We start from the raw sequence: 60948 nt of genomic DNA, 5'->3' as shown, positions 1-60948 counted from the left end.
GCTCACCGTGCCTAAACCACCTGTAAAAGATGTAAGCAGAGTAGGATTTCCTGAGCTTCCTCGGTCTCCTTGACCCGTGGTCAAGTGTGGCCTCGGCTCAGTTCTGGCATGGGCGGAAGAAGTGCCCTGCGGGTGGGAAGGTGTTTGTAGTGTATGGGTGACGTTCAAAAGGATGGAGCTCAACTCCTCGGGTGAAAAGAAATGCAGTCGGGAAGCCCTAGAGACCTTAGGGCGTGCACCAGTATCATCCCCTTGGGAGTGAACTGGGGGGGAGTCTCCACGATGTTGTGAATCAGACTCAGTTTCTGAGTCTGACTGGAAATGATGGTGGTGTTGAATGGGTCTGCGGCCACCCCAAGGACTACTGGAGCCTTTTGAGAGGCTTCAGCATCGGTCCGGTCACGCATTTGGCTAGGGGAATCGGTTTTTCTTTTCTTGAGGATAGCAATCGGTTGCCTATCCTCATCAGAATCACTGCTAGATGGAATTGGGGTAGGTTTGGTTTTTGGTTTCTTCGTGGGTGCGGTTGGTTTGGGAGCGTTTTTCTTTGGGGTTCTCTGCTTCTTGGTTGCCAACTGCTTTCTTCTTTGAGAAAGATTGGATAGTGTAGTGGCAGAGGGGACTGTGGTACCCTCAGGGTTTATAATTGCGGATATTTGAGGAAGAGGCGGGGTAGGAGGGTATGGGGCAATACCTTCTGTAGCCTCAATGTGGTCTGAGACATCAGCAGTCTCAAGACCAAGGGTTGAAAGAATGTGAGTAGGGAGTCTGCGGATTGGTCCAAAACAGATTGATTGGAAGAGGGATTGTACCTTTTGAGATCCTTAGTGACAAAGAAATTGATGTCACTACCCATATCTAGTCCAGCGTCCGCATGTAGGTCTGATATGCAGAGAGACCAGAATCGAGCAAATGTGAGCTATGTTGGGTTCTCCTTTGGGCTCTCCTTGGGAATGTACTGAAGAAAATCGTCCCAAAGGATCTGCCCGTAGTTGACGTCATGTCCGGTGAATATGCTCCATACTAATTCCAAAAGCTTTAATCCCATGTTGTCAATACCTCCGGTTCTGCTAGATAGACAGCGGATGACAAAGTGGCATACGAACTGCCAAACCGCAGGTAGCTGGTTCTTCTTGAACTCACCAATCCCTCTGATTGGTTTTTGATACCCCGTTTGATATAGTGCAGATGTCACATCCGCCATTGAAGGTGAGAAAATCTTGATGGATGGATGAACCAGAAGATTAATGGCAGATAAGAACTTTTCTTTGGACAAGATGACCAAATAATCGTTAATGAGGTTGAGGTGAACTTCTTGGGGGTTTTCTAGTGGGCGATAAGCAGAAAAGGCACACTTGAAGAGAGTTGAAACTGGAACAACATCTGTGAATGCGTCAAATGGACCAAATAGGGGATGGTTCTTCAGAAATTTGATCATGAGCTTGGTTGGAGCATTGTATGAGGGATGATCTTCAAACACTGCTCGAAAGTTGCTTGATGCGATTGTTGGAGTGTCTGATCCAGTGGGGTTTACTGAGCCTGAAGCCTTAGATTGCTTCTTTGATGCACCTGATTTCACCATTTTTGAGAGCTTGAGAGAAGAAGTAGAAAAACAGATTTCTTGAAGTTTTTTTTTGAGAGAGAGGGAATGATCGATGTTCAGAAAGCGTGAAGTGAATTTGGGGAAGAAGATGGGTTTACAAAGGGTTGAAAGATTTTAACCCTAGGTAAAAGATAAAGATAGGGTAAAAACGTCGTTTGGTATTTGGGGGGAATCTTTGAATTTGGGGTTAAATCTCATCCACAAATAATTAAAACGGTTTAAAAAAGATTTGGGAGATTTACTAAAAGGGGTTTGCATTTAATGAAAAGTCAGGCCTCAATCGATGTGTCAGGTGATCGTGGGGGTGATGGGAGAGGAAGTTGTAACGGATGGGACGTATTAGGGAGAGGAAAGGACAAATTAAGGATGAGTTTATGGGAAAACGTTCTTTTTGTCATCATCCCTAAAATAGGTATGACACAAGGATTATGCATAAAGAGAATGAAACAGTTTCTAAGGGAATGTTTTTTTATTTAATGTTTTATTTAATGAAGGATCATTAAATAGCACACAAAAGATTTAGGAGTTGATGAAACAGTTGAGAAATGAGTAACGTGATCGCGGATGGAAGCTGCATTGCGGTTGGAAACGTCATCGCGGATGGAAATTTCATTGCGGTTGGAAAGTCATCGCGGATGGAAATTTCATTGCTGTTGGAAAGTCATTACGGATGGAAATTTCATTGCGGTTGGAAAGTCATCGATGATGGACAAGGAAAAGACTGCAGTGAGGAACTGAGGAGAAACACTTGTACAAAGATTAGTAATAACAGACAATAAAGACCCATGAGAGATAAGTATAATATATGGTTGCGGTACCTAGACTGCGGTACCATAACCATCTATCATAGATAACTCTTAATTAGAACCGCAACGGAGACCAAGGATGGTCTGCGGTAGCTAACAACTCAAAAAGAATTACCGGTCTGGATTCATTATTCCTAACATTTGCAGGAAGGTGTTAAGCTTTGTGGAATCGAGCGCTTTTGTGAACACATCAGCAATCTCTTCATGAGAAGGGACAAAGATGAGTTCAATGTTACCTTTTAAGATGTGGTCTTTGATGAAGTGATACCGTAGTTCAATATGTTTAGTCTTGGAGTGCTGAATTGGATTGTGAGAGATAGCAATAGCACTTTCAGAGTCACAATAGATCGGTATCCACAACATTCTATACCCGTAGTCCATTAGTTGAGTTTTCATCCAAAGGACTTGAGAGCAACAACTGGCTGCGGCCACATACTCAACTTCTGCAGTAGAAAGAGAAACACAGCTTTGTTTTCTTGAAGACCAGCTGACAAGTCTTCCACCCAAAAATTGACATCCTCCTGAAGTACTTTAGCGGTCTAATCTGCATCCGGCATGATCCGCATCTGTGAAAGCTTGCAGGCTGAAGTCATTGCCTGCAGGGTACCATAGACCAAGAGATTTGCTTCCTTTCAGGTACCGTAGTATCTGTGTGGCTGCGGTCATATGTGACACTTTTGGGTCCGCCTGATATCTTGCACATACACGAGTTGCAAAAACAATGTATGGCCTGCTTGCGGTGAGGTACATCAAAGAACCAATGATACCTCGATAAGTCTTGTGATCCACAGATTCGCCTGCGGGATCAGCAGAGATCTTATAACCGAAGGCCATGGGGACCTTAGCAGAAGAACAGTTGTCCATGGAATATTTCTTTAAAAGTTCAGTGGTGTATTTCTCTTGATGAATGAATATCCCTTGCGGAATTTGTTTCACTTGAAGTCCTAGAAAGAAATTGATATCTCTATTCATGCTCATTTTGAACTTGTTGGTCATGAGCTTAGCAAATTCATCCACCATGCCTTGATCAGTCGAACCGAAGATGATATCATCCACATATATTTGTACAAGCATAAGGTGGTCACCATTAGCTTTTCTAAATAACGTGGGGTCAATCACTCCTCTCTTGTACCCGGATGAGACGAGAAATTCAGAAAGAGTCTCATACCATGCTCTTGGGGCTTGCTTCAGACCGTAGACTGCTTTTTCAAGCTTGTAGCAGTGGTCTGGGAATTCAACGTTTTCAAACCCTGGAGGTTGCTGAAGATAGACCTCTTCTTTTAGTTCCCCATTGAGAAAGGAACTCTTAACGTCCATTTGGTGTACCTTGACGTTCTTGTGGGCTGCGTATGCAAGGAAGATCCGGATAGCTTCCATGCGTGCTACCGGAGCATACGTTTCATCGTAGTCAATGTCTTCAAGTTGACTATACCCCTTTGCAACTAGCCTTGCCTTGTTTCTGACTACCGCACCAGATTCATCCAGCTTGTTTTTGAACACCCATCTAGTGCCAACAATGGAGTGACCACGTGGCTTTGGAACGAGCTGCCAAACTTTGTTTCTTTGAAATTCTTCTAGCTCTTCTTGCATTGCAGCTATCCAGTCAGGTTCAAGCAATGCTTCTTTGATCGTTCTGGGCTCTACCGAGGACATGAATGTTGCATAGTGGCAGTGGTCAGATAGGTCCTGGGAAGATCGAGTTTGGATGCCTGCGGATGGGTTGCCGATGATTTGACCTGGTGGGTGGTCCTTCGTCCATACATGTAGATGGGGCTGCAGATGATCAGCAGCTGCGGTAGAGGGAATATCTTGAATATCAGAAGAAGTTGCGATGGGGGATGGCAGTTCCCCCTGGATTTGAGAACATCCTGCTGAGTCATCTTGGTTTGTTGGAACGAGAGTGGAGTTTTCTTGAACGGTTGGGAGAGGTTCCCCCTGGATTGCTGATGGGAGTTCCTCTGGAACCTGAGAAGGTTCCCCCTGGACTGCGGATGGGAGAGTGATAATCCTTGGATCGGTGCTGGTGTCAATGTTTTCTATGATTTCATCATCCGAATCCGAAGATACGTTTGATGGTATTGCTTCTCTGTGGGTGGGACTTTGAACAACATCAGGTACTGGAACCTCGACGGTTGTTTCTTGATCCGGAGTAGAGATTTCCCCCTCAACCGGAGAGGTGAAAGTATTGAGAGATGCTACTTCAGATAGAGATGGTCCAGAGACATCAGCGTGTTGTTGTTGAGCTGCGGGTGACACAAGGACCTCGGATAGTTTCGCCGTTTCAACAGGATCGAAAAGATCATCATAATTGACTTCAACTAGATTCAAGGGTCCTGAAGAAGCAGGAATGTCACTCTCCATGATTGTAGTGGTTTCAGTGGATGGAGGGGCGTTGCGGATGTGAGAATCATCAAATTTCACATCGAAGCTTTCAATGATCAGCCTTGTACGCCTGATGAGAACTCGATAAGCAACCTTGATAGTGGAATAACCAAGGAATATGCCTTCATCAGACTTCGGTGCAAATTTGTTAAGCTGATCGCGGTTGTTGATCACGAAACATCTACAACCAAAGATATGAAAGAAGCGAACATTTGGCTTGCGGTTGTTAAGGCCCTCATATGGTGTTTTATTGAGGCGTTTGCACACAATGCTTCGGTTTTGGACAAAGCATGCGGTTGCTACAGCTTCAGCCCAGAAGTAGAGAGGAAGATGGGCAAAGTTAAGCATGGATCTGGCTGCTTCTACTAGAGTGCGGTTCCTTCTTTCAACTACTCCATTTTGTTGCGGTGTATATGGGGCGGAGAAGTTGTGAGTGATGCCCTTTGACACCAAGAAACTGTTGAGAAGATGATTAGTGAACTCAGTGCCATTATCACTGCGGATGCGTCTAACTGGAAGCTTGATCTGAAGTTCGATTTCTTTGATGAAGTTGATGAAAAGCTGCGGTGTCTCTGATTTGAGTCTGAGAAAGAAGACCCATGTGAAGTGTGTATAGTCATCAACAATAACTAGTATGTATTTCTTGTGGTGGAGACTGACTACGGTTGATGGACCGCAGAGATCAATGTGCAATAGCTCCAGAGGTTCAGAAATAGAAGAGTCCATTATCATAGGGTGACTTGCTTTGGATTGTTTACCACATTCACAAGCCGGACAGAGAGTATCGTTGCTGAATTTGAGAATAGGGAGACCTCGGACTAGTTCTCCTGTGACCAAGTTGTTGATGTACCTGAAGTTGAGATAAGCTAGCTTGCGGTGCCATAGCCAGCTGACTTCTGATATAGCTTTGGACAGGAAACATAACTGCGGTTTGCCAATGATCAGAGAGACATCTAAGGGGTACATGGTACCTTCGGATCGGGATTTGATCAGGCATGTGTTCCTGTCACTTGTCATTACGTAACAAAGTTGATCATCAAATTCAACACGATGTCCTGCTTTACATAGTTGGCCAACACTTATGAGATTGTGTTTGAGGCTTTCTACATAAGCAACCTTCTGAATGGAGAAGTTCCCCGTAGTGAGAACACCGTAACCGCGGATGACACCATTCGCATTGTTGCCGAATGTGACATTTCCACCATTGCATATTGGCCTGAAATCCCGAAGGTACTCTAACCTTCCGGTCATATGCAAAGAGCAGGCACTCTCAATTAACCACTCATCTTCTTGTTCCTCCTTGCACAAAGCCTGAAAATTACACGGTTAGTTTAGGCATCCAAACTAGTTTGGAGCCTGGGGCAACTGATGTGTTTCTGAATGATGCATGGACCGAGGTTGCAGGGACAGGTCTCTTGTCAACTTCTAGTCCTAGTCCTGGGTGTTTGATCAGATCTGGAGTGTTGTGAGTTTTGGAAAAAGTACTAGGTTTCTGACTCTGATTGGATTTGACATAAGATAAATTCTTCTGACAACTGAACTGACATTTACAAAAGGAGGTTTTGTTTTTTGTTCTGACATTATGTTTGGTCAGTGGTTTAAATGATGAATTGGACTTGTTATCGGTCCGAGGTGGGTAATTCCTGACATGAGTGTTGTTGGATTTCGAAAAAGTACATTTTTGAAAAGATTTTGCACATGTAGATTTCTGAGTTCCTTTTGGAGGAGTTGGTAGAATACCCTTCCATTTGTTGAAATTTTGACGTGACTTTAAAAGTGTTGGTGTGGGTAAAATACCTTTCCATTTAGGATCATTTGAGGAATAGACCTGAAAACCATTGTTTTGAAAAGACTGAACACCCCTTTTTGTTTTGACAGAGGAAGCAGGAGTGACTTTTGAAGCTGGACTTTCCTTTTTGTTTGTTTTCTTGATAGGAGAGTTTTTTGACATGTAGTGTGAGAAAACAAATTTTTCTGGACTCTTGGACTTAGGAATTCTGACATGCTTCTTATTTTTTGAAAAACTTTGTCTGTTTGTGCCTCGAGATCTAATTTCCTCTTTGAAGGCCTTTTTGGCCAAGGATTTTGGTGAACCGCAGTCATTGATGTTCAACTGCGGTTTCCTGGAATTCTTAGGATAATTTTGAAAACGTGGGCTTGAGTCATCCGAACTTGAAGATTCTGGGATCTGAGAGCATTGTCCCACTTCAAAGTTCTCTATAGGTAATTCATGATGAATCGCCTGAAGAGTCACAGTTCCTTTTGCTGAGGACTGCGGTAGTGATGTTTTAACTACTGTAGAGTAAGTCTGAGTTGAGACTGCGGTGGGACTTTTGTGAGATTTTTTACTGCAGTGTGATGAACTGCGGTCTGAGGACAGAGGTGGAATTAGATCACATGTGTGACCCTCAACAACGATTTCTTCATCAACTACGGATGATGTTTGAGAATTTGGCTAAACGGTGCCACAGATAGGAATTAGATCACATGTGTAACCCGAAACCTCAGGCACTATTTCCTCAATGACACAGTTATTGCTTAGACTATGCAGTCTACCGAAGTGAGTTTTGATATCTTCGGGAAAGGTTTTGTCATTGACAGGGAAATGAAATTCTCGGTCCGGAGGGACATACAGTCTGTCTTTGTTGAACCGGGGTGAGGAATCCATTGCGGTAGGATATCCATTTGACCAACCCCAATTGTATGTATTGTCCACGGTTCCATTGTTCACCAAATTTTCAATAGCTTCACTTTCATTAAACAATTTTTCAATTAAGAGATTTAAGCGTACAATTTCACTCTGAGCTAAATCTCTCTGATTTAAAGCTATCTCTAATTGGGTTTCACTTAACATTCTTGCATCTTTTTCTAACTCTAGGTCATTCTCTAACATAGCCATCTTAAGTCTTTTGTTATCTAGTCGTCCTCTTACGTGGAACATCTCTTGGGACGCAATGTTCTTTTCATCTAAGGCTTTGTTATAGTCTGAAAGGACGGCATCACACGTGTCATTAAGATCATCTATGTAGGGTTGAAAGTCATGCATGCTATAATTTAGAGTTTGGATCATGAGTTTTACCTGTTCGACGATGCTTAGAGTTCCATCTTTTGCCATGTAGCAGTAGTTCTTGTTCAGCGTTGTAGACCCATCATCATCCGCAGTGGCCATCATGCAAATTTTCCCTTTTCCTTTGACATTGCTGATGGCTTCATCTTCGTCTCCGGATGACCAAACTTGATGGTCTCTTTTGACATGGGCCACGTATGCGCTTGCCTTTTCCGTCTTTTCTTTGTCTTCCAGTTCTTGAGCCATTCTAAGGTAGAAGGCTCGGTCTTTTACTACATTGGCCTTACAATCTCTTGCAAAGTGATTCTCTTTGTTGCATTTGTGACAAATTACAACATCAGTCTTGTCTTCTGAGGGAGTACCGGAGTCAGTGGTTTGAGGAGACTGCGGTACCTCCTTTGGTTGATTATTTTGAGATTGCGGTGGTGGATGAGAACTTTTGGGATATCGAGAATGGTTATTCTGGGAACCGAAGTTACGGTTGAATGGAGGTTTGTTGAACTGCTGATTCTTGCGGAAGGATGGAGGTGGTAGACGGTTGAACTGTTGGCTAACCAGAGCAATAGCCTTCTGAAATTCTTCTTCATCATCATACTCTGAATCAGCTTCGTATGACTGTGGTGGAGTGTCATACGAGGAAGAGTAAGGTGACTGCGGTGGAGTTTGTGCTATGAGAGCAAGTGGTCCTCCAAAGTCAGCACAATCCTTGAGTACGGTGGATTCTTGTGCTTGAAGCTCTCCATAGAGCTTGTAGAGTGACAAAGAGTGAATCTTTCTATCGCCTTGGACTATCATCTTAGCCGTAGTCCAATGTCTTCCCAAACCATTAAGAAACTGAAGATTGGTGTCATGGTTACTGCGGATGGTGCCCGCATTGGATAACTTGGTGACTATCAGGTTGAACCTTTTGAAGGAGTCTTCCAAACTTTCACCAGTATGAGCTTTGAAGTTGTTGAACTCATTGAGTGCGGTAGTAAGCTTCTTGTCTTGTGCTTGTTCTGAGCCTTCGTACAAATTCTTGAAAACTTCCCAGATCTCTTTTGCTGATTTGCAATTTATGATAATATCGAAGTTGTCAGGAGCAACTCTACAGGAGATTTCATAAAAAGCAACAACATCATTTTCCATTTTATCGAGATCATCCTTGGTGGGACGGCTCATTACTGGTTGACCTCCTCCTAATCTGGTTGTAGCGCCGTCGGTTTGAACAGGTGTAAGTACTGGGACATGTGGTCCTTCTTCTACGGATCGCCATACATCTCTACCAAGTCTTCTCAAGTACCTTTCCATTCTTTGTGACCAGTGATGATATTCATTTGCTACCAGTATTGGGGCTCGGTTAGAACCACCAACACTGTTGGAAACATTCAGAGATAACGATTGAGCCATTTTGAAGTTGTTTTTTTTAGAGATGAGCTTAAGTGGTATAGAAAGCCTTTTGAAAAATCAGAGTTCCGTTTTCAAAAAGCAACCACTATGGCTCTGATACCAATTGTTGAGAGAAAAACTTAGAGATACACTTGAACAAAACGTTAGAACAAGTATATTGCGGAATAGTTAATCTCAAAGGATCTGAAAGCTCAACAATAATATTAATAAGTTAGAGTTAAATAGTTAGAGAGTTAGTTGCGGAAATGTAAAGAAATAGAAATGACGACAATTGTTATATCAAGAAAACACACAAGTTGATTCATAACAAGGAATGCATTCAAACCGAGTTATAAAGGTAGATCAAACTTGGTGATTAAGTCTCAAAGACTTGCTCCGAAGAGAGGTTATAATCAGTTATGTTCCAGTAACAAGTAAGAAGTGAAGAGTAGAAAGATAGAGAAATAGAGAAGATAACTTCAGAGAAATGTATTTAGAATAGAAGCATAAATTATCCGTATTGGATACAAGAGAATAAGTCTCTATTTATAGAAACTCAGAAATACACTAGATTACATCTCTATACGTAGCCATGCAAGGCATACTGGATAATAGAGTGTATTACAATAAAGACAAATGAAATAATCTAGCTAAGTTGACTGCGGTAGCAAGAGTCCGGTTGCGGTTGCGGTTGCTGATGAAAAGACTGACTGCGGTTGCTGCAGTGGCTGCGGTAGCAAAGTTCAAGAGGGTCACTTTCATGATTCAACAGAAGCTTCCCAGGACCGCGCGCGGAGTGGATTCTATATGGGTCATCGTGGATCGATTGACCAAGAGCGCACATTTCATCCCAATCCAGGAGAGTATCTCTGCAGAGAAGTTAGCCGAGATTTATATTCAGGAGATGGTGGCACGTCATGGGGTGCCGGTATCAGTGGTTTCAGACCGGGATGTTCGCTTTACTTCCAGATTTTGGAAGCGGTTTCATGACGAGATGGGCACTCGTCTCCATTTCAGTTTGGCATTTCATCCACAGACCGATGGTCAGAGTGAGCAGACTATTCAGACTCTTGAGGACATGTTGCGATCGTGCGTGTCAGATTTCGGTGGGAGTTGGGATACGTATCTTCTGTTGGCGGAATTTTCATATAACAACAGTTATCACGCCAGCATCGATCGACCTCATTTTGAGATGCTTTACGGGAGGAAGTTCAGGACCCCGATTTATTGGGGCGAGGTCGGTCAGTGAGTCATGCGGAGTACCGAGGTGGTGCTCAATACCACTGAGCTGATTCAGCAAGTTCGGAGCAGGCTTCAGAAAGCTCAGAGTCGGCAGAAGAGCTATGCTGACAGGCGATGGTCAGACTTGGAGTTCCATGTGGGAGATATGGTTCTCCTGAAGGTGTCACCCTGGAAAGGTGTCATCCGGTTCAGGAAGAAGGGAAAGTTGGGCCCCAGGTATATTGGTCCCTTCATGGTTTTGGCTCGGGTGGTCCGGGTAGCTTATCATCTTGACCTTCCAGCCGAGCTCAGCCAGATCATAGCACTTTTCATGTCTCTCAGCTGCCGAAGTGTTTAGTGGATGATTCTGCAGTTGTACCTTTGGAGGATATTCAGGTGGATGACCGCCTGAATTATATTGAGAGACCGGTGGCAATTTTAGATCAGAAGACGAAAACCTTGAGGAACAAGGTCGTGGAGCTGGTAAAGGTGCAGTGGTTGCACCGTAAGGGGTCTGAGTAGACGTGGGAGCCTGAGGTGGAGATGAGGGAGCATTATCCCGAGTTGTTCGAGACAGCGTACTTCGAGGACGAAGTCTGATCCAATTGGGGGAAAATTGTAAAGCCCGATGGTTCCAAGGTGTTATTTATTTATTTAATCATTTATTTAATTGTTTAATTATGCAAGTTGTGTGGGCTTAGTGGGTTTGGGCTTTATTGAGTGGGCTTACTGAGGCCGTATGCTGGGCGTAAGCCTGGTGTACACGAGGCGTAAGTAGGTCACTAAGAAACGCAGAGGCATTCACGTATGCTTAGTGTACGAAGAGGTACGTGCAGCGTACATGGTCAGGACCAAAAACCCACATTTTTAGGGTTTAAGCCCTATAAAATGTCATTAAGTCCCCTGGGTTAGCCTCCTTATCATCCTTTATTATCCAGAAACCCTAAAATCGAACCCTTTATCATCTTGTTGTGTTCTTGATCTTGTGGAGTGCATTTTTTGTAGTTTGGTGCCTTGGAAGGAAGAAGAAGAAGTTGGTGAAAGAGATTTGTTGGAGTTTGAGCTTGAAGATCCATATTATCTTCATCATTTGGCACTCATTTGAGGTATAAAGGTCAGAACATACTCTGTTAATGCTTAGAGTTTGAGATTTTGGGTCTTTTTGGTCCCATAGATGAGATCTTGTGAGTTATTGTCATTTATGGAGCTTTGAGATGCTACTCTTGGTGTTCATTTGGTCCTTGAGTCATAAAGTTGCCATCTTTGAGGCTTTGAATCATCCATGCATGAGTTTGGGTTCATTTTATGGAAGTAATGTTTGATATTTCAAGATTTGGTTCATTTGGGGCATGAAAAGCCACCATGTTTACGACTTTATGGTTTAAGACACTTCATATGATTCAGATCTGTGATCGGAACCCTAGGTCTTAAGGATTTAAGTGCTTATTGAGATTATGGCTTAATGGGTGAGTACGCTGGGCGTACAAGCTAGTACGCGCAGCGTACAAGCCATGCAACCTGTACGCTTAGCGTACAGTTGAGTACGCCCCGCGTACTCAATGGATTTGGGCTTTGCGTCGTTTGGGCCTCGGATGGGCTACTTTCTTGGACTTTGTTTCCTACGCCTTAGTGGGCCATCTGGAATCGAACCTTTGGGCTAGGGAAGCATTATTAGGCCTTAGGCTAAGGCCCATGCGAAGGGATTGGGCCCAATTGGAAATTGGGCCATATGTTGGGCCTTGATGGATTGTTTAACTTTTAGGCCATTGGATTGTGATTTAGGGTTTTATTCTTGGACCAAGTTATGTTAGGGGTAAAATAGTCTTTTTACCCCCAAGTAGGGATATTTGGTTAATGATGAAGATCCCAAATGTTAATTAATTGTTTTTGGAAATTGATAGCTCGGGGAGCTGTAGGACCAGCAGTCAGGGATCATTCATTTCTTTCAGCTTTTCGAGGTGAGTTTAGCGGGTCTAAGGCACCAAGGCCAACCCTTGATGATTATGCCGATATACTGTTGTCTGTGTGATACTTGTATGTGTTTGTATATGTTTGCTTATTTGGGTCGGGACCGTATTGTGAGTGTTGGTGGGGCCTGTATCTCATTGGGTGGGGCTCGTTATGCGAGTGTGGGCGGGGCCCGTATCTCATTAGGTGGGGCCCGTTATGCGAGTGTGGGCGGGGCCCGTTATGTGATATGTTTGGTATGCGGTATCTTGGGGAACTCACTAAGCTTTGTGCTTACGGATTTTAGTTTGTGTTTCAGGTACTTTCGGTTCCAAGGGGAAGGGCTCGAGTTGACTGCACAGCACACACCATGGGGATTTCGCATTTGATATTTACTCTGATTTTGATAACATTTGATACATTGATTTTGTTGAGATGTATGGATGATATTTGAAAACACTATTTCTTCTATTATAAAAACGAAATTTTTGGGACCATATTTTTGGATGTCACAATGGTTTTTATGGTTTAATAGGGTTGTGCGACATATTTGGAAGGAGAAGCATAACTACCGAAATACATGGCTAAAAGGCTTAAGAAGTACATTCTGGAAAAAGTGATGTAGAGATATAGAAAAAACTTGAATGATGAGGTGCTACATAAGTTTGTCAATCAAACGAGTGATGTAGAGATATAGAAGAAACTTTGTTATCTGGTGAATACATCTCCATCAACTTTAGTTGACTTAAAAACTCCTCAAGATAGGCTGATAAAACCTCTAACTATTTTGGTTTATGTATATTTTGTTGCCCTACCTGTGCTCATGTTAATGATGGTAAACTGGAGCGGAGGACTATGAAGTGTGTTTTTCTAGGTTACACAACTAGAGTAAAAGGTTGTCGACTGTGTGTAAAGAAAAAGGAAATACTCTAAAACATATTATTATTATAGATGTGACCTTTGATTTATATGTTATATGTAACTAGACACGAGAAAGTATAATTCTTACAAAGAAAACAAGATTGTGGTGCTACCTATAAGGTGGAGTTTCTAACATAAGTCCACACATAGTTATGATAAATGATGAATCACAACTTATCAATGATCAGCCTAGCCTAGACAAAAGAAATTTAAGAACAACTTGGGGAACAAAAGTCTACATATGCTGATACTAAGAGAAAAGATGATGAGGCAGAAAATATACAAAAAATAAGGCATAAAAGGAACATTCAAAAGCCCACTAGATATGTCGGATGTATCAATATTTGTGAGATAATTTATGTATCATATGCACTAACAATTGTATAAGATATTGATATAGATGATCCCTAGTATTACAAAGAGGATGTAACGAGTAAAAAAGCAAAAAACTGGTTAATGTTAGTGAATGGAGAAATGTGATCACTCAAAAAGAATTTATTACGGGTGGAGATTTGAAGTAATTAAAAAGCATGGTTGTTATACATTTTACAACAAAGCTACATTGAGAAAGTATTGCGATCATTCCATTTTGATCAGTCGAAGAATGTTGGAATTCCTTTGACAACACACTTTAAACTTAATTGAAACACTATACTGACAACATATAAGAAGAGATTACATGAATATGGTTCCTTATCCAAGTGTTGTTTGAAGTCTCATGTATGTTATGGTTTGTACTTGACCTGATTTGGCTCATGCAGTTACTGGAGTAAGTAGCTTTATGAGTAATTCAAGAAAAGCTCACTGGGAAGTGGTCAAGTGGATTATACGATACTTGAAAGGAATGGCTAACATTCTTCTGGTTAATGGTGCTAATACATGAAATAATGGTTTGGTTGGTTATACAAACGTGAACCATGGCGGTGACCGGTAGAAAGTAGATCACTTACATGTTATATCTTTACTTTATTCAGATATACAATAAGTTATAAGTCAACATTACATCCTAATGTTGCCTTGTTTACAACTAAAGCAACGTACATGTCAATTACTTAAGGAATAAATGAGTGTGTATAGTTACACGGTCTCGTTCAAAGTCTTGAGTTGAAGGTGGATACATATATCTTGTTTTGTGGCCTGCAAAGAACTTGGTCTATCATGAGAATACAAAACATATTAATGTCAGGCTAAATTTTATCAAGACGTTTTGAAAGAAGAAAAGGGTTTCCATTCAAAATATAGATACCAATGAGAACCAAGTTGATATGTTGACGAAGTCATTGCCTAATAAGAAGTGCAATCATTGCTTGAACTTAGTAAATGTTCATTGGAAGTAAGTCAGTTGGCGGAAAAATGGCGAAAGAGAGCAAAAATTCTTGGTTTTTGGATTTTGGAGTATACTCAAGTCAATGTGAAGATTGTTAAATGTAACTCGAGAATTGACGAACTGAATGGATATATGAACCACCCGAAGCCATACACGACAAACTCTTATAATATAGTTGCTTTAGTAGGGTTACATTTTCTATCTATGTTGATATGTGTAGTTGGGCGCAATCTTGCTCTAGTTAGGATTGCATTTTGTACTTTGCCTATATAATATGACTGATAACTAGGGTTTTATTGTATTATTGTTTTTCAAGCTCGTAACTAAGAATACTCTCTCCTGTCATTGGATGTAAGTCACATTAACCGAATCACGTTTACTAATATGTCTTTGGGTGTGTTTTATCTAAGTCACCAACGTGTGATGACCTTAAAATGTAGATATGTGATTCAAGGGTGCTTTTCTTATGCAAGAATGTATCGTTTATGAGTGGAAAATCATTCCTTGTGTTTTGGGGATGAAATAACATTAGATTCGAGATAAGAGCGGTCAAGAAGTGACAATAGTGATAAGAGATGATATGTATATTGCTATAATCAAGGGGGAGCCACGTGATTGCCAGAGTAAGCCCAAGCCCACCCTCAAATTCTTTTTTTTATTAGCCAAGGCCCACCCTCTTTGAATTAGTCGAAAACCCAAATCCCTTTGGTTCGAATCAATGCTAAATCAGAAGGAGTAGCGTACGTGAAACATCGTCATTTCTAATCCTCTTAACTGTAGTTGGCAGCGGGAGTGGGATATTATGGGAGATAGGAGCAATTGAGCAAGGCAACAAGCAACAGGTTATTATATGCTAAACTTTTTTTGTTTCCGATTTGTTAATAAGAAACTTGGCAGCGGCGGCAGTGGGATACTTCATTCAAGCAGGTCCTTATTTTATTTTTTTTGATTTTTTGCTTCTTGAACTTGGATTCTATCGAACTATTTTTATTGCTTGCTAGATAAACTTTTGCTTTGATTTTTAATAAAAAATTTGGTGCGTTCTTTCATATTTAGGCCATTAGGCCACTTTACTAGTATTTATGCTCTTTAATTGATGATTATACTTTTAAATTCTACTGCATAAAAGCTCATGAACCAAGGAAAAACATTATAATAGACTGATATCTACTATCAACATTTTCTGTTTGTAACTATTTGTGATAGTTTGATAGTTGATCTCCTGCTTATGTAGTATTCTATCTTGAGGTCGAGGGTTCAAGTCTCACTATAGACATAGATAAAATAATTTAGGAGTAGTTTAATATATATTTGTAGTAAAAAAATATAAAAGGGACAAAATGGGAAATTGGGATTCAAATTTCAACGAGACGTTCTAAGTCAACCAAGAACAAATTTTGCTTGTACAACTGAAAATGGCCTTTATACCCTAACTGAACCAAACAAGCAGTTTCCAACTAATAGTCATTTGCTGTGGGCCCAAGGAGTACTGGGTCCGTCCGATCCGCCATAAATCCCATCGTTGTAAGATGGACACGTGGAAACGGAGCTCCGATACCATGGACGACGATCCCCTGGTTAAACACTATATTGGTTACCGTGATCTTGACGTTATTGATCCTCATCGGCGACATCGGACCTCCGCCGCCAGCCACCGTTACTCTTAACCGCTCACCGGGTTCCATAGTCTGCAACACCGAATCGACAGGCAGATTTAGCAATTCAGAGGCCGTCAGTCTCTGATTAGGAACAATGTGGAACCTGAAATTAGAGACGTATGTATGTCCATCTCCAAACACACCGCCGTCGTCGACGGCGAATATCGTCATGCTGTACAATTGCATGAGCTGATCGAAGTTTTCTTGTAGTAGGAGAGCGAGCACGGTGTAATCGTTCATGCGGAGACTAGTCATTGCGTCTTTAAGGAATTCGCGCATGATAGAGATCGTCGACGGCGAGGCGGAGGTCCGCTGCGAAGGGAATGAGAGAGAAGTCATCCGTTCGATCTGGCAGGAAAACGGGGAGAGATGAGCGAGATAGCCTTGGATTCCGTGGATGATGACGTTACCGTCGTTGAAAAGGTCCGGCCGCGTGATCTCGACGCCTCCGACGAATAGCGTGGGCTCATTGGATGGGTTTTGCGGTGTTGATTTTGTGAGGGTGAGACAGAGAGGGGTGGTGGGGGTGGAAGCTAGGGTTTCGATTTTGGTCCCGAAGGTTAAGGATCGGAGGAGGTGGTAAGGGTAGAGGCCGGTGACGGAGTGTTCGAGGAGGAGGAGAGAGGTGGAGCAGTAACGGCAGGAGCGGAGGGATTCGTCGGTGGGGGCGAAAATGGTGGTTAAGTTGGCGGGGGAAGTGGCTGCGACTGAGAGATCGTGGAAGCCGAGGGTGTAGAGGAGAGTGGACAGGTTGTATGGCGGTAGTTGTTCTTCTGTCGTTGATGGAGAGAGGTGGGAGTAGGCGGTGGCGGCGGCAGCGGCGGTTGTGGTGGGGAAGATGATGATGATTGAAGGGAGAAGGAAGAGGATTTGGAGAAGAGTCGCCATTGATGAATCTTGGGAGTTGTTATGCTAACAGAAGTAGTCAACTGCTTTTTGAATTTATATCCTAAGCGGTTAAAAATAATATAGAAAACGAATTTTGTAAGAGAAGCGAAATTCCTATATTATCCCTCTTTCAAATCATAATTTAGAATTCAAAAGAAAAAACGAATATGTTGATATGAGTAAGAAAAATAATTGTTGGAATTATACCGGGCCATATTTTTTTCAGAATTTATTTGTAAAAAATATTATCATATTTGTAAATGTAAAATATCCAACAATGCATAGAAGTAGTACCATTTTATTTTGTTTTTTTTTACTATTTATTCGTTAAATAACTAAATTTTTCACAAACTCAAAAAACTGGTTATTTTTTAATTTAAAGTAGTAGAAACATATTCAAGCAATATCTTCTATAACACGCTTTGTCACAAAAATTCAAACTCAAAATCAATAAAATTTGCACGTTTGGTTTATTTTTGGAGTATAATTGTTTGCTTTCAATAATTTTAATTTTTATGATACTTAAAGTTTCATATAGATCACGATTTATTTTTATTTTTTATGACACACCTTACTTTAACAAATCTAATTAAATGACACATGTGCCATTTATATACAAATCTTGAATATCATGTCCCAAAATTCATTCATGCTATATATCATATATCATTTACTTACAAACCTTTAAAATATCATATCATATAGTATATAGTATATATCATATATCATTTTTTTCACAAACTTTGAATATCATATTGGATGAGGATCAAAGGAAAAAAAAAAATCAATTCTGGAAATATACATGCTCGAATGCTTGTCTCGCTGTGATTCTTCCTTTTGGATCCATGTATAGTAGTTTCTGAAACATCAAGAACAAAAAAAATAAATATATATATAAATAAAAAGTGTAAATAAATAGATTCATTGTGCTTATATAATGGAAAATGTATACTTACATGAAGAAGATCAATTCCAGCTGGTTCAAGACCAGGAACTAATTTCCTCAGATCCTACAAAAAAATTTATTACAATATTGGAAAATAAAAATTTTAAAAAAATAATAAAAAAAGAAAAAAGAAGAGAGTTATTAATGAGAATATTGTTACCTTAGGTTTGCAATGATTATATATATGTAAATACCGATAAATCCTGGAAAATCCAGGCCATGTTTCTTCACTAGGTGTCCCCATGATACTACAAAACAACCAAAAAGAACATATAAATTTTTTGCATTAAATATATTTATTAAAATAAAATCAGAAACCTGAAAATTTTTGCAAGTTGATGAAATTCCGAGGTAGCTGAAAACAGAGGCATCTGAGTCACCATTTCTGCAAATATGCATCCAACAGACCAAACATCGATTGCAGTGCTGAATTGTTTATGTTCCACAAGAATTTCAGGAGCCTTGTAACAGAAAGCCAATTCCTATAACAAAAAATAAATTCTCATGAATAATTAAAACCTAGTTTCATTTATTCTCATGAATAATTAAAACATATCTACCTCATTTGGATCTTCAGTAGTGGAGTTAAACAGTGTCCTAGGCCATACAAAGTCTGTAATCTTCAAAGTGTTTGTTGCAGGATCGATGAACATATTCGTGGGTTTAATTCCTCCATGAACAATGTTAAATGAATGATAATAGGATACTGCAAGCAAAATCTGGCATAAAAGTTCCTGCAAAAAACCACATTAAAGAATAAGCCATTGAAATGGATTGCAAATTTAGTTTGAGAACAGAGAACACTTACTTTGATTGTTCGTGGAATCTTCATAACTTTTGGATAAATCCGCATAAAACTTGTTAGATTCGTCTCCTTAGATTCGTAAACAAGCACTATACTACTCTGTTCTTGATGATTCACCACATCGATCAGCCTGTAATCCGAGATTGTATCATTAAGTTAAGCGTTTTCGAAGTCTAGGGTTTGTAGAAAAGTATGAAAAGGAAGAGAAAGAGTGTAGGTAGTGTATTTGTACCTGATAATGTTGGCATGTCTCATTGCTTGTAGCAGGGTTATCTCCTTGATAAGGGAGCCAGGGACACCTTCTTCATCAGGAAACCCTAACTGTTTGAGAGTAACAGTTTGGGATGATAAAAGACACAAGCCTTGAAAGACGCCTTTCTTGATTTTAGCTATTAATTTGTACTACAATTGTATATATGTTCATGTTCCATCGTCAGTGATCACATAACATCAAAAAATCTCGGCATGTCCACTTTCAGATCGGATGTTTACCTTTTCCATTAGAGAGCTCTCAGAAGAATGAATAGAAACTCGAAGTCGAAGGTCTGAAAAGAGATGATCAAATATTACAACTATTCGCACAAAATTACACCGAGATAAACCTGAATTTGTAAAACCTTTGCGAATATCGTCTCAAATGATAACTAATTACGACAAAGAAACATAAATTGAGCCGAATTTTTGGTATGAACTCCAAGAAGATGGTGAAAATGTACTGATATGAGGATCACAACTTATGAATATACAGAGGAGAGAAGAGAAAATTGTGGAAATGGTAATGTGGTTAAGCATCCACACAAACACGATGAAAGTAAGAGAAAATTGAAGATACATTTCAATGGAGGGAATATGAACTGTATACTTGCGAATTGACATTGTACTGAATAAGGAAATCGGAGCAGATGTGAGGGAAGAAAGAAAGAAGAGTACCTGAGATTGACCTGAAGCTTGTGTCTCCCAAATTGCGACAAACAGAGGAAAACAGATTTTGCAGGTTAGGAGGGAAGATAGAAGAAAACGGGATACCTCACTTCATTTAATAATTTTACATTTCTTTCTCCCTCTGATTGTGTCTGTAACAGATTGATTTTTAATTTTTACTTTTTTAATATCTGATCACGTTTAATGGCAAAATTGGGTGAGGGCATCAAATTTTCACTTTTTTTTTATAAAAAAAAAATAGGTGTACCCGTGTACTATATATTTTTTAAAGTAATACATTTTTACATAAATACAAAAAAATGATAAATAAGTAAGTAATTTAAGAAAAATATATGTTGAATATCAAAGTGTAAAATAAATAATTTTTAAGTAAATACACACAAAATGATGAATAAATAGGTAACTGAATATACGTTTGCTTTTAACTTTAGACAATGCAACAATCAACTGTATATAAGTGAACACGGGTTGTCAAAAACATAATAAAATTGTCAAATATAAAAAATAGCCTGTGATGTTTTTATCAAAATTCACCGGTTAATATTTTTATAATAATAGATAAAAAATTATATAAATGTCACAAATACACACATTTTAAAAAAAAAGATAATTGATCGCACCATTCTCACGGAGGCGTACGTGGACATTACCCCCATGCGTCTGTTTGTGGATCGCACTCTCACTCATTTTATTTCCTTATTTTTGTGATTATTAACACATCTATCTTTGAAACTATTACCATTAGCTAAAAGTCAATAAGTAAAATAAAGGCACAAGTGTTGAAATTAATTGATAGTGTATAATATAGCTAGATAAAAATCAAACAAATGATAGAAATAAATAATTTTTACTAAAAATAGTTAAGAAAACACTCACAAAATACACAGATGCACTAAAGATAGAACACCATTGGATTCAACATTTGCTTAAAATTGAAACTGAAATAAAAATAAAGTTTGTTTTTAACTCTAAGACACCCTTTTTTAGTTCTAGTATTTCACTTTTTGAGTTTCATGCTATCCGTTTTTGGATATCTAGTAATCTATGATGGTAGTTATTGCAATTATATTTGAATTTAAAAATTATTAATGTTAATTTCACTTGAAATTCTATCAACCAATCTCAAAATCCAAATGATCTTTCAATCTTTTTTATGAACGTAAAACCAATTTAAATTATTACATTATATTCATAGGTCTTTTAAGGAGTGAATGAACCATTGTATCATTAAAATAATGGTCTATAGAGTTCCAATGGACCTATATATCCAACACCAATTTTATGTTAATATACAAAGTCACAATTTTAATGGTGTATATTCATACTCTATTTGTCCTTTATTAATATAAATATAGTGAAGATTTTTATTTATAATAATTACGTTAATAAAATCATATAATGAAAATAATTAAGTGGACCACTTAGACTCTCATACACCTTTTTGATTTTATCAAATCAACAATATATGTTGTGGATTTTTACATGGCAGCCTACAATAAAATAAACTAAATCATGACAGCAAAAAAAATGGAAAAAGGAAAAAAAAAAAGTATTGTATAATAGAATGAGAAAGAGAACTTCAAAGGAGCTACAGTCTATATTTAATTTCATGCACTGATGCACATATTTCAACCAAATTATGAAATTCCTTCTAAGCTAATAAAAATTAATTTAAGGCATTAGTATAGAGTTGCACAGTAGAATTTCCTAATACTACATATTCATCAAATGCTTAAAAAGACATAAGATGTGATGAACAGATAGATTACTTTGCCACAAATCCATTAAAATTGTTGTTACTGTAAGGGCCCACCCCTTCATTGAATATGCAAATTAATGATTGAGAATTGTGTGTCATCATAATAACGAAACATTCCTATATGATTTCCTTTTGAGGCATTTGTATATTCGACGAACGCATTTAACAAAGAATGATGTCATTGCATGCAGTAACCTGATAACATAAATTAACAAATTATGTGCTCCATAGGAAACCAATATCAAGTGTATCAACCATCCTTACACATTAGTTGACAATAAAGATACGGACCAAAATAAATAGTGATAATCAAGTCTACCTTTTACCAGTGTCATGAAATTAAGCAGTAATAAACACAAAAACAAACAATTGAGCAAAAAATCAACGGCAAAATGGTTTTAAAAAAATGCCAAAAACATATTAAACATTATGGAAAGATTGTCACAGTCAAAGACATACATTAGTTGCAGCCCGATGAAAAGTAGATCATTCTTCTTTATTTATATCTGTTCTTGGCCACCATACCAACAACGAAATCCAGTAAAGGAAGTGAGCTAAACCATGAAATCATCCATTACCCGTACTTACCAAACAATAAATTTTGGTCATCAATACAATTAAAATCATAAAAATTTGATCAACATATAAGTTTTTTTTATCTTAGCAGAACCTCCTAGCATTCTTTAATCGGCAACATCACCCTTCATCCATTCTCTTTTGGTTATTCTATGTCAAACTAAACAAAAACTACAAATAAAACCTTTAGGGTTATAATACCAGATTAAAGATTACAAATTTCTAAAAAAAATGACTCCAACAACCAAGATTGAAACAATAGCAACACCACTAAGCCAACAACCAACCGTGAGAAAAGCAAACCAACCAGGGGCAAGAAAGTCAAGATAAAGAAAACAACCAGGGACAACAAAAACCAATCTCCTCAAAGATTCTAGAGGCAAAATAAAAATTCCATGGACATAACACACAAAAACCCCAATGCATCCACGGGTAAATTGGTCAAAAAAACATTAAAGAAACATTTTTACAATAAATAGCTAGTTGGCTACAGCAGCAACATGCCTCCCACAGGAAAAACCGCCTATTTTTTAAGAAATTGAGAGGGTAATGACAACAGCCGAGCAAAAATATATACATCAGAAACCCTCCTTCCACACAGAAATTGAAGTATCCAAACCAATATAAAACTTCAAGTAAAACCAAAAGCAATGACAAAACACCCACCCATCAGCAAATAACCAAAAGAAAGCATCACCCAAGGGGGAGGAACACAAGAATACTGACCAACAAAACGTCACATTAGAAGCCACCAAACAGGGGTAAAAAGGTCTAAAACTCCTTCATAAACATCCGACGTCCACAAGCTCCATTCAAACGAACTAAGAATTGGAAACAAAGAAATGATTACAAAGAGTAACCAATGGAATTTAAACCTCGCGATAACCACATCTGAATCCTCTTTAAATCGCACCAGATTCGGGCTGCCAAACAAATGAATAGCACCATTGATTATGCAGACCGTGATTCTAGACCTACAGTGTGGAAAGCGGAGAAGGGTTGGAAGAAGAGTGAGCAATCAAATAAAAAACCTAGATGAAGAAAAGATACTTGCTAATATCAAGGGTATCATTTTATGAGTGATGATTCGTAACATTGAAAGAAATTGCATCATTATGGCATTCCATGTTTAAATTCATATAAAATTGCATCATTATGGCATTATATCTAGGCTTGATATGAGCCTAATCAAACGTATAAAATTGTTGTGTACAATGCCTTAAATTTAGGAACTTAAAATTGGAAGGAACATGTAGCCTTCAGAATAATTAATATAATGAGGTGGCATTTTATTGAAAATGAAAAACATAACAAAATGACATGTGGAATATTAATTATTCTAAAATTTTCATAAAATTACAAGTGTCCAATTGAATGACAAGATGACAAGTGACAAAAAAGGATTTTGATTTATTAGGGTAGATTTACACGAATGGTTTCTGTGTTTGGAACTATATTTCGTCCTCATGACTAATATTTTTAAGATGTTTTTTAAGGGAAATAAAGTAATCAGATTCGTATAAAGTATAAACGTGGCTTTTTATAAAAATCATTATTTTTTTGTAAAATGACCATTTTGTCCGAAATAAAGCATCCCAGAGATAAGTCTCAAATTCGAGAGATAAGCCAGGAACCTCATTCTAGAGTTACATTCTTATGTTTATTTAAAAAAAATGTTTAATTATTGCTTAGTGGTTTAATTATCGTTAAAATTTATATGGTTTTTTTTAAAGAAAAAAAGTATTTCAAAAACATACCCTAAAATGTAATTGTATAAAAACCTTTAAATCTATTGCAAAAAGTAATAATTATATAAATATGTTTAATTACTAATTTAATGTTCAAATCAATCCATACTTCTTTGTACCAAGTAATGTAATTGAAAGACAAGTATATTGTATCAAACTTAGACCAAGCTCAATAAATGGATCTATCGTCCATGTTACTCCGGTTATATGCATCTATGCTGAAAGGTATCGACACAAATGTCAAGAGAGCATCATCTGGTCTATGCTCTATCAATAACGAAATGTATATCATGATATGCTTCCGATCAACACTTGTATACAATAAAGTTAGTAACCTTACTAAATATGTACAATGTAATGATTATATATATATATATATATATATATATATATATATATATATATATATATATATATATATATATATATATATATATAGAGAGAGAGAGAGAGAGATGATGGTTCAATTGAGAAAAAAAAGGTTCAGAATGAGGGAATCATTCTCGGCCACACATTTATTTTGCTGGAAAACACTTAGACGTACCGGCGGAATGGGTAACGAATACACATGTGTTTTCCAACCAAACATGTTTCTTTAAAGTACGCTAATCATTACCATAATATACATAAAAACATTTTTTTTTGTTTTTTTTATTTTTAGAATGCTATTTTTAACGAAAATTTATTTTAAATATATCAAAATTCATAATTTTTTATTCTCTATAAATAGACATCCATATTGATATATAGTTTTAAGATAAAATAAAAAAAAATTTAGAGTTTCAGCTATCGTTATTCATAAATGAATAAAAACGCATCAGATTTCTATTACAGTACATTCGTTATTCACTTATGAATAAAACACATGCTTAACTTTTTTATAGTTTAAGTATTGTTTATATATGAATATAACACGTTATAAAGTTTTCTTACCTAAAATATATTTTTTATTCATCATCTTTCGTCACATGTTATATTTATATATATGAATAAAACGTGTATTAATTGTCATCATATGTTATATTTATATATTAATAAAACATTTCTAAGATTTTTGTTACAGTTCATTTGTTATTCATATATAAATAAGTAGTATGTTAAAGATAAATGAAGTTTTTTGAAAATTTGAACCACTTATTCATATAAGAATAACAAATAAGCTGTAATAAAATTATGATAAATGTTTTCTTCGTATATAAATATAACTTGTGAGTAAAGTCAATACACGTTTTATTCATATGTGAATATAACATGTGATGAGAGTTGATGTAAGCTGTAAAGAGTTTATTATATGTTATATTTATATATGAATGATACTTATCTGTAAAAAAAATTAATCATATTTTTTATTCGTAAGTGAATAACGAATGTACTGTACTAAAAATCTGATGCATTTTTATTCACTTATGAATAACGATAGTTGAAAATATAAAAAAAAATATTTTATCTTAAAACTATATCAATATGGATGTCTATGTGTAGAGAATAAAAAATCATGAATTTTGGTATATTTAAAATCATTTTTCGATAAAAATAGCTTCTTAAAAATTAAAAAAACGAAAAAAAAACTATGTTTTTATATATATTAAGGTAATGATTAACATAGTTTAAGGAAACATGTTTTGCTGGAAAACACATGTATTCCTTTCCCATTTTCCGCTGGTACGACGGAGACTTTTGATGCAAAAGTAAATGAGTGGTTAGAGAATGATTCCTCCATTCTCAACCTTTTTTATTTTCTCAACTGAACTTACCTATATATATATATATATATATATATATATATATATATATATATATATATATATATATATATATATATATATATATATATATAACTTACATCAAATTTCAACCAGACCGAGTCAAAGTCTCCATGTAATCGCGCCCCAAACTTCATCGTCAGTATATAAGTAAGAAAACGATGTGCAAACAATAGCGAATCATCTCGTTATTCATATAGATTGTGAATGTTAGGTTCCATACAACTGTCCAAAGTTGTTAGCGTTGGCGTGCAACGTCTTTCTTTTCATCTATATCCATGTGGAATTCAACTATATGGATAGATGTTTTCATCGATGCGGAAGCCTAAGAGGTAGCGTTGGCGTTTTATAGTCTTCCTGAGGAATCACTTTTAGATCTGATATGTCTACATATGCAGACATCTGCTCAGGTCCATTGTTCGACAACTGTAGAGGTGTAGCTACCTGATATCCATGTTCATACAATTCATTGTCATGTGCAGTACCAAGGTCCTTTATAATAAGTGGCCATACAGTTCCCTCTTATTAAATTATCAACGATGTAATAATGTGTAACACTCAAAATCAGGTATTACCTTATAGCGCTTGAAGAATTTCAAATATATCATAAGAAGCACCTTAAGTAAGCTGGACGTACTCATGAGTACGCTTAGCGTACTTGGCAAGGAGGATCGCAGAGGGGCAGCACGTACGCTGGGCGTACGTGCCGAATGACTAAACCCTAATTTTCAGACTTTAGGCCTATTTAAACGCCCTTAAGCCCCTTGGACTAAACCCTAGAGAGCCTCCATAGCCTTAGAACGTCCTTCTACTCTAGAGAGAGCTTGTGAGACCATTTTGAGCTTAGAAAGGGTGTTGGTGGCCATTTTTAGTGACATTCAAGAAGGAGAAGTTGTCAAGGAAGCTTGGAGTGACATTGATCTTCAAGAATCTGCATCTAGATCACCTTGAGGAGCTGCTGGAGGTATAAAGCTTGCACCTTTCCACCTTAATCACTAGATCTAGCTAGGGTTTTCTAGTTTTGTACCCTTTGTTGATTTTGGATCTTCTCTTGTGAGTTGAGCAATTCCAGAGGATGGGAATGTTAGATCTGAGGTCCTTCGGTCTATTTATAACATAAAAATGAAGTCTTGGTGGGTGTTTTGACCTCATGCATGGGTTAAGAACCTTAAAAAGGTCTTAATGGGGGTGTTGGGAACATATGAGACATGTAAAGGCATAAAGTTGCCAACTTTATGACCTAGGTCGTCTTAATAAGCTTAGATCTGACTTTTGGACGTGAGGGAATCGAGTATTAAGAACTTAATAGAGAAAGTGCTTAATCTGTTAGTACGTTGGGCGTAACCTAGAGTACGCAGCGCGTAAGTCCCAGAGACTCAGTACGATGTGCGTACCAGGGTGGTACGCTAAGCGTACGCACCACAGATGGGCTTGGATATGTTTTAGGCCTTTGAACTGTTGGGCCTCAATTGGTCATTGGGCCAGGTTGTATTTTGGGGATGGTGGGCTAGTTTATCTGTTTTGGGCCATGTATGTTATGATTGGGCCTTATTGGGCCATGATGCCCATTAATGGCTTTTGGACATGGACTTTGGGCCCATTAGCAAAGGAATAATATTTGGGCCTTTATAGAAGGACTTGGAGTTTGGGTTTCCCTTTGATTATGTGAAACCCTAAAATTGGTTAATATTATTATTCAGCACGGGAGGTTACCGACAGTTAGGAGGGCAGTTTCGGATTCTTCGGACAAAGGTGAGTCTTCTCACCATACCAATGGGTCTAAGGCACCAAGGCCGGCCCATTTTATGTTAGGTTATTATGTATGTTATTGCATGGAAGACCCCCGGGGGGAGCCCGTGGCAATTGGATATAAGACCGTGTGGGGTAGCCCATGGCATTCCCAGGTTAAGACCATGTGGGGTAGCCCATGGCACAATGGTATAAGACCCTGGTGGAGCCGACAACATCCTTACAGGTTTATGTTTGTGTTATGTGTAGATATTTCTGTGATATATGATATGTTATGTGATTATTTATGTTATTGCATGGAAGACCTCGGGGGGGAGCCCGTGGCAATTGGATATATGACCATGTGGGGTAGCCCATGACATTCCCAAGTTAAGACCATGTGGGGTAGCCCATGGCACAATGATGTAAGACCCTGGGGTGAGCCCACGACATCCTTACAGGTTTATGTATGCATGGCTTATGTGATATAGGTAGCTTTTATAGCTAACAGGATATGTGATATGCAGATTGTGTGTGTGGTATGCTCTGGGAAACTCACTAAGCATTAGCATACAGGTTGTGGATTTGTTTCAGGTACTTCAGATCCCAAGGGCAAGGACAGCGTGATGGCGCGGCGTGCACTCTCTCTCAGGCATTTTCACGGGCACTTTGATGTTTGGAATAAAAGTTGTATTTGACTTATGTTTTGAAAACAATTATAACTGGATTTCGTGATGTTGGAAATGTGTTTGATTATTTAAAAATGAAAATTTTTCTTTGTAAAAATTGGGTCGTTACATAATGGGTATACCATAACGTTAAATAACAATGTACGGGATTGAAATAATTAACAATGTACCTTTAAACCTTGTGAGGTACCATCACCATCTCTGGCTACCGTAGCTTCAAGTTGTAAAATACGCATCTCGTGCGTGTGACATCCCCATTTTTACGGTCCGAAAAACCTCTTTATTTATGCTTATTTAATTTAGAGTATTCTTTAAAAGAATGTGTTTATGCGGAACTTGTCCAAAAACATGATTAAAGCATTTCCGAAGAAATGTTTTTCATTGATATTTTACAAGTTGGGATGTCATAACTGATATGCAAAACATAAGCATAAACTAAATGTTATAGGCCTTACAATAGTTAATTATTCTATCGGCCTATACTCCTTAAATCTCTACGTGAATTGTTCCTTCGTACCGCTACCTGTGATACAAAGAAACTGGGTGGGTCAGGCTTAGAAGCCTGGTGAGAACATAGGGTTTTCAACCCACAATACTTTAATTATATATTTTTCGCAATAAGAAAATAACTCGATTAACCATTCCCGTTATTCTCCCTCTCTGATCATACGATGATGATTTCGCTGAACCTATCCTAAATGATCTCTGTGAGTAGACAATACTACTTCGGGGAATCCATAACAATATGTGTCAATAAGGCAACCTTGAGGGGGATAGAGTACCCAAATGAACAACGTTCATTTTTCCCTGAAAAGTATGATCATTAACACCTACAGGTGGCGAACCTGCTATTGTTCCATCAAAGTATCTAGAATAGTCAGTGGTCGTCATATATACTTTGTTAGCTGCCTGGTCCCGATAGTACAGATAGTACAATGCATGACATGTCACCATTATTTTATCTTCCTAAAACCCTTCATTAGCCAATGCAAACTCAAATATGATAAAGTAATCTATACAAGTAAAATCATATCATATTATTGTCTATAGCACATATATCAAGAATACATATAATATGTACATATAACATTTAATAGATACTTCATATCTATGTGTATGCTGAAAGTAACTATGCACTAAATTGTTAAAGTGGATGTGTAACGTCCTAAAAATTCAGAGTAAAATTTTCATGTTTAAAACAATAAGCCATACAAATAAGTTGTTCCAAAACCAATCAAAGTGATTACATCATATGAACATTATAGTAAAAATTATAAGTAGTCAATGCGAAAACTCTGGGGGATGTAGTGCAATCACGTCGGGCCCTTACCTTTAGAACCGGAAGTACCTGGAACCATAAACATAAAACCATAAGCACAAAGCTTAGTGAGTTCCCCAAAATACCAAATATCATACATACAATAGAGATTGCTATGAGCCAACCATTGTAACATTCTGATGTCAAGGTAATCCTATTTTTTAGTCCTTTAATTTAATTGTATTGGAATTGGTCTTAAAGTTCAAGAGTTATAAGCATAAGGGCCTTAATGGTATTTTGGTAATTATGGCTTCGGAGTACGCCATATGTACGAGGTGTACGCTAAGCATACTCGGGTGCGCCCTAGTATGATGGGCGTACATCTTGGTACGCTAGGCGTACTTCCTAAAAGTTGAAACCCTAATTTTTAGGGTTTGGCAAGTATTTAAACATCCTTAAGTCTCATTCCTTCCTTAATTTTCAGCCTCCACTAGCAGAAGTCGATTTTCCTTGCAACCCTAGCCTCTCTTGAGCCCTTGGAAGGTTGAGTTTGAGTTTGTGAGTGCTTCACAACAAGAAGAATGTGGTGTTAAAGCTTGGAAGCTTGAAGAAAGGCTTGGATCTAGAAGTTTTGCTCATTTCTCCATCATCTCAAGGTATAAAGTTCATAACTTGATGAATTGTTTGCTAGATCTCATTTTGGGTGTTTTTATGTCATCTTTTTGGTCCCAAAAGTATCATCTTGAGCATGGCATGTTCTGGATGTTTAAGTTGTCCTTTCATACCTTGGGAAGGGTCCTTAGCCATAAAAATGAAGTCCCTTTAGTTACTTTTGCTCCATGCATCTTGTAGGAGGTCTTAATGGATTAAGACCTTGTGTTAAGCTCTTATTATGCGTGTAAAGTCATAAAGTTGGAAACTTTATGACTCTAGGGTGTGTTTTAGTCGTGAATCTGGAAAATGGGCTTGAGTGCTTAAGCCATTAAGAACTAAATGAAGATTTAGGGTTGCGAGGTTACGCCCCACGTAAGTGGGAGTACGCCTCGCATACTTGGTCAACCACCCGAATGGTGGTCAATGTGAGGCTTCACATAAGCTAAGCGTACCTCCAGGGTACGCCCCGCGTACTCGCATGGGTCAGCTTTGTGAGTGACTCGGTTGAGCTGACTCGGCCGGGTTGACTCATTTGGCTTAGTGGGTTTGACTAGTGGACTTTGACTTTGACCAAGTTTGACCAAATTTGACCTTGAGGATATTTTGGATATTTTGGGATTTTGATGGAATTGGTCATTTGATGGAATTAGGTATCGGTTAGAGAGCTGAGACTCAGAGTCGGACCTTATCAGTTCTGTTCAGCTTGCGAGGTGAGTTTTCCTCACTGTACTCACGGGGTCGAAGGCACCAAGGTCAGACCTTTGGATAGTTATACTGGTTTATCGTATGATTGAGTATTGTAGTGATATGTTAGATCTGTATCCTGGTAGATAGGATGATTTTATGCTTATTGATCTGTAAGATCTATCTGTTTGTTATTGGCTAGTTATTAGTATGCTTGTATGTTATATATATATATATATATATATATATATATATATATATATATATATATATATATATATATATATATATGTCGACACGGTGTATGTGTGGTTGGGTTGAGGCGGTCCTGCTTTGTGCTCAAGGCTAATAGACCTAGGGTGGACCGGATAGACTGAAAGCCAGTGGGGCATACCAGTCAGGCCAAAGGCTCGGAGAACGGTCCAGATAAGCTGAAGGCCCAGTGTGGCGTACCAGTCACGCAGAAGGTTCTGTGAGCAAGCCGGGTAGACTGTAGGCCGATGGGCATTCCAGTCAGACCGAAGGCTCTGTATGCATGTTGTTTACTGTTATTATTATGATTATGTGATGTATTGGTATTTTGTGGGAACTCACTAAGCTTCGGGCTTACAGTTTTGGGTTATGTTTTAGGTACCTCAGATGATCGCGAGAAGGCAAAGGCGTTATCGTGCACCTCCTCGTGTTTTGTTTTATGATTTTGGGAAAACTCTGATATTAAACATGTTTTGAAAACTAATTTTGTAAACAATGATGATTTGTTGATTGGTTTTAAAAGTTTAAATTTTTCATGAATTTGATGGATGTTACAAGTTGGTATCAGATCCAGGTTTGAGTGAATTCGATGAAAAATTTGTGTGAATCCAGTCTCAAACTAAGGAAAAAGATTTTCCAAACAATTATCAAATAGTTTTCAAAATCATCTAGAGCCAGTTAGTATACCCCAAATTACCACACAGTTATTTGAGATTATGTTTTGATATGTTAGAACAACATGCTAGTGTTAGGATATGGATCTTCAGGAACTGTATGATAGAATTGCTTGATATATGATGCCTTATCTCTTATATAATCCTTGATTGATTGTTGTATGACTCTTCCGTGTGTGAATTGGCTATTGGATGGATACACTAAGTCACATGTTACATGGTTTAAATGAACTTAGGATAAGGGATTTGGTCCTGCTGCGCAGCTCTTGTCTGAGTCCAACCGTTGTGGGATTAAATCTTTTAGCCTAAGATTGTTTAAACTGTGCGACATGTGATTGTATTCATGCGATAGTCATCACTGGCACCAATAGAGGGTCGTGTGGCAGTTAGTGGTAGGATGGGTTGTGTGGGGTCAGCCGGCCAGTTTCGAGATGTGTAGCCTTCCTCTAGGGGGTGAGGATTTCGTGTGTGTGCATGCTATTATGTATTGTTAGGGTTGTCGTGATGATCCTCGAGATAAATACGGGTAGGTGTGGAAGGTAGTATTGGCTCGTACTACTAAAAGCACAGGACCCATACGCGTAGCAAGGAAGTCACAACCCTTAGGGATTTGTTGGGAATTGGTTCCCCTGTTATGATATAAGTGTTATGTGATATCTCTCCATGGTATATTTTCAGTATGGTTACGATGAGACGATTTGAGACTGGATCTGGATCGGGATCGGGAGCTGGTAGTCAGGGTGGTCCATCTGTGTCTGAGGACAAGATCAGGGAGATCCTTCATGAGGAGGTTATGGCTATTGTCCAGGGTCAGATACCCGAGCTTTTTGGGTCTATCAAGACCGCGATGGTGGAGTTCTATGATGACAGATATGATGCTTTGTCTGAGGCTGCTACTGTTGTAGCCACCGCAGCCGTCGCGATTGTTGGGATTGGTGATGGGCGAGTTTTTCAGTATCAGGACTTCGACAATACGAAGCCCCCGACTTTTGATGGAGTTCAGAACCCGATCATAGCAATGAGGTGGCTATTTGATGTTGAGGGATGCTTTTTCACCTGCTCTTGCCCAGCTGACCAGAAGGTCAGGTGCGCTCTGAACCTCCTGAGGTCCGGAGCGAAGGATTGGTGGAGACTTGTTACGGGATCGTATTCTACTGAGCAGAGAGCTGTTGTATCTTGGGAGCAGTTCTCAGAGATGTTTCGTACTAGATATGTGTCGCGGGGTGGAGCGCGAGAGTTTGGCCCAAGAGTTTTTTTGACCTGAGGCAGGTGACGGAGGTGGTGACGGAGATCACCAGGATGTTTACTGAGAGGGCCATGTTCTGCCCTAAGTTTTGTTCGGAGTAGGCATAAATGACCTATTACTTGGGCATGCTCTAGACGGATATCAGACAGTTTGTTTCCACCCAGCAATATGATTCTTTTTTGGAGATGCAGGAGGCAGCCAGGCGGCGTGAGGTTGAGATAGAGCTACAGACGAGAGAGCAGAGACCATCCCCAACGCAGTCGCAGCTAGCATTAAAGCGGTTCAAGGCTGTTGATTCTAGATCTGGGGGTCAAAGCGGCCGCGCTTGTGGGAAGTGCGGTAAGGTTCATGACGGGGCTTGTCGATCAGGAGGTGGGTGCCACAAATGTGGCAAGGAAGGTAATTATGCGAGGGATTGCTGTTAGATAGCCCCAACTTTGAGTACCAGGATTTGTTATCATTGTTATCAGGTTGGCCATGTGAAGGTCAATTGTCCATTGCTCGCCGCCAAGCCAGCGCAGGCCTTGGTGCCAGCTACACTGAGGATCGTAGATGGGCACTAGGGGAAGGCGGAGCCCTCGAGGGCTCGAGGTCGTGCTTTTCAGCTCACTGCCGAGGAGGCCATATCAACTCCAGATGTTGTGAATGGTATGTTTCTATTCATTATCTTGTTGATTATGTTTTGTGTTATGCTTATATATGTGCCTCTATTAGGTATGTTCCTAGTGAACACTTTGCCTTCTCTTGTGTTGTTTGACTCGAGTGCGGGTCGGTCCTTTGTATCTCTTTCGTTTAGTAGAGAGTTTGATATGCCTATTGGGGAGTTAGAGTGTTCGTTGCGGGTTTCTATCGCCAATGAACACGAGGTTTCTGTGTCATCTGTGTATTAGGGTTGCATATTGGAGATCTTTGGGGTGCCTTACCCGATCAATTTGATCCTTATTCCCATGGGGGATGTTTGCGTGATTGTGGGCATGGATTGGCTGAGCCAGTTTGGTGTTATGATTGATTGTGGTTAGTGAGTGGTAGTTCGAACCCCAAGTGGGGGATAACTAGTTATATATGGAGAGGGTACCAGGATGGGTTCAGAGTTTTGTTTCGCGGCCAGGGCACGTCAGTATATTCAGCATGGGTGTGCGGGCTACTTGGCTCATGTGGTGGATATACGTGTTGGGGATCAGATTTCTATTTCATAGGTCCCAGTTGTTAGGGAGTTTGCAGATGTGTTTCTGGAGGAGTTACCCGGAGTGCCTCCCGAGAGGCAGGTCGAGTTCAGGATTGACCTTGTGCAAGGTGTGACGTTGATTGCCAAGGCGTTGCACTGTTTGGCACCGCCTGAGATGCAGGAGTTGTCATCTCAGCTGCAGGAACCGCTAGGCAAGCACCGAGCAGTCCTCCGTGGGGTACGCCGATACTGTTCGTCAAGAAGAAGGATGGTTCATACCGGATGTGCATTGATTACCGGGATTTCAACAAGTTAACAGTGAAGAACTGTTATCCCCTCCCGCGGATTGATGACCTTTTCGATCAATTCCAAGGTGCATCTTGGTTCTCCAAGATAGATCTGAAGTCTGGGTATCATCAGGTTAGAGTGAGGGAGGAGGATATGGAGAAGACCACGTTCCCGACTCTTTATGTGTATTACAAGTTCTTGGTGATGCCATTTGGGCTCACAAATGTGCCTGCGGTGTTTATGGATTTGATGAATCGGGTATGCAGGCCGATGCTCGATCGTTCAGTTATTGTGTTTATCGATGATATCTTGGTGTATTCCAAGACCAGAGAGCAGCATGAGGAGCATCTTCGCGAGATTTTGGGGGTTTTGAGACGAGAACGGCTCTATGCCAAGTTCTCGAAGTGTGAGTTCTGGTTTCGAGAGATCCAGTTCCTTGTGCACCTCATTAATCAGGAAGGGATTTTGGTCAATCCGGCCAAGTTCAAGGTCGTGATGAAGTGGGAGGTTCTGAAATCTCCCTCGGATATCAGGCGTTTCTTGGGTTTGGCATGGTATTATCGGAGATTCATTTAGGATTTCTCCAAGATTGCGATACCCCTCACTCGTCTGACGAGGATGGGGGTGGATTTCTGATGGGGCCCTGAGCGACAGTCGACATTTGAGACCCTTCAGCAGAGGTTATGCGAGGCCCCGATATTGACCCTCCCGTAGGGAATTGAGGACTTTGTGGTGTTCTGTGATGCATCCATCACTGGTTTGGGGGTAGTCCTCGTGCAGAGAGGACGGGTGATTGCTTATGCTTTGTGGCAACTGAAGCCGACGAGACGCAATATCCCACTCATGATATGGAGTTGGGGGCTATTGTTTTTGCCCTAAAGATTCGGAGGCACTATCTTTATGGGGTCCATTGTACTATCTACACGGATCACAAGAGTGTAAGTCATATTATGGATCAGCCGAACCTGAACATGAGGCAGCACAGGTGGCTGGACGTAGTCAAGGATTATGACTCTGAGATCCTTTACCATCCGAGTAAAGCGAATGTTGTGGCGGATGCTTTGAGCCGCAATTCAGTTGGGTCTTCAGATAGGGTGTCGTGTATGACGATATCAGTGGATTCCCTGCTTTTAGGCTTGATCAGGAAGGCTCAAAGCAAGGGTGTTGGGGGAGAATTGGAAGAAAGAAAGGATCAGGGGTGAGATTGTCAGATTTGTCTCAGATAGTCGTTGGTTATTGACCCGATGTGGTCGGGTCTGGGTTCCGATGTCTGGTGGGGTCAGACAGATTGTATTAGAGGAGGCTCATAAGTCTCGATTTTCTATTCACCCGACGGCCACCAAGATGTACCGGGATTTGAGAGTGATCTACTAGTGGCCGTATATGAAGCGAGTGATAGTCTGGTATGTGGAGAGATACATGACCTACAGGATGGTCAAGGCTGAGCATCAGAGGCCGCATGGTAAGCTGCAGCCTCTGGAGGTTCCCATGTGGAAATGGGAGCAGATTTCGATGGATTTTTATCACCAAGTTGCTGAAGACGACAAAGGGTTTTGATGCTATTTGGGTCATCGTGGATCGATTGACCAAGAGTGCCCACTTTCTGGCAATTCGGGAGAGTTCTTCGGCCGAGAAGCTGGCCGATGTGTATGTTTGCGAGATCGTTGCTCACCATAGGGTTCCGTTCCCTATTTTTTTAGACCGTGATGTTCGGTTCACCTCCCGTTTTTGGCAGAAGTTCCATGAGGAACTGGGCACGAGGTTTCACTTCAACACTGCTTATCATCCGCAGACCGACGGCCAGAGTAAGTGGACGATACAGACCCTTGAGGATATGTTGCGGACCTGTGTTATCGATTTCGGTGGGAGCTGGGACTCCTACCTACCTCTTGCGGAGTTTTACTACAATAATAGTTATCACTCCAACATTGGTGCTCCGCCCTTCGAGCTCTTGTATGGGCAGATATGTCGTACCCTAGTTTGTTGGGGGCGAGATTTGTCACAGGGTTACGAGGCAGACTGAAGTGGTCCTTCAGACCATAGAGCTTATCCAGCAGATCCGGTAGAGACTGCAGACCGCTCAGAGTCGGCAGAAGAGCTATGTCAACCAGCGCCGATCCAAGTTGGAGTTTCAGGTCGGCGATATGGTATTACTGAAGGTCTCGCCTTGAAAAGGTGTGATACGCTTCAGGAAGAGGGGGAATTTGGGTCCCTGGTTTATTGGGCCTTTTCGGGTGATTGCCAGGGTTGGCAAGGTTACTTACAGATTGGACCTTCCTAATGAGCTCAATCATATTCATAGCACTTTCCATGTTTCGCAGCTGCGAAAGTGCGTATTGGATAAGGATGCAGTGTTTTCGTTGGATGATATTTAGGTCGATAAGCGTCTGAACTATGTTGAGAAGTCGGTGGCTATCCTAGAGAGGAAGATGAAGGTTTTGCGTAGCAAGGAAATACCTTTGGACGAAGTTTAAATCAAGTGGGGGAGAATTGTAACCTTCTGATGCAAGGTAATCCTATATTCCAGTCCTTTAATTTGATTGTATTGCAATTGGTCTTAAAGTTCAAGCGTTATAATCATAAGGGCCTTAATGGTATTTTGGTAATTATGGCTTCGGAGTATGCCATGCGTACAAGGTGTACGATAAGCGTACTAGGGCATTCCCTAGTACGTTGGAAGTACATCTTGGTACACTGGGCATACTTCCTAAAAGTGGAAACCCTAATTTTTAGGGTTTGGCAAGTATTTAAGCATCCTTAAGTCTCATTCCTTCCCTACTTTTCAGCCTCCACTAGCAGAAGTCAATTTCCCTTGCAACCCTAGCATCTCTTGAGTCCTTGGAAGGTTGATTGTGAGTTTGTGAGTGCTCCATAAGAAGAAGAAGGTGGTGTTAAAGCTTAGAAGCTTGAACCAAGGCTTGGATCTGGAAGTTTTGCTCCTTGCTCCATCATCTCAAGGTATACAGTTCATACCTTGATGACTTGTTTGCTAGATCTCATTTTGGGTGTTTTTATGTCATCTTTTTGGTCCTAAAAGTGTCATCTTGAGCATGGCATGTTCTGGACGTTTGAGTTGTCCTTTCAGACCTTAGGAAGGGTCCTTAGCCATAAAAATAAAGTCCCTTTGGTTAGTTTTGCTCTATGCATCTCGTATGAGGTCTTAATGGATTAAGACCTTGTGTTAAGCTCTTATTAGGCGTGTAAAGTCATAAAGTTGGAAACTTTATGACTCTAGGGTGTGTTTTAGTCGTGGATCTGGAAAATAGGCTTGAGTGCTTAAGCCATTAAGCACTTAATGAAGATTTGGGGTTGCGAGGTTACTCCCCGCGTAAGTGGGAGTACGCCCTGCGTACTCGGTCAACCACCCCGAGGTAGTCAATGTGAGACTTCGCGTACGCTAAGCGTACCTCCGGGGTACGCCCCACATACTTGCATGGGTCAGCTCTGTGAGTGACTCGGTTGAGTTGACTCGGTCGAGTTGACTCATTTGGCTTAGTGGGTTTGACCAGTGGACTTTGACTTTGACTTTGGCCAAGTTTAACATTGAGGGTATTTTGGGATTTTGATAGAATTGGTCATTTGATGGAATTAGATATCGGTTAGAGAGCTGAAACTTGCTATCGGACCTTAGCAGTTTTGTTCAGCTTGCGAGGTGAGTTTTCCTCACTGTACTTACAAGTCGAAGGCACCAAGGCCGACCCTTTGGATTGTTATCCTGGTTTATCGTATGATTGAGTACTGTAGTGATTTGTTAGATCTATATCCTGGTAGATAGGATGATGCTATGCTTAGTGATCTGTAAGATCTGTCTACTTGTTATTAGCTGGTTATTAGTATGCTTGTCTCTTATATATGTGTGGTTGGGTTGAGGTGGTCCTGCTTTGTGCTGAAGGCCAACAGACCTAGGGCGGCCCGGATAGACGAAGGCCAACAGACCTAGGGCGCCCCGGATAGGCTGGAGGCCAATGAGGCATACCAGTCAGGGCAAAGGCCCAGAGAACGGTCAAGATAAGCTGAAGGTTTAGTGTGGCGTATCCAGACCTTAGTCTTGCATATAATTTTTCGGTAGCCATATCCAGGTCTTTCATGCAATTGCCAGGGGCCATCACCTGGTCTTCCTACATACATAATCCAGTGGATCGACATTGGCGCCTTCGACCCCCCAAGTATAGTGAGGAGACTCATTTGAATCAGAAAGCCGACTAAAACCCAACTTAATTCCGCATCAACCACAACTAACAGCTCTCACCACCAAAAGATGAGTGTTAAACTCCTCCTTATAATCCACACACGGTACACCTTAAGTCTACCTTCAAGAAAAAGAAATTTGATCAAAAGTCAACCCATACCAAAATTCAACGGTCAAGGTCAACGGCCACCATTGACTTTAATCAACCGCCACGTAGTGGCCTTCCTTGGCCACGTCGTGGCCCTTATACGACCAAACAGACAGGAAATTCCCAATCGTCGTGCTTTGGCGACCTATGGACACGTCGTGGGAGCTGGGATTCCAATAGTTTAGTGGATTAAGCTATTTTCTTCGATTCCAAAAGCTCTAAATCTCAGATCCGGTCCATTCTATGGTCTAGATAGATAATGTTTCCAACTTTATCCATTAAGACACCCAAATGGATTAAGATCTCCAACCCTAGGTTCAAATAAGGCCAAATACCATAATGTCTTAACCATTAAGCCATTAATCTGAAAGAGTCGTTAACACAACCACTCCAGAAGGGTTAATAATGCCAGATCTATCATAAAGCTGGAAACTTTATAGACATGTATATCCAAAACTTGTATAGAATTCATTTTAGGTCAAAATGAGCTAAAATGACCAAAACTCATGCAAAAGATAAGAACTCCAACCAAAGTATAAATCTACAACATATGATGCTCTTGAGACTCAAGAGAGTCATAAAGTTGCCAACTTTATGAGTTCCTTCCTTTCAAACTTGCTCAGGCATGAAGAACATGGGACAATATCTTAGATCTAGCCACTTTAAGCCATAAAGATTGAGCCTTTCACAATTTCAAAGGTCCAGAAGCTATGAGAGATGTTGATGATGTTGGTTCCTTGCAGGTTCCACCAATGGAACACCTTCTTCTCCTTCTTCTCTTCTTCTCCAAGCCAACAATGCTCCAAAAAGGTTACACATCACCAAGGGAATGAGAGCTAGGGTTTCTCTAAGGTATAAGGGTGTTGGGGGCTGGTAATGAACCATAGAAATGGCTTAGAGAGGTTTAAATACGAAGCAAACCCTAAAAGAATCATGGGATTGGGCCAGAATAGCTGCCACGCCGTGGCAATACTTAGCCATGTCGTGGTGGCCCAAATAAACATGCGGTCCACCAATCCATTGCCACGTCGTGGGCATCCTTGCAACACGTCGTAGCGCAAAGTTTCCACGAAAACTTCATCTTTGGCCCTTGATAAAAGTAAGCTTTGATGGGTTTTATAGATAACAAAATCATATTTTTGGTGGAAAAGATAAAACCCTAAGTTTGCATAGACCCTAAGGATCTAGGTTTTCACTATTGAATGCAATAATCAATTTGAATATCTAGAACCCTAATATTGCCCTAGTATTTTCGAAAAAAATAAAAGGTTAAAGAAAACATACCTTTTGATTATACTAGTAGATAATCAAAGTAGAATCCTTCTTGAAATTGCTTGAAGCTAGCACTACAAATGTCGTGCCTCTAATGGTTCACACCCAGCCCTAGAATCAATGAGGATTAAAGAGAGAGGGGGAGAGAGCTTCAAAAATTCAGCCTAATGCTTGTGAGAAGGGATGGACGAAATTGTGAAGGCTAGGGAGGTCTTTATATAGTTAAAGAAAACTTGGGGACAAAGCTAGGGTTTAAGTGATAAGGCCTAGATTAATTTGTATAATAATCAAACTGCCTTATCTTGTTATCCTTACCTTATGGACGAAAAAATTCTACGATATTCCTAGCCAATTTTCGTCCACCTTATTCCATGAGGTTCTAGAGCCTTTCCGCTTTAACTGTCAATAAATAACCAAACAGTCCCTGCACTTTTAATTAATCCAATTAATCCCAAAATTAATTTTAATTAATTTTTGATTAGTTATTAATTAAATAATATGTTTTCTAATTAATATATTATTTTCATAACATATTAATAAATTCATTTTGATTTCTAATTAATTTATTATTCACATAATAAATTAATAAATCATTCTCTCTCTCTATCTAAAAGTCATCCTATTCGAATACTAGGTTAGAGGGCAACCCAAAAGGACTTTGCTAATAATTAAAGATTGTACTAATTTAGTTATTGGGTTAGACACCTAATCCAACAGTCTCCCACTTGGATAAGTCTAAAACTAAATTACTTGTATAACTTCTAGATTAAACAGTAAAAAGTGCTTCCTTAGCAACTGTCGAACTCTGATCTAAACAGATATTGGTCCTAAGATAAGTGATCAAATATTCTTCCGTTCTACTAGATATCATACAGACATGAGACATGGATTAGAATCAATCTCATTGTCTAAAATTTTGTTTCCCGATTTTCTGATTTGTGATGATGACATAAGACTTCAAATTGAACATATCAATTGAGTCATGGTTGGGCCTAGCACTATAAGTCAACACCAAATCACTGAGGGGCCCAAAGATATCGCTTTTCCCATTAGGGCAAAATGGAACGAGTAAACTTTGACTTATATGTTTGTATCCTTTATTCATCAAATCATACATGATACTGCGTTTTATAACATCATGTTACAGATGCGTTTTCGCAACACCAATGCACAACCGACTTGTAAATTACAACTCATATATCTCTGTTTCAAGAATATAAGATATTATCATCTCAGAATTACTCGTGATATAATACATGAAGTAATCATGAATGTTGTAGCAATACAATTACTATGTCCAACCTCTTTAGACAATCTACAATCCAATTCATGACAATCTTAATTCATTAGTTACTTTCGAAAGTATGAGCGACTGTGGAGTTTGAATAATTAAATTATTCGGGAAGTAAAACATGCAAAATGAAACACAAGAATAAATAATTGACAAAGGCAGTAAACAAACTCATAAATAATCCATATTATTTAATCACCAAAAGTAAATTACATTTATTTTTGTTATAAGTTTCAAACTAATCATCTAACTACTAGAACTAATATCATCTCTCAACCCAATGCTTTTAGCATGCTGTCTATGCTTAATCCTACTTAGAGCCTTTGTGAAAGGATCTATAGGATTATCTTTTGATGATACTCTCTTCACTATGAGATGACCTTCTTCAACTCTATGTCTAATATAATGTTTCTTTCTATCGATATGTTTTGATTTGCCATGATCTCTCAGTTCTTTAGTTAAAGCAACCGCTCCTTCATTATCGTAGAAAAGTTCCATTGGTTCCTTAATGGTTGGAACAACTCCAAGATCTCCAATGAAGTTCTTCAACCATGTTTCTTCCTTTTGTGCTTCACTTGCCGCTATGTACTCTGATTCACAGGTAGAATCAGCCACTGTGTCTTGCTTGTAACTTTTCCAAGTAACTGCTCCTCCATTTAATGTAAATACCCAGCTAGATTGAGAACAAAAGTTGTCTCTATATGTTGGAAAGTTGGCATCACTATACCCAGTCACTCTTAACGTATCACTGCCACCATGGACTAGAACCATGTCCTTTGTCCTTCGAAATTACTTGAGAGTGTTCTTCGCTGTTGTCCAATGAGCTATGCCAGGATTTCCCTGATAGCGACTGGCCATGCTTAAAGCAAAGGACACATCAGGGAGAGTACATGTCATAACGTACATGATCGATCCTACAGCCGAAGCATAAGGGACTCGACTCATATCAACTATCTCTGTAACGATGTAAATTTCCAAAACAATTTTTCATTTTAAAAACATACTCTCATTCATAAAATATCATATTAATCCAATGTAACACATGTTATCTCAATAAACAAATCCCAAGATCCTCAAATACATAAATCCTCTCAGTGTGTACGGATCATGCCGGCGCCTTCCCGCGATCCTCGCTAGTACCTGAAACACATAACACAACAACTGTAAGCATAAATTCTTAGTGAGTTCCCCAAAATACCACATGCAACACATACGCCACTCGAGGCTACAATATGACCCTCCGGTCGATGTGTCTCAGTGGGACCCTCCAGTCCCGTAGCTCGTTGGACCCTCTGGTCCGGTCATAGCTCGTCGGACCCTTCGGTCCAGTCTGTGTCGTTGGACCCTTCGGTCCGGTCTATATCGTTGGGCCCTCCGGCCCGGTCTGTTCAACACATAGCATACATACAACACAATGCAAATAACTCATATATATACACATAGCATACAAGACCCTCTGGTCTACACATAAATACCACTCTAGGTAATGTATAGTGAGAAGACTCACCTCAATGAAGTCGGATAAACTCTCGTGCTCAACGTCCCGACTTAGCCTCCTCCTATTATTCAGATAACATCCCCGATCAATATTCACTCATGATCTCATCTCTACAGATTGGGTAGAAGGCCATTCTACCCTTCCATGAACTCTCCTGAATCAGTCTTGACCAGAACCTTAAAGTCAACGAAAGTCAACGGTCAACTTTGACCCGACTCGTCGAGTGCACAAGGGCGACTCGGCGAGTCCATGCGGGTCCTCTGAATCCTTTCAGCCTCTCTTGGCTCGTCGAGTCATCCTTCCACTCGACGGGTTACACCTGTCACGAATCGCGGGGCAACCCCGACTCGACTCGTCGAGTCCACTTATGGACTCGGCGAGTTGCCTCAATGTTCATCCTCAAATGACCTCCTAAGGTCAGATCTGCTTCCCTAACTATCAGATCTACCCTTCAAATGTTCAAATGTCACGTAAAGGTGCAACCTTTACGTGCATGCAACCCACAACAAGTCATAAATGGAGAAATAACTCTAAAAATGGCAACCTAGTCCCTAATCTTTCATTTGCTTGCATAAAGCTGAGGGATAGTGACTCTATGGACCTCTCATGGTCCAGATCTGATGCTATTAACACAAAGGGGGCCTCATACTCACTAGATCTTACATAAAATGAAGGTGAAAACCCTAAAATCATGAAATCTATCATATCAACACGAAATAGAAGGGATTATACCTCCAGAGATGAACTCTCAAGATGATTAGCCCAGATCCAAGCTCCCTTCACGCTCTAGATGGGTGTTTCCTTCTTCCTTCTAGCAAAACTTCACCAAAAGTGATGTATTAGCCTCTTCTTGCTCTCAACTCTCTCACTGCTCTCTCTAGGGTTTCTCTGGGGTGCATTGGCAGCAAATGGAGGCCATAAAGGCCTTTAAATAGGGCACAGGCCCGGGGATTTAGGGTTTCACTTTACAGTGCGGACTCGCCGAGTCCACGTATCTACTCGTCGAGTCCGGTCATTAATCCAGTCAAGAATTCGTGATCCTACTCGGCGAGTCTGAGCGTCTACTCGCCGAGTCCCTCCATAAAACCCAAAATAAATAACTAAAATAAGATACCTGGGAATCCGGATGTTACAATTCTCCCCCACTAGAATCAGACTTTGCCCTCGAAGTCTTGCCCCGCAAACAACTCTGGATGCTGCTCCCGCATCTCCAACTCCGGCTCCCAAGTCAGCTCGGACCCTCTCCGATGTTGCCACTGGACCTGAACCAGGGGCACCTCCTTGTTCCTCAGAAACTTGATCTTCCGATCCAAAATCGCGATCGGTTTCTCAACATAATTCAACCTCGCATCTACCTGAATGTCCTCCAGCGGCACTACCGCTGACTCATCAGCTATACACTTCCTCAACTGAGATACATGGAAGGTATCATGAATCTGGCTCAACTCCGCAGGTAGCTCCAAACGATACGCTACCCTGCCCACTCTCGCGGTCACTCTGAACGGATCGATGTACCGGGGCCCCAGCTTGCCCCTCTTCCTAAACCGAATCACTCCTTTCCAAGGAGACACCTTCAAGAGTACGAAGTCTCCCACCTGGAACTCAAGCTCAGATCGTCGCCTATCCGCATAACTCTTCTGACGACTCTGAGCCGTCAATAACCTCTGTCTAACCTGCTGTATCTGCTCTGTCATCTGAAGCACTATCTCGGTGCTACCCATCACACGCTGCCCTACCTCTCCCCAGCAAATGGGAGTCCGACACCTCCTCCCATACAACAACTCAAAGGGAGGCATACCAATACTCGAATGGTGGCTGTTGTTGTAGGAAAACTCAGCCAACGGCAAGTACGTGTCCCAACTTCCCCCGAAGTCCAACACACATGCTCGAAGCATGTCCTCGATCACTCTGTCCGTCCGTCTGGGGGTGGTAGGCGGTACTGAAATGCAACCTCGTACCCAACTCCTCGTGGAACTTCTTCCAGAACCTGGAAGTGAAACGTACATCTCGATCTGACACAATCGAGATTGGCACCCCATGCCACGATACCACCTCCCTCACGTACATCTCGATCTGACACAATCGAGATAGGGCCTTCCATTGCTTCTTTGTAGTTAGATGGCTTATACAAATTTATCAGTGTTTGATCACTGATAAATGTATCACCATCTGAAGTTATATGGAAACCATAGAACTCAGGTGGCATGTTAACTCTACTTGAACGATGAAGAGGTAATGAATTGTCAACTGGTTCAATCAGAATTTCTTCCTCTGATTGAACCCTAGTTTCTTCAAAGGTTCCTTCATTGGTTGACTCGTGAATCTCTTCAAGGTCAATTGTGCTCCTATTTCCCTCTTTGCATATGAGATCTCTCTCGCGAAAGACTCCTCTTCGTGCTACAAATACCACATTTTCACTAGGCCTGTAGAACAAATATCCAAAATACTTTTATGGGTAGCCAATGAAAATACATCTCTCACTTCTGGCTTCTAGCTTGTCATGAGTCTCTCATCTAATGAAAGCTTCGCAACCCCAGACTTTGGTATGTGCTAACGAGGGAAATTTCCATGTCCATATTTCGTGAGGTGTTTTGGCAACCTTTTTAGTAGGGACAAGATTGAGGATATGGACGGCTATCTCTAAGGAATACCCCCAGAAGGAAATAGGAAAAATGGCTCAACTCATCATGGAACGAACCATGTCTAACAAGGTTCGATTGCGCCTCCCAGCCACACCATTAAGTTGTGGTGTCCTAGGAGGAGTCAATTGTGAAACTATCCCACATTCCTTGAGGTAGTCGTGGAACTCGATACTAAGATACTCTATTCCTCTATCAGATTGGAGCATCTTTATCTTCCTGCCTAATTGATTCTCAACTTCATGCTTAAACTCTTTGAGCTTTTCAAATGTTTCTGATTTACGTTTGATCAAGTAGATATATCCATGTCTGCTATAATCATCCGTAAACGTTACATAAAACCGATTAGCTTCTCTTATGGTGGATCTGAAGGGTCCACACACATCTATGTTTATGAGATCCAACAAACACTTACCTCTTTCACAAGATCTAGTGAAAGGTGATTTTGTCATCTTAACCAAAAGACAAGATTCACATTCATCATTTGGCCTTAGGTCAAGTGATTCCAAGACTCCATCCTTTTGGAGTTGGGTGATGCGTTTCTAGTTAATGTGCCCAAGACGAAAATGCCACAAGCATGTTTTGTCTAAACTATTAGACGAATCAATGTGAAATACACTATTACCTAAGCTATCAACACAAGTCATAGTTTCATACACACCATTACAAGGTAAAGCTTCAAATATAAAAACACCATTTTTATAAAACTAGAATTGAACCATTCAAATCATTAAAAGAGTAGCAAAGACCTTGTCTAAACAATGCATGAAATGAAATAATGTTTTGTGTCATTTCTGACGAATAGCAATAATTAATTAAACTAATACTAACATCACTACTAAGCATAAGTTGATAAGTCCCAATCTTGGTCATAGGAGAAGATCGCCTATTGCCCATGATCAGATTCATCTTCCCATGCTCCACCTGCTCACTTTCTTATAGCCCACGCAAATCATAACAAATGTGAAAACCACATCCTGTATCAACGACCCAAGAATGAGTAGATGGTGAGATATTAGTTTGGATAGTGTATATACGTGCTGACGATGGCTTTACCTTGCCATCCTTGATGTCCTGCAAGTATTTGGGGCAAATCCTCTTCCAATGGTCTTTGTCATTGCAATAATAACAAGTGGCCTCTTTGGGGTCACTAACAGATGGAATGTCTGAGTTGGGTTTTGCCTTTGGCCCATTGCTTGATGAACATGTATGGGCCTTGTTCTTCCAGTTAGCTTTGGGAGGAGCCTTCATTTTCTTCCCTTTGCCTTGTACAATGGTGAAAACGGGAGCATTAGTCGAAGGGGCCATATTCTTTCCCTTCAATCCCGACTCAGCAGTCTGTAACAAGTTGTGTAGTTAGGTCAATGTGGTTTCCGTGTTGTTCAGATGATAAGCTAATATAAATCGATGATGACAACTTGGTAAGGAGTTTAAGACGACATCAATGGCCAACTCCTCGTTAAAATGCACATTGAGCATAACGAGGCGCTCCATGTATCTTTGCATTCTCTGTACATGGTTGCAGACAGACTCTCCCTCTTTCATCTTTCAAGCCAAGGAGGACTTGACCACTTCAAATTTCTTTTTGATGAGCTCTCTTATGGTACTTTTCCAAAAGGTCATTGTTCATCTCAAAAGGCCAGTAGTCCTGATAGAATCTCTACAATTAAGGAGTCATTGTAGCGACCATGATGCAAGCAACTTTTGTTGCATCATCGTAGTGTTTTCTGTAAGAGGCTAGTTGTTCAAGAGTAGTAGTGGCTTCATTGACTTCAACGAGTTTTTCTTCAAGGACATATTCTTTTCCCTCGAATCGAAGAGCCATTATGATGTTTTACATCCAATCGTTGTAGTTGGATCCATCAAAAGTCACTTTGGAGATGATGGAGAGTAGGGAGAAATCCGAGTGATGGATAGCGATGATGGAGCAGAAGCATCACCAGGAGTAGAGATCTATAGAGAAAAAGAATAGTTTTAGTTGGATGCAAATTATCCTTAATATTTTAACCCATAATAAATGATTAAGGCTAGGATCCAAAATAACAATTCACAACTAAGAAGATGGATTTCGTAATCTTATTGCGAATTTATGAAGGTAGGTAAAGGCAATTTACCAATTTTGAACTATGAAATTCCTAGATCTTTTGAGATTCATTGAATCTATCAATGGCATGTTTAATCTCAGATTATTTTGTTTTATTTGTGACTGGGATACCGATGATCAGAAATAAGATGTGAATAACCATATAAATATGCTTGGTACTCTCGATGTCATTTATCATCTCATTTTAATGTGTTGGTTAACCACACATGCTCCATTAATCAATGATAATTTTCAAGATGCCCATTATTACTCTTTATAATCACTATTAGTGTGCCAGTTTACCACATGCACTACACTAACTACTATAAAGTATAATGTGCAATATTATGGATTAGCATACTTCTCACATTTTTCCTAAAGTATCTAAGATTCGGATTTTATAAAAGGTTTAGTTACTTTTATAGCATTATACTTATTAATGAGGTTATGTCCTATCAAATCCGTCCAGCTAACGACCCTCCACCATACAAGAGAACGGTGGGTAAGAATGGATACCCAATTGCGGTCATTTTATAAGCCGCTTCCTTAAACTTCTGTTATAGTATAGCTTCGTGAATAAGGTGTACTAGCGATTTGACCGACTTAGTCTTATATATAGTAATAATTAAACTTGTAATATTACTTATAGTATAAGGTGTATTTTAAAACTTTTTCATAACTTAAATTTTCGAAATTAAGATTTAATTTAATTTTTTCGAAATTAAAAAAAATTAATTTAAAATAAACCAATAAGATTTAATCCTTATCATTTAATTAACAATTAATTAAATCAAATTAAATCTTATAAGGATTAATAATTATTTACTATTAACTATTAATTAAATAATTTAAGTTTACTCTTCATCCCCTCCCAACTAGATTTTCGAAAATTCAAGGGGATAAGGGTTATCCAATTTTATTTAATCCTATTTTAAGCAATTTAAAAGTGATAATTATCAAATAAGGAAACCCCACGAATTTCGAAAATTGGGGTGGAGGTTAGGGTTTCAAGAACCCTAGCCCAAATTGAAATTTTTGGTATCTTAGGGTTTAATTTATATAAACCCTAAGCTTGATATATTCAACTATTATGCAATTCAACTAAAAACATACACTCTGATACCACTTATGAGTTTTATAGATAACAAAATCATATTTTTAGTGGAAGAGATAAAACCCTAGGTTTGCATACACCCTAAGGATCTAGGTTTTCATTATTGAATGCAATAATCAGTTTGAATATCACGAACCCTAATATTGCCCTAGTATTTTCGAAATAAATAAAAGGGTAAGGAAAACAAACCTTTTGATTATACTAGTAGATAATCAAAGTAGAATCCTTCCTGAAATTGCTTGAAGCTAGCACCACAAATGTCGTGCCTCTAATGGTTCACACCTAACCCTAAAATCAAGGAGGCTTAAAGTGAGAGGGGAGAGAGCTTCAAAATTTCGGCCTAATGCTTGTGAGAAGGGATGGATGAAATCGTGAAGGCTAGGGAGGTCTTTATATAGCTGAAGGAAACTTGGGGTCAAAGCTAGGGTTTAAAGGATAAGGCCTCGATTAATTAGTATAATAATAAAAATGCATGATCTTGTTATCCATACCCTATGGACGAAAATTCTAGGATATTCCTAGCCAATTTTCGTCCACCTCATTCCATGAGGTTCTAGAGCCTTCCTGTGACAACCCGAAATTTTCTATTGCTTTGAAAGCTCAGCCAGTCAACCCAAATTAGTGTCAGACTTATTCCTGCTATCATTTAGCACAATTTAGAGTCTGTTAGAGCGTTCCGAGCCTTGTACACTTAAGGGATAAGTGTCGGGGTTTATCTGCCGAAGCTATAGTACAACGAACGAGCCTGAAACACCTTGACCTGGACTTCACGGCCACCACATGGGAGTTTACGGCCGTAAACTCCATGTGGGCCGTAAACTCCTCCTTTATGATGAAGTCTTGGCCATTTGTTTCATTCCTTCACTCCCTCTGGCTGAAATCCTCTCAACTATCATCCCGATCTTCGTCCTCGATCTTCAAAACTCGTAAGTTTCTTGTCCTAACTAGTTGATATGTTACTTGGTCTAGTGATCTTACATGATTTCATCCATGAAATCATTCCATTTGTGTAGATCTTCAAGTTTCACCAAGAACACCAAGAACACACACTAGTGTTCTTGGCCAAAATCGACCATTCAAGCCCCTAGATCGTAAGTACTCATGTTCTAACTCGTTGTACACTAGGTTTAACATGTTTAGGCCTTAGAAACATCAAGAAACAAGGGTTGGAAGAGAGTTTACGGCCAAGGCATGTTCTTGGGCCGTAAACTCCCTTTTATGGTGCAAAGAGCCCTAACTTCCTTCCTTATGCCCATAACTTAGCCTAGAACCAATCACCATTGAACTAGGGACCTTAAACATCAAAGAAACCATGTCCACATAGAGTTTACGGCCGTAAACTCATAAGGAAATGGTCCTTTGGCCGTAAACTCTATAAAGGGGTGATATTGTGCCCCTAACACCTCATATGGCTTGTATAAGTGACTAGAACCTTGCATGCATAAGGTAGAAACACCAAAACACGAAGTGGGTGGGCAAACATGAGTTTACGGCCGTAAACTCATGTGTTTACGACCGCAAACTCCACCAAGGGTCCATTTTGAGCCCTAGTCACTTCCTAAGCCCTTGATTCGAGTCTAGCTTACTTCCTTGAGTAGTATAAGACCTTAGAACACCCAATGACACCATTCCCATGAGTTTACGGCCGTAAACTCATGGGGGAAGTGGTCCAGAAACCGTAAACACTCATAAAGGCCACCGTTTGAGGAGTAAACTCCAATGTGAGGCCATACTCTCTTTATATGCAACCCTTAGTACTCCTAGCACTTGTAGTAAAGTGTTTTCATGTATTAGGATGTCTTTACTTGCATAATTAGTTATTAAATGACTAATTAGATACTTAAATGTATCATTACATGTTAAATAGGATCCGAGTGTGTGTTCAAGTCCTCACTTGACACATAGCATCCTATACCATCCGTTCATCCGAATCACCCACGTCATGTGAGTTCATACCCCTAAATCAACCTTTTAAATGATTTTAAATGCTTTTATGGGGGGGGAATACAAGTTGAACTATAGGTTTATTATATCAATCACATGTGATTAATAACCGTATAGCAAATAGATTTTTGCATGTTAAACTGTTTTATCCAGCTTAAGGTTTTCAAATCTTGTTTTCAAATCTCTTTTAAAGTATGAAAATCCCTTTTTAGATTATTAAAGCTTTTTCAAAGGTTTTACCAAAACTTCTTATATGCTTTTATATTGTAAAATGCATGCCTATATATGTATAGTTATATAAGAAATGTTTAAAGGACTTAGGAAGGCTAGCTCGCTTTAATTCCTTTTCCTTGTTTGGATGTGGCTTTAGGGTATCGGTTATCCGTCCGAAGGTCGTTTAAATATTAGTTATATATCATGTATACATATATGGTCATAAAAGTTCCATCAGTCAGTTCACCACCTTTGGGTAGCAAAGGCATCTAGATAACCTCTCAAGTAAACTATAATAGGTATAGTTTAGAAACCAACCATAACATTCATGAAGGAGAACTTAGTCATATCTATATTCTAAAACATATACTTTTTAGTAAAAGGAAAGGTTTATAGAATTCAAAACACGAGATACATCCTTATGACGCGGATTCCACCGTTGTCAAGTTGGTAACCAAAGTCTCTTGGAGGGAGAGCGGGCATTGTGTGTATAGATCTATACGGGACAGACACTCCCACATCCTGACTGCTAGCTACAGTCCCGGCCGACCAAGCCAAGGGGTGACGAATGTCACATTCATTCCGACGCCAGCAGGTCGTCAAGTATTCGATTGTCAATCAGTATGGTTACGAGTATCTTTACATTTACCTTATAATTCACGGCTTTAAGGTAATAAGTATTATCACGGTATTTTCTATATATGAAACCATCATAACCTATTTTCCTAGTTATACACTAGGCCACATTTTAAAACTTTAAACCAACCCACTTAGGATTAAAGGCTATTTTAGACTCTCCGAGGCGTATTGTTCACTTAATACTTCCTGGAGTCTGTATTTCATTCTTTTAGACTCTCTGAGGCTTGTTGTTCATTCAATACCACCTGGAGCCTATGTTTTATTTACTTTTAGCCAGCAGTGTTACTACTGAGGTAAAAATATTATTTTCCCTATTACTTTTGATTGTGATCTTCTCACATATTCTTTAAAGTATAAATTATATTTTGATAATGATAGTACCTTAAAGGGAAAATGTTTCTTAAACATAAAACAATTGGGTCTTGGTAGAAGACTACTTTTATTAGAAAATATAGGATTTTCTGGAAAGGATTCTAATACTCTGTAAACTCAAATCACCATCATCGAGTGAGATTGTTTTGAAGTAAAACACGTATTTATACCAATGTCATTAAATACTTATGAACTCACCAGCATTAAAATGCTGATACACGCTTTCAAAATAACTTGTATTCTCAGGTCATCAGTAGACAGGTACACTCCGGGAGCTTTTGTGAAGACAGCCTTGTACCGAGCTGCATCTTATGTTATTCTCTGTATTTACTTTTGATGTTGTTGTTAAATGTAACCTATGTAAAATTATTACTATTAATGCAATGGTTGTTGTACTTTGATTACTATACTGCATATGTTGTGATACTTGACATGACGTCCTCCACCCCAGAACGTTTCCGCCGTTCCGGTTTTAAGGTGTGACACTTCCTGCTTCCACTTTCAATAAATAACCAAACACTCCCTGCACTTTTAATTAATTCAATTAATCCCAAAATTAATTCTAATTAATTCCTGATTAATTATTAATTAAATAATATGACTTCTAATTAATATATTATTGTCATAACATATTAATAAATTCATTTTTATTTCCAATTAATTTATGATTCACATTATAAAATAATAAATCTCTCTCTCTCTCCCTCTCTCTCTCTAAAAGTCATCCTATTCAAATACTAGGTTTGAGGGAAACCCAAAAAGGACTTTGCTAATAATTCAAGATTATACTAATTTAGTTATTGGTTTAGACACCTAATCCAACAAGCTTAACCAATCTGGAACACGAGTGTTACAACTCTCCCCCATTTAAATTAGATTTCGTCCTCAAAATCACTCTTTACTACTTCCCAGACTCCCCACGCTATTCGGACAACCCTTCCAAAATCCTGATTCGAACTAAGAAGTCGAATCATATAGGCAACTGCCTTCCATTACTACAATCAAAACCCAAACTTAGTGGAACTCACATGACCTGACGAATAATGAATCCTTGGCCCACTATCTTTAACCAATTGAAGGATAACCATCACTACTCTTCCCGAAATCCGGAAACCCAAAACCTTTTCTGACTTCCCGACAGACAAAACCATTCTGCAACACAATCAATATGACTCCACTTCGCAACCCGAACCAAACGAAACCTTTCCGACCCTTAATTATCTAGCTGACATGTAACATCCCAAAATATGGTTCCAAAAATTTCATTTTAAAATAGATAAAATAGTATTTCCAAACTTCATTCATACATCTCAAAATAACCAATGTATCAAATGTCATAAAAATCAGAGTAAAATGTCATATGTGGAAACCCAATGGTGTGTGCGATACAGTCAACCCGGGCTATTCCCTTTGCAAGCTGAAGTACCTGAAACACAAACTGAAAACTGTAAGCACAAAGCTTAGTGAGTTCCCCACACTACCCCATACCATACATAATAAATCACATAGTGGGCCCCCGACTGGCATCGAGCCCTGCTCAGTTTACAGAATTGTTACTCTCAGGCCTCGCCTGTCACTGGGCCTCGCCTGCTATACACATTCAATCAATAACACATAATCATGCTAACACACATAATGATCATAAACACTAGCACATGTTCCAGACCTCAGGCCTCGCCTGACATTGAGCCCCGCTCGGTATACATAGCAGCACATAGCACATGCAAGGGTCATGCAAACACCTAGCATCCTAACATAATAAATAAGGGCCAACATTGGTGCCTTATACATGCTAAAGCCCAATGAGGAAACTCACCTCAGATGTTGAATCTCATAGAAAGAAATCCCTAACTGCTGCCCTGACGACTCCTCGAGCTATCAGTACAAAATAACACCCAATCAATACTTAGGTTCCAATTAATATCCAATAATCCATTCTTGGGATAAAATTACCATTTTACCCCTGGCCTAATTTGATCCATGACTAGGGCCCAAATCCATCCTATAAAGGCCCAACGCTAAATAATTTTCCAAGGCCCACTTATGACCCAATTTTCCAAATTGAGCAAAACCCCTCAAATGGGCCCTACTCTAAAGCCCAAACATATCCTTAGCAAAAAAGTCTAATTTCTGATGGTCCACTAAGGCCCAAGGCAACAAGGTCCAAGAAATGGCCCAAACTAAGACCCACATACGCAAAGTCCACTCTGACTGAGTACGCAGGGCGTACTCAGCTGTACGCAGCATGTTCTTGCTTGTTGGCTTGTACGCTGCGCGTACAGACTTATACGCCCAACGTACTCCTCTATTAAGCCACCTTTTGACGTTAAGCACTTAATGTTTATCCCAATGGTCCAAAAGACATATCTGAGTCCTTAACAATGTCTAGACCCATAAAGTCACTGACTTGGTGACTTTGCATGCCCCAAATAAGGAGAAACTACAAAAATAGCATTCTACTTCCATGAAAATGGTCCTAACTCATGCATGGGTGGATCTCAACCTCAAAAATGGCAACTTTATGACTTAAGGACCCAAATAACACTAAGAGTGGCAACTCTAAGCTTCAAAAACGACAATAGCTCACAAGATCTCATATATGGGACCAAAAAGACCCAAAAACTCAAACAAAGAAGATCTAAGCATTAGCAAGGCAAGTTCTGAGCTTTATACCTCAAATGAGTGCCAAAAGATGAAGATAACCCGGATCTTCAAGCTCAACTCCAACCACTCTCCTTCACCAACTTCTTTTTCTTTCTAAGGCTCCAAACTACCAAAAATGCACTCCACAAGGTCAAGAACACACCAAGATAACAATAGGGGTCGATTTTAGGGTTTTTGGACGAGAGAGGCTGATAAGGGACTAACCTGTGGGACTTAAGGACATTATATAGGGCTGGAACCCTAAAAATTAGGGTTTTTGATCCTGACCACGTACGTTGCGTGTACCACCTCGTACGCTAAGCATACGTGAAATGTCTCCGCGTTCCATGATGGACCATTACGCCCAGCGTACACCAGGCTCATGCCTAGCGTACGGCCTCAGCAAGCCCAAAAAATAAGGCCCAACTCCACTAAGCCCACTCAACTTGCATAATTAAACAATTAGATAAATGAAAATAATTAAATAATACCTTGGAACCATCAAGCGTTGAATTCTCCCCCACTTGGATTAGACTTCGTCCTTGAAGTCCGCTGTCTCGAATAAATCGGGATAATGCTCCTTCATCTCCTCCTCCGGCCCCCACGTCCACTCAGACTCCTTGCGGTGCAGCCACTGCACCTTAACCAACTCCACAACCTTGTTCCTCAAGGTTTTTGTCTTCCGATCTAAAATTGTCACTGGTCTCTCAATGTAATTCAGGCGGTCATCCACCTAAATATCCTCCAAAGGCACAACTGGGGAATCATCCACTAAACACTTCCGCAGCTGAGAGACATGAAAAGTGCTATAAATATGATTGATCTCGGCTGGAAGATCAAGACGATAAGCTACCCGGCCCACCCGATCCAAAAACTTGAAGGGAGCAATAAACCTGGGGCCCAACTTGCCCCGCTTCCTGAATCGGATGACACCTTTCCAAGGTGACACCTTCAGGAGGACCATGTCTCCCACCTGAAACTCCAAGTCTGACCGGTGCCTGTCAGCATAACTCTTCTTCCGACTCTGAGCTGTCTAGAGTCTGTTCCGGCCCTGTTGAATCAGCTCAGTGGTTTTGAGCACCACCTCGATGCTCCCCTGACCCACTGACCGACCTCGCCCCAACAAATTGGGGTCCTGAATTTCCTCCCGTAGAGCATCTCGAAAGGAGGTCGATCAATGCTAGCGTTATATACGAAAATTCCGCTAAGGGCAGATATGTATCCCAGCTCCTACCAAAATCCAACACACATGCACGCAGCGTGTCCTTAAGAGTCTGGATGGTCTACTCACTTTGCCCATCGGTCTACGGATGGAATGTTGTTCTGAAATGGAGACGAGTGCCCATCTCTTCATGAAACCGCTTTCAACATCTGGAAGTAAAATGAACATCCCGGTCTGAAACCACTGATAGTGGCACCCCATGATGTGCCACCACCTCCCGGACGTAAATCTCGGCTAGCTTCTCTGCAGAAATACTCTCCTGGATCGGGATGAAACGCACGCTTTTGGTCAATCGATCCACGATGACCCAAATGGAATCCACTCCGCACGCAGTCCTGGGAAGCTTTGTGATAAAATCCATAGTGATATCTTCCCATTTCCATATGGGAATCTCCAACGGCTGCATCTTTCCGTGAGTTCGCTGATGTTCGGCCTTGACCTTTCTGCAAGTCAAGCACCTCTCCACATACCATGATATGTCCCGCTTCATGCAGGGCCATCAATAATCAGGATGAAGATCCCTATACATCTTCGTCGCCCCAGGATGGATGGAGAACCTCGACTTGTGGGCCTCCTCCATCAGAACGCGACGAGCACCACCCCAATACGGAACCCAGACCCGCCGATGCAGGGTCAACAACCCGCGGCCATTATAATCAAAGGAAGCCACCTGACCCACAATCCGCTCGCTCTTCTGGTGCTCTTCCATCATAGCCTCAACCTATGCCTCACAAATCCGCTCCAACAACTGAGTAACCACAGTCATCCTCAAGCATATATCTCGAATCGGAGCCGCGACCGCCTTGTGGCTGAGAGCATCGGCCACCACATTGGCCTTTCCTGGGTGGTACATGATCTCACAATCATAATCCTTCACCACATCTAACCAACGACGATGCCTCATGTTCAAGTTCGGCTGATCCATCAAATACCTCAGGCTCTTGTGGTATGTGTATATAGTACAACGAACCCCATAGAGGTAGTGCCGCCAAATCTTGAGGGTGAAAACAACTGCCCCCAACTCCAAATTGTGTATCGGGTAGTTCGCCTCATGAGGCTTCATCTGCCTCGAAGCATAAGCGATCACGCGACCCCGCTGCATCAACACTACACCCAAACCCATGATCGAGGCTTCACAATAAACCACAAAATCATCAACATCCTCGGGCAGAGACAAAATCGGTGCCTCACACAATCGCTGCCAAAGAGTCTCAAAAGCTGCCTGCTGCTCAGGCCCTCAACGAAATTTCCTTCTTAGTCAATTGAGTCGATGGAACAACGATCTTGGAGAAATCCAGGATGAATCTTTGATAATAGCTCGCCAGACCAAGAAAACTCCGAATCTCAGATGGAAACCTCAAAACCTCCCACTGCATGACAGCCTCAACCTTGGTCGGATCGACCAGAATACCCTGCTGGTTGACAAGGTGCCCTAGAAACTACACCTCGTGCAACCAGAACTCACATTTGGAGAACTTTTCAAAAAGTCTCTCCTTCCTCAATATCTCCAGCATTTCCCTCAAGTGCTCTTCGTGCTGCTCCTGAGTCTTGGAATAGACCAAGATATCATCGATAAAGACTATCACAGAGTGATCTAGCATCGGTCTGCACACGCGGTTCATGAGATCCATGAATACGGTAGGAGGATTAGTGAGCCCAAACGGCATCACCACGAACTCATAATGACCATATCAAGTCCGGAACGCTGTCTTCTACAAATGTTGAATCTCACAGAAAGAAATCCCTAACCGCTGCCCTGATGACTCCTCGAGCTATCAGTACAAAAAAACACCCAATCAATGCTTGGGTTCCAACTAATATCCAATAATTCATTCTTGGAGTAAAATGACCATTTTACCCCTGGCCTAATTTGATCCATGACTAGGGCCCAAGTCCATCCTATAAAAGGCCCAACACTAAATAATATTCCAAGGCCCACTAATGGACCATTTATGGCCCAATTTTCCAAATTTGGCCTAAACCCCTCAAATGGGCCATACTCTAAAGCCCAAACATATCCTTAGCCCGAAATTCTGATTTCTGATGGCCCACTAAGGCCCAAGGCAACAAGGTCCAAGAAATGGCCCAAACCTAGGCCCACATGCACGAAGTCCACTCTGACTGAGTATGCAGGGCGTACTCATGTATACGCAGCGCGTTCTTGCTTGCTGGCTTGTGCGTTGCAAGTACAGACTAGTACGCCCAATGTAATCCTCTATTAAGCCACCTTTTGACATGAAGCACTTAGTATTTATCCCAATGGTCCAAAACAAAGATCTGAGTCCTTAACAATGTCTAGACCCATAAAGTCACAGACGTGGTGACTTTGCAAGCCCCAAATAAGCCTAAACTCCAAAAATAGCATTCTACTTCTATGAAAATGGTCCTAACTCATGCACGGGTGGATCTCAACCTCAAAAATGGCAACTTTATGACTCAAGGACCCAAATAACACTAAGAGTGGCAACTCTAAGCTTCAAAACAACAATAGCTCACAAGATCTCATATATGGGACCAAAAAGACCCTAAAACTCAAACAAAGAAGATCTAAGCATTAGCAAGGCAAGTTCTGAGCTTTATACCTCAAATGAGTGCCAAAAGATGAAGATAACCCGAATCTTCAATCTTAACTCCACCCACTCTCCTTCACCAACTTAATCATCTTTCCAAGGCTCCAAACTACCAAAAATTCACTCCACAAGGTCAAGAACACACCAAGGCAACAATGGGGGTCAATTTTAGGGTTTCTGGACGAGAGAGGCTGATAAGGGACTAACCCATGGGACGACATTATATAGGGCTAGAACCCTAAAAATTAGGGTTTTTGGTCCTAACCACGTACGATGCGCGCAGCTCCTCGTACGCTAAGCGTACGTGAAATGTCTCCGCGTTCCATGATGGACCATTACATCCAGCGTACACCAGGCTTACGCCTAGCTTACGGCCTCAGCAATCCCAAACAAATAAGGCCCAACTCCACTAAGCCCAATCGACTTGTATAATTAAACAATCAGATAAATGAAAATAATTAAATAATACCTTGGAACCATCAGGCGTTACATGACAACTAGAAAATAGAATTCTTGGTCATCCATTTGTACCGAACCCTTCACTCGAAAACAAAGCGACTCCCAACATAAGTCTCATTCATTGATTCCATACCAATGTTTCAGTCTCATCTTGCTGTCCAATAATCACATTTCTGATCTAACCGAGATATCCGTGGCCTCGTACTTACCTACCAATTAAGCGAAATATCGAATTTCCAACCGATTAGTGTATCTATAGCCTCCTACATTCTCGTAACACGAGACTTCGACCAAGAGTCTTCCTAACAAAAGTTATCCTAACCTAAATGCCAATATGGCTCCAACATCCCTCATGTTCCCACCATAGACACATAGCCAACCACCATGAATGTAATATATACTCCATTTCGCTCTAGGTGAATGCTACCAACCCATTTGTAGTCTTACATCACGACTAGACCCAAATCGTCATACATCCTTCCTTGATCCCCTAAATGTTGTGGTCCTTCCATATTCTTGTTGGATTAGGTGTCTAAGCCCATAACTATAATTGGTATGTACTTGATTTGATAGTAGCATGGTCCTTTTGGGTTGCCTTCACACTGGTGACTAGACAGGATGACTGTTGAGGAGAGGGGCTGATTTATTATTAAGAATAATAAATTGGGGCTTAAATATGATTTATTAATATATTATAAGAATAATATATTAATTAGAAATTATATTATTAATTAGTATTTAATCAGAAATTAATTTGGAATTAATTTTGGGATTAAATGAACTGATTAAAAGTGTATGGGTTGTTTTGTAAGTATTTGATAGTTGAGGCTTTGGGCCATTGGACCATCTTATTAAGGAAGGGCCGAAAATCCCTAGAAGGATCTAGGAATTTTCGTCCAAGGCTAAAGGGTAGGAGGTCCATGGACTTGCTTAGGCCCTAAGCTAAGGAATTAGGGTTTCCACCCTAAAACCCTAGCTAGCCTCAAGTATAAATAAGACCCTTAGGCATTAGATTCTTGGCCAACCTTCAAGAAACCCTAAGAGTGCCGATTTCTAGAGCAAGCCAACCTCTTTCCTTTCTCTCATATTCATCCTTTCACCTGTGTTTGTGAGCCATTAGAGGTACTACAATTGTGGTACTTGTTCTCAAGAGCAAATGAAATTCAAGAAACTAGTTGTTATTACTATATAGCAACAAAGGTATGTATTCTAATCTTTTATTTGTGTATTTCGAAAATTTTAGATGCATGCTAGGGTTTTCTTTTGTGTTCATTTGTTGTATGTCTAATAGAGAAAACATATATCCAAATTAGGGTTGCATGCACACATAGGATTGTTTGTATAAAACCCATCAGTGGTATCAGAGCTATTGGTTGTTGTTTTCAATTAGATTTGATACAATAGTTTGAATTTGACAAATTAGGGTTTATGGCAAATAAACCCTAAGGCTTGGATTTTCGAAATTAGGGTTTCAAAACCCTATTCGAAATTTGTTAGGGTTTCTTGAACCCTTTCCTTTGGGATCAAGTTTTCGATTTTAGGGTTGTCTAACCCTAGATTTCAAAAATGTCTTCCTTCCCAAGATAAGATTTCGAAATTCTAGGGATTAGGATAATATTATCTTTGGTAATTATCTTATTAATTGTTTAAGTGGATAATTAAAGATTTTGAAATATCCCTTCCCAAATTTTCGAAATCTAGGGGATAAAGGGATTAGGTTAAATTATTTATTTAATTTAATGGATAATCCTATGAGATTTAATAATTTAAATTAATTGTTAAATTTTGGATAATTATTAAATCAAGGTTTTTAGTATTTAATATTGTAAATTAAAAAATATTAATTTCGAAAATTTTAATTCTCTCATTAATAAGTATAATGATAAATATGAAGTAACTAAATGTTTTCATAAATTTCCAATCTTATTTACTTTAGGAAAAATGTGAAAATGATGCTATTCCATGAAATTGTAGTTTGCACCTTGCCAAGTCGTTAGTGGAGCGTGTGTGGTTAACCGGCACACTAAATTGGACTAACAAGGGTGGAAAAGGGTAGCTCAATGTTTATCATATATCAATGGAGCGTGTGTGGTTAATCGGCACATTGATTAGGTGACAAATGACATCGAGAGTACCGAGCACATTTTCATGGTTATTCACACCTTGTTTGTGATCCTCGGTATCCCAGTCACAAACTTGAAGGGCATAATCAAGATTAAACATGCCATTGAAAAATTCAATGAATCTCAAAGAATCTAGGAATTTCAATTCATTTAAAACCTAATCT

The 60948-nt window shown here is 39.8% G+C and overlaps 2 protein-coding genes across 2 annotated transcripts; both read right to left on the bottom strand.

Moving 5' to 3' along the window:
• Window positions 1-16099: 16099 nt before the first annotated feature.
• On the bottom strand, window positions 16100-17188 carry LOC145111671 (uncharacterized). The gene has a single exon (XM_079047927.1). The coding sequence runs from the start codon at window positions 17186-17188 to the stop codon at window positions 16100-16102; it is 1089 nt and encodes a 362-aa protein (XP_078904053.1).
• A 740-nt stretch (window positions 17189-17928) lies between these two features.
• Window positions 17929-19953, bottom strand: LOC145117591 (cell division control protein 2 homolog). The gene is made up of 9 exons (XM_079053889.1): window positions 19870-19953; window positions 19432-19484; window positions 19172-19341; window positions 18943-19069; window positions 18695-18868; window positions 18453-18616; window positions 18295-18382; window positions 18145-18198; window positions 17929-18047 (listed from the first exon to the last, which is right to left on the bottom strand). Exons 2-9 carry the CDS (start codon window positions 19438-19440, stop codon window positions 17973-17975), a joined length of 861 nt encoding a protein of 286 aa, XP_078910015.1. The 5' UTR covers window positions 19441-19484; window positions 19870-19953; the 3' UTR covers window positions 17929-17972.
• Between the last annotated feature and the right edge of the window lie 40995 nt (window positions 19954-60948).

This window comes from Lactuca virosa, chromosome 5 (assembly GCF_052849685.1).
Source record: "Lactuca virosa cultivar CGN04683 chromosome 5, Lactuca_virosa_CGN04683_v6, whole genome shotgun sequence".
Classification (NCBI taxonomy): Eukaryota; Viridiplantae; Streptophyta; class Magnoliopsida; order Asterales; family Asteraceae; genus Lactuca; species Lactuca virosa.
Note: the sequence above shows the minus strand (reverse complement) of the source record. Positions and strands in the feature narration are given on the sequence as shown.

Coding starts and splice junctions, on each gene's coding strand:
- LOC145111671 (XM_079047927.1), bottom strand. CDS start 17,188: ATGGCGACTCTTCTCCAAATCCTCTTCCTTCTCCCTTCAATCATCATC.
- LOC145117591 (XM_079053889.1), bottom strand. Junction 19,070..19,171: donor AGACATGCCAACATTATCAG/GTACAAATACAC, acceptor CTCGGATTACAG/GCTGATCGATGTGGTGAATC. Junction 18,048..18,144: donor CTGGAATTGATCTTCTTCAT/GTAAGTATACAT, acceptor TTGATGTTTCAG/AAACTACTATACATGGATCC.